The sequence below is a fragment of the Candoia aspera genome, chromosome 4, assembly GCF_035149785.1.
Source record: "Candoia aspera isolate rCanAsp1 chromosome 4, rCanAsp1.hap2, whole genome shotgun sequence".
NCBI lineage: Eukaryota > Metazoa > Chordata > Lepidosauria > Squamata > Boidae > Candoia > Candoia aspera.
In genome coordinates, this window is record NC_086156.1 from 91,237,268 (window position 1) to 91,309,356 (window position 72,089).

General features: G+C 37.0%; 9 protein-coding genes and 2 pseudogenes across 9 annotated transcripts in view; 2 read left to right on the forward strand and 9 right to left on the reverse strand.

Annotated features, from left to right (window-relative positions):
• The window catches only part of LOC134496605 (olfactory receptor 14I1-like), a 978-nt gene extending 755 nt beyond the window's left edge, over positions 1–223 (reverse strand). Inside the window, exon 1 of the mRNA XM_063302320.1 lies at positions 1–223. This exon is cut by the window's left edge and continues 755 nt beyond it. Within this exon, the coding sequence (XP_063158390.1) occupies positions 1–223 (223 nt within the window).
• A 4,434-nt stretch (positions 224–4,657) lies between these two features.
• On the forward strand, positions 4,658–5,623 carry LOC134496606 (olfactory receptor 14A16-like). The gene has a single exon (XM_063302321.1). The coding sequence runs from the start codon at positions 4,658–4,660 to the stop codon at positions 5,621–5,623; it is 966 nt and encodes a 321-aa protein (XP_063158391.1).
• Positions 5,624–14,275: 8,652 nt separating this feature from the next.
• On the forward strand, positions 14,276–15,202 carry LOC134496607 (olfactory receptor 14A16-like). Its single transcript, XM_063302323.1, has one exon. The coding sequence runs from the start codon at positions 14,276–14,278 to the stop codon at positions 15,200–15,202; it is 927 nt and encodes a 308-aa protein (XP_063158393.1).
• A 4,551-nt stretch (positions 15,203–19,753) lies between these two features.
• On the reverse strand, positions 19,754–20,851 carry LOC134496608 (olfactory receptor 14J1-like). Its single transcript, XM_063302324.1, has 2 exons — positions 19,927–20,851; positions 19,754–19,809 (listed from the first exon to the last, which is right to left on the reverse strand). The coding sequence occupies exons 1-2, from the start codon at positions 20,849–20,851 to the stop codon at positions 19,754–19,756; spliced, it is 981 nt and encodes a 326-aa protein (XP_063158394.1).
• A 234-nt stretch (positions 20,852–21,085) lies between these two features.
• Positions 21,086–30,669, reverse strand: LOC134496609 (olfactory receptor 14I1-like; annotated as a pseudogene).
• A 5,053-nt stretch (positions 30,670–35,722) lies between these two features.
• Positions 35,723–36,661, reverse strand: LOC134496610 (olfactory receptor 14A16-like). Its single transcript, XM_063302325.1, has one exon. The coding sequence runs from the start codon at positions 36,659–36,661 to the stop codon at positions 35,723–35,725; it is 939 nt and encodes a 312-aa protein (XP_063158395.1).
• Positions 36,662–41,460: 4,799 nt separating this feature from the next.
• On the reverse strand, positions 41,461–42,402 carry LOC134496611 (olfactory receptor 14A16-like). Its single transcript, XM_063302326.1, has one exon. It carries the CDS (start codon positions 42,400–42,402, stop codon positions 41,461–41,463), a length of 942 nt encoding a protein of 313 aa, XP_063158396.1.
• A 7,519-nt stretch (positions 42,403–49,921) lies between these two features.
• Positions 49,922–50,881, reverse strand: LOC134496612 (olfactory receptor 14A16-like). Its single transcript, XM_063302327.1, has one exon. It carries the CDS (start codon positions 50,879–50,881, stop codon positions 49,922–49,924), a length of 960 nt encoding a protein of 319 aa, XP_063158397.1.
• A 3,743-nt stretch (positions 50,882–54,624) lies between these two features.
• On the reverse strand, positions 54,625–55,539 carry LOC134497323 (olfactory receptor 14C36-like). The gene has a single exon (XM_063302990.1). The coding sequence runs from the start codon at positions 55,537–55,539 to the stop codon at positions 54,625–54,627; it is 915 nt and encodes a 304-aa protein (XP_063159060.1).
• A 4,396-nt stretch (positions 55,540–59,935) lies between these two features.
• LOC134496613 (olfactory receptor 14I1-like) lies at positions 59,936–60,870 on the reverse strand (annotated as a pseudogene).
• A 6,890-nt stretch (positions 60,871–67,760) lies between these two features.
• LOC134496615 (olfactory receptor 14A16-like) lies at positions 67,761–68,720 on the reverse strand. Its single transcript, XM_063302328.1, has one exon. It carries the CDS (start codon positions 68,718–68,720, stop codon positions 67,761–67,763), a length of 960 nt encoding a protein of 319 aa, XP_063158398.1.
• Positions 68,721–72,089: the final 3,369 nt, after the last annotated feature.

Consider the following 72,089-nt stretch of genomic DNA (forward strand, 5'->3'; position numbering starts at 1 on the left):
GGACAATGACTGAAACAGAACCAATGTCTTGTATGGCTAAGTTCATCACAAAGAAGTACATGGGAATGTGAAGGTGGTGGTCAAAAATAACTGCAATGATGATTAGAATATTTCCTATCACTGTCATTAAATAAAGTATCAGGAATAAAGCTGCATACATAAACTGTTTTTCCCAAATTTTTGAGAGTTCCAAAAGGAGAAAGACAGATGTGTGATTATCCATTTTTAAATATGAATCATGATATGCCTGTAGTAGCCAGTTTGGTGTAATGGTTGAGATACAAGTCTAGAAACTGGGAGAATGCGAGTTTTAGTCTGACATTGGGCACAGGGCCAGCTGGGTGACCTTGGGCCAGCTACTTTTCCTCAGCCCTAGGAAGAAGAAGGCAATGACAAACCAGTCTCAAAAGTCTTGCCAAGAAAACTTCAGGGACTGGTCCAGACCACCACCAGGAGTCAAGACTGACTTGAAGGCACACGCCACACAGATACACGATATGCCTAGAAAAGAATAAAAAATTAGAAGTCCATGAATAAAAGAAGAGCTGTTAAGTATTTTCCAACGCAGAAGAATTTGAAGAGCAGCTTCAGATATTAAAATGGGATGACATCATATTTTGGCTTTCCAAATTAAAAACTTAACACCTTTGGAACTTTAGGACTTAAAAGCTTAATAACTACTCCTTTAAGCTACAGCTTTTTATAACTACAGCTTTTTATATGATTTTTTTAAAAAAAAATGAAGCTGTAGTTGAAAGGCAAAGAAAGTCTACTAATATACTGAAAGGAAAAAAATGAAAAAAAAAAGCAATGGATTACTTTGGGGTAAAATATCTGATTGACTCACCATGTAGTTTTATTAAAAAAAAAAAAAAAAATCACATTGGCTTTGTTTAGCTTGCAGTTGAGATTTTATCCTGTGCAGTCATTAAATAGTTTTTTATCTACTATTTCTTGCCTTTTCCCTCAAGGATATTTAGAAAATGGTCTCCATTGGCATTATAAAATGGTCACTGTGGAATGGATTTTTTTTTTTTCTGTGCTCCATGAAACACATTATCTTTGCTGAAGAATTCTACAGGGAAAAAACAAACCAATTTGTAGACTTTATACAGTAGTGGGCAAAAGTCTTAGGCCACCATTAGATTTGTTGTTTTAGCAATGGTATAATGAACATATATAATTATTTCTCAGTCTCTTCATTAGAATACAACCAGAAAATATAGGACATTTGTATGCAGTATTCAAAACAAATATATATATATATATATATATATATATATATATATATATATATATATATATATATATATATATATATCAGGGAAAAAAAACAGCTTCCATAGGCTAAAGTGGCAAGTATTTAGTGTGACCTCCCCTTACACTAGAGCAACAGCAGGCACCTGACAGGGCAACTTATGTATGTAAACAAAGAGCAAACTGTGCTCCATTCTAGCACTGGAGATGTTACCTAGTTAGGTAACAAAATGTCTCTAAGGAACCAAGCTCAGACAACACCAAAGGCTCCACAATGAATGACCTCTTCTTCCCATATCTCATCTCTTATCCATAAACAAATCCTTAAAGCCTCATCTTTGCCCTGGTCAGGAAAAGTCAAAGTTTACCAGAGATAACAACATATCTATTTTAACCTTGTTGAAATAAGCCAACTTTATTTTCCTTCCTTTTATTTTTAACAATCTTGATCTTTAATCCCTTCTAATAATGTCCCAGAACTTGATTTTTCATTTTTTTCTTTGTCCTCTCTCACAAAATCTTTCAAAAGTTTAACAAGTCTCTTTTGTAAATCCAATATAGGGATGTTAACCAAATCACTCTTCTGGTTTGTTATTTGCATATCCCTTTTAATTATTTAGACATTGGCTAGTTTCTTTTGCATGTCTAGTGTAACATCAATCTAAAGCCGTGTTTTAATGGACACGAGGGCAAAAAAGGGGATATGAGCTAAAACTGACAAAATACTTGGGATCACAAAAGTATTTCAGACTGATTTGGGTTCTATTGTGCTTTTTATGCAGAGAGTTCTGGCTTAGTGAGATGGCAAAATGGTTTACTGAAAAAAAGATTTCCAAGAATTGAAGTCAATCCAAGTTGTTATTTTTTTAATGTGACACGTTTATAGAGATTTAGCAGTGAAGATATAAAGATCTACTTGATCTGGATTATATAATATTTCAAAAAAGATGCTAGTAAACAGCCCACCTATCATCTAATAAACTGTATAGTACAGCCAAGGATTTTCACTCATGCAGTGGATTGTAGACACTTTTTCTTTATTTGAAAACACTCAACTTCCTGCCTGACATTATATCATAATGGAGAATAAGTTCTGTTTTATTTTTGTTTTTTTCCATATGACATGACTACTTATTTCAGGGAAAAAAATAACTGATTTATAAAATAACCCCCCCCCCCCAAATAATTCCTTTAAAACTTTTTCAACCTTCAGAGACCAACTGAGTTTGACTCAGGTGTTATCTTCAGGAAGTGGTCCAAAAACTCAACAAGGAAGCTGTGACTATGTAATTAGAGCCCTTCTCCTTTTTTACATGTGCCACAATAACTATCTTGATTTTTTTCACCCCCTGTGGATACCACTGATTTGATTTCAGGTGACTATGTGACATATCCCTGTAGTATCTTTCAAAAGAATAGAAAAAGGTTTGTGTTTGTGTGTGTGTGTGTGTGTGTGTGTGTGTCTGTGTGTATTTATATATAATTATCCATTCACTCGTTTCCAACACTTGGCAATTTCATAAGCCAGCTCTCTCCATGATTTCTGATCTTGTACAGCGTCTTTCAGTTGCTTTATATTTTGGCCTGAGTCTGCTTTAATTACATCCAACCAGTGTGTTCTTTGGTGTCCTTGTCCTCTTTTGCCACTGACCATTCCAAGCATAATGTCTTTCTCCAACGATGTGGATCTCATGCATGTCATGAGTACAGATGGTGAGCAGAAGGGGGCCCCTATCCAGGGGGAAAAACACATGCATAGTTTATAAGCTTTGAACTTTCCTTCAAAGAAACTCAGAGCAGACCCGAATTGAGTTTTGGATTTATCGGTGTGGGATTCTCACGCACCTTCAGTTTGGCAGGATTTTCTATCTACTAGAGCATTCAATAAACTAGAGACCAACTCCCTGTCTCAGCATGGTACTTCACTCTAAGTTGGGACATGACATGACCAAAGTAACTAAGTCTAAGTTTTATTATTTTTCCTTCTAGTGAGATGACCAAGTTTTATGTGCTTCAACACTTCTTTATTTGTTATCTTTGCAGTCCAAGGGATGCACAAGAGCCTCCTCCAACACCATAGCTCAAATGAATCAATTTTCCTTCTATCCAATTTTTTCATTGTCCAACTTTCACAGCCATATGTAGTTATGGGGAACACGATAGTACAGACTAGTCCACACTTAGTCGTCAAGCTGACATCCTTGTTTTTCCAAATTTGATTCATACTCATCATTGCTGTGTGACCCAGCATGATTTGGTGTGTGTGTGTGTGTGTGTGTGTGCATGTAATATTCAATTTATATAGCTGCCCATCTCATATTCAAGATTTTTCCATTGCTTGCCTGCCTGCCTGCCTGCCTGCCCACCTTCCTTCCTTCCTTCCTTCCTTCCTTCCTTCCTTCCTTCCTTCCTTCCTTCCTTCCTTCCTTCCCTCCCTCCCTCCCTCCTTCCTTCCTTCCTTCCTTCCTTCCTTCCTTCCTTCCTTCCTTCCTTCCTTCCTTCCTTCCTTCCTTCCTTCCTTCCTTCCTTCCTTCCTTCCTTCTGCAAGTGGGCAGTTATATTTTTGATTCTTAGATTTAATAATCAGATTTGTGATTATTTTTTGTGGAAATATTCCACAAAAGATTTGTGGAAATATTCATTTGCATTGCTTGCTGGCTAAATGCCATAATACATACAATTGAAATTGAATTCCTTTGTATTGCTTTGCTTAAGTATACTACAGAAGTTGTGCAGAGCAGCAGTCTATGGTGCTGTTAATAAAATAAATAACTTAATCATGCACGTAATGAATTTCTATAATCCACTTTATAAGAAGTACTAATAAGTTCTGAGCTTGTTAAAGACATGTCAAGTTGAATGGGTGCTACCTGGGGCTTTATCTGGAATCTCTTGTTTAAAAAAATTCAAATCTTTTGCCAGTCTCTACTTCAGCTCCTCATGGGCAGCTTTCAAGTACTGTGGCCAAATATATGTATGTATGTACTATATGTACAGGGGAGAGACAGAGAGATAGATAGAGATCTCCATTTGTCACAGGCATTTTACCTTTAAAACTGAGGTAAACATAAAAATTATCTTGTGCTACAATTAAAACCCTTGAAAGACAGATCTAGTCTTGGTTCTTTGGATTAAAGCCAGCGTAAACAAAAGATCCAACCTCCTCCTCACCCATCTAATGTACCTCAGGGCTGCTGAACCAAACTAGGCTCCTGAAAAATGAGCCTCTTGAGGATAGTTACAAATACCCAATAGATAAAACTCTGTTTCCTTCTCTCTACCACTGCCAGGTCTGAGAAAATCCTTTTCAGACTGTTCCAGTCCAGCTTGAATACTGGTGCTTGGAACAGGAGTCTGATCTTTGAGTCCTTTCCACAGGCTGCAAAGCCTCTACAGCACTATGGAAAATCAGTCAAGAGTTGGTGAATTCCTTCTGCATGGATTCCCTGATACTGAGGAGCTACGGATATTTCATGTCATCAGTTTTTTAGTAATTTATTTGGTGGCCCTCATTGAAAATCTCATGATCACTACTGTCATTCTTTATAGCCATCAGCTCCATTCACCCATGTATTTTTTTCTAGCCAACCTTTCCTTCCAAGACCTTGGCTCCATCTCTGCCACAGTTCCTAAGTCCCTGTTGAATTCCTTGATGAACACTGAATCCATTTCTTACTCTGGATGTCTCTGCCAAGTGTTTTTCTTTGATTTCTTTGTGATATCTCACCTCTTCCTCCTTGTGGTCATGGCATATGATCGGTATGTAGCCATCTGCAATCCATTACATTATGAAACAGTAATGAACAAAAGAGCCTGCATTCAAATGGCAACCAGTGCATGGATGGGTGGCCTGTTTTATTCAATACTCTATACAGGAAATTTAGTCACACTGGAGTTCTGTTCCAGAATCATCCATCAGTTCTTCTGTGAAATCCCGCAGTTGCTCAAGATCTCTTGCTCTAACTCCTATGTTGGAGAAGAACAGGCACTCATCTTTGGTTCTTTTGTAGGGTTCATTCTCTTTGTTCTAATTGTGTTTTCCTATGTAAAGATTTTTAGAGCGGTTTTGCAAATCCCATCCACCCAAGGGAAGCAAAAGGCCTTCTCTACTTGTTTACCTCATCTCATAGTCATTTGTCTGTATATGGTAAGTGCTAGCCTTTCCTATTTCAGTCCAACCTCTACCACTTCTTCAGCATTAGATCCATTTATATCTATATTTTACTGTGTGGTACCACCAGTCATGAATCCTCTGATCTATAGCATGAGGAACAAGGAACTCAAAATGGCATTCTGGAAGCTAATTCTCCATATCTCTCCACATCCCTTATGCAAAAAGCATTCTCAGTTTCAGCTACCCTTATAACCAGTTCTAGTTGTCTATACATTTTCTAGGGATATTGTAATTAAAAAATCTTTAAATTCCATGTCCAATAGGTGAAGTAAATATGCATGCTTTTTCAGATATAAATATTGTTTGATTCTCCAGGAATCCTTCCTCAGTAAATCTACCCATTGAAAATGACATTTAAATCTCAATAATAAATTATATCCAGTGTAAGCATATTTTAATGTAAATTAATGCTTTGTGATATAGCATGGAACATAAATAAATATTATTACTTCCAGAATGAATGAATTATATTTCATTCTGGAAGTAATACAATTACTTCCAGAATGAATGTCAACTATATATTATTATTTTATGTATATGAAATTAATTCTCTGTTTAAAAAGTTATGCAACTATTATATTTTTCAACTTAATTTTAAAAGAATATGCTTATTGTATCTTAATATGATTCCAGGATGGTGTCATGTATTTTTCTTGGTTTTTCCACAATCCTGCATCCATGTCGATCTTTGGGAGACTTTAGCTGGCAAGCAAGTTTCTCATGGTTGAACTTCAAATAGGAGCATGGGAAAAAAAGATGACTAGGTATAGGATGATCTAAATTATTTGTACCCTTTTTATTGGAAGTGTAGAGCTAAAATGTTTTATCTCTGTATTTTTAAGAGGTGATCTCTGAACCCCTATTTAATGTACCCCAGAGCCTTTTCAATTTTAGTTGTTAGGCAAACAATAAGCCAAAACCATAGTGAGGTGTAAAAGAAGTCCAATAAGTTTAAAATAAATTTATGCCTAAACTGTTAGTTCTGAAATTTCACTTGTAGTCAACCATGCACCTACTGGACAACACGCCTAAAAGAAACGTTATTTTCATCACAGGAGACTGGAATGCTAAGATGGGCAGTCAAATGACACCTGGAATTACAGGTAAGCATGGCCTGGGAGAACAAAATGAAGCAGGGCATAGGCTGATAGAATTTTGCCAAGACAACTCACTGTGAATAACAAACACTCTCTTCCAACAATATAAGAGATGGCTTTATACATAGACTTCACCAGATGGACAATACCGAAATAATATTGACTACAACCTTTGCAGTCAAAGGTGGTGGACATCTGTACAGTCAGTAAAAACAAGACCTGGAGCTGACTGTAGTTCAGATCACGAACTTCTTATTGCACAATTTAGGATCAGACTAAAGAGATTAGGGAAGACCCACAGATCAGCTAGATATGAGCTTACTAATATTCCTAAGGAATACTCAGTGGAGGTGAAGAAAATATTTAAGGAACTGGACTTAGTAGATAGAGTCCCAGAAGAACTATGGACAGAAGTTCGCAACATTGTTCAGGAGTCAGCATCAAAATACATCCCAAAGAAAGAGAAAACCAAGAAGGCAAAATGGCTGTCTGCTGAGACACTAGAAGTAGCCCAAGAAAGAAGGAAAGCAAAAGGCAACAGTGATAGGGAGAGATATGCCCAATTAAATGCAAAATTCCAGCAGCTAGCCAGAAGAGATAAGGAATTATTTTTAAACAAGCAGTGCATGGAAGTGGAAGAAGACAATAGAATAGGAAGGACAAGAGACCTCTTCCAGAAAATTAGAAACATTGGAGGTAAATTCCAGGCCAAAATGGGCATGACCAAAAACAAAGATGGCAAGGACCTAACAGAAGAAGAAGAGATCAAGAAAAGGTGGCAAGAATACAGAAGACCTCTATAGGAAGGATAACAATATCAGGGATAGCTTTGATGGTGTGGTCAGTGAGTTAGAGCCAGACATCCTGAAGAGTGAGGTTGAAAGGGCCTTAAGAAGCATTGCTAACAACAAGGCAGGAGGAGATGACGGCATCCCAACTGAACTGTTCAAAACCTTGCAAGTTGATGCTCTCAAGGTAATGCATACTCTATGCCAGCAAATTTGGAAAACACAAGAATGGCCATCAGATTGGAAAAAATCAACTTATATCCCCATACCAAAAAAGGGAAACACTAAAGAATGTTCAAACTATCGAACAGTGGGACTTATTTCACATGCCAGTAAGGTAATGCTCAAGATGCTGCAAGGTAGACTTCAGCAATTCATGGAGTGAGAATTGCCAGATGTACAAGCTCGGTTTAGAAAAGGCAGAGGAACTAGGGACCAAATTGCCAATTTACACCTATCACGAAATCCTATATCCTCCTGTCCTCACTAAATGAAACGTGGGACACACTGATTTGTACCCTGGAGGCTATGCCTGAAGCAGACCTCACCCCATCGTATGTTACACAGCGCTTACTCGCTGAATGGGAGAAGAGAGAGGAAAAATCCCCCCCCCCATCTCTTCTGGAAAGCTGCAAGACCAGAAAATGAGGGAAAAGAAGGGAAAGGAACCTGAGGCCACAGCGGTAGCAAGCCAGCGATGCTTCACTTGTGGTTCAGCTGGACATTTGCAAAGAGACTGTGCCTTGAGACCCAAGAGTAGAAAGACAGAGAAGAAGAACACAAGGGCAACACAGAAGAAGGCTCTTCAGACAACCCAGATTGCACAGGTTGCTGAGAAGGGTAATTCTGATGTATGGGTGTTAGATTCTGGGGCCAGTTGTCATTTATGTAATTGTAAAAGCTCTTTTGTGTCACTGTCTAAAACTGAAAGACAAAGTGTATCTTTGGCTGATGGGTCTCTGACCAAAATTATGGGACAAGGTGACTTGTATTTATCCTGCTTAGGAGAAACTGTAAAAGGTGTGTTGTATGTGCCAAATTTACAATCAAACCTTTTATCTGTGGCACAATTGGCTGCAACAGGGTATATCATAACATTTAAGAAAAATGGTTGTGAGATACGGAAAAATGGGAAATTGTGTGCTACTGGTATGTTAAAAGACTCCTTGTACATTGTGCAAAATGCAAGGAAGCCAAGCTGCAAGGCTGCAGCTGGCAACACACCATATCATGACCAATGTGTACACCTGATGCACAGGAGATTTGGTCATGCTAATTTCAAATATATAGCACAAATGCCAGAGCTGTGTGCTGACCTAAAGATAAAACCCTGTGATAAATACTTAGACTGTGTAGTTTGCAAAGAATGCAAAACACTGAAAGCTCCTGTGAGTAAGCACAGTGACAGAGTTACAACTAGACCTTTGGAAATTGTACACTCTGACATTATTGGTCCTTTTGCTCCAAGTCTTGGATAAGCAAGGTATGCAATGACAATCATTGATGATATCTCAAGATACACATTTATCTACATCTTGAAACATAAAGATGAGGCATTTGAGAAATTTAAAAGTTTTGTGACATGGGCAAATGGAAAATTCCCTAGGCCTGTATCTGCACTCCAATGTGATAGAGGAGGAGAATACCTTTCTCACAAATTCAGAAGGTTCCTAGTGGAAAAAGGGATAGAACAAATTCTTTCTAACCCGTACAACCCTCGGCAAAATGGTGTTGCTGAAAGAAAGGGCAGAACCTTGCAAAATGTGATGGAATGCATGTTAAAAGATTCACGATTATGTTTTAAGTTCTGGGGAGAGGCAATATCGACTGCCACTTATGTTCAGAACAGGTTGAATAACTCCATGATTCAGGACACTCCATTCCATTTGTTTTATGGTGTGAAACCAAAGGTAACCCATCTTAGAGTGTTTGGTAGCACTGCTTGGGTTCATATTCCAAAACAACAGAGAAGGAAAGGAGGCCCCACAACAAAGAAAGCCATCTTTGTTGGCTATGAACAAAGCCAGAGGAGCTACAAGTTCATAATGGGAGAGAAATTAATAATTAGCAAAAGTGCTTCTTTTGCTGAACAAAACTGGGGGAGATTAAATTCTAGCTCTCCAGTTGATCTGACCACCACAAGAGAATAGCAAGGACTTGCTGATGGTGATCTTTTGCCTGATGAGGACATTAAACCAGAAAAGCAAACTGAAGATCTGTCTGATGAGATAGATGCTTCTCAGGAAAGTGATAGGAGTCAAAATTTAAGCCCTGTATTACCTTGCAGATCTCAGAGGAGTAATAAAGGCGTTCCTCCATCACGTTTTCAGGCTGAAACAGTAAAGGCTTTTCACATATTCACAGAACCTGAGTCTTTAGAACAAGTGAATGCTTTACCACCTGAGATTGCACAAAATATGCAATCTGCCATGCAACAGGAGTTAGCATCCTTGAAAGAAAATAAAACATGGAAACTGGTAAATCTACCTCCCATTGAACTCAGTCTGGGTTGTAGGTGGGTTTTCAAACTGAAAAGGGATGCTGATGGCAAAATCCAAAAATATAAAGCAAGGTTAGTTGCAAAAGGGTTCACTCAAAGGAAAGATTTAGACTTTGACAAGACTTTTGCACCAGTTACTAAAGGTGAATCAATTAGATTACTGTTAAAAGTTGCTGCACTCAAGGGAATGTCAGTTAACCACTATGACATTCAAACTGCATTTCTCTATGGTGATTTAGATCACAGATTATACATGCAGCAACCCCCTGGCTATGAAAAAGGGGAGAATCTAGTGTGTGAACTGCAGAAGTCAATCTATGGGTTAAAACAAGCTGATAGATCCTGGAACCAAAAAGTAGATGAAAAACTGCAGAATTTTGGTTTTGAAAAAGGAAAAGCAGATCCCTGTGTATATATGAAGGACAAACAAGTCAGTATGTATCTGTGCATTTATGTTGATGATTTGCTGCTGTTCACATCAACAGAAAAACAAAGGCTTGATTTTGAAGCCTGCATGAAAAGCCATTTCATATTAAAAAGCCTTGGAGTTGTGACCAATTACCTAGGTTTGGAAGTACACAGAGACAAGGATGGTAGCTTTCTGTTAAACCAACGTAGTAAAATTCAAAAGCTCCTAGAATATTTTAATATGCAAGACTAAACCAGTCTCTACTCTGATGATAATAGATTTTCAGAAAAATATAGGAGAAACTCAATTAACTGAGGGAGAGAACTATAAATCTGCAATTGGAAGTTTACTGTACATTGCAAATCACTCTCGCCCAGATATCTCAAATTCTGTGGCCATTTTAAGTAGACAGGTAGAGAAACCTACATCTACTGGAAAAGCAGCATTGAAGAGGTTAATGAGGTATTTGCAAGGAACAAAGAATTATTGCCTGAAGCTAAATGCCTCTGGAACTGAGAAATTGCAGGTTTTTGCTGATTCTGACTGGGGAGCAGATGTCAGTGACAGAAAATCCACTTCTGGGATTTTAATTCAATTTGCTGGATCTAGTTTAGGCTGGCATTCTAGAAAACAAACACTTGTTGCTCTTTCCACTGCAGAAGCAGAGTTTTATTCTCTAACACAAACCTGTAATGAGGTTACATGGTTTAAACATTTGTTAAAAGACATAGGCATGGAAGTGAACCAGCCTATAACTGTTTATGAGGATAATCAAGCTTGCATTGCTATGGCAAAATCTGAAGCCTGCAGAAGTAGAACAAAACATATCAATATTAGATATCAATATATCAAAGATATGATAAGCAAAGGAGAAATAATATTAAAATATTGTGAATCAAAAGACATGATTGCTGATATTTTAACCAAACCTCTTCCTGTACCAAGACACAGAGTTGTCAGAGAAGATTGGTTTGCAACTTAATCTATAGTGTAAAAAGGGGAGTGTTGAGGTTTTCCTACTAACAGATTAAGACTGCTATATGTGCCTAATCATTTTGGCTAGATTGTCTCCTCTCATGTGCTTCATGCAAATCACCTGGGGGAGGAGGAAACCTGCCCGGACTTGTTCTCACATCCTTTTTTTCCTCTCTGCTGATAGGTAGCAAGCAAGGCTTGCTCCAAAGGGAGCTAAGTCCTTTAAATGTTTTGCTTTTGTTTTTGCTTTCTGTAAATAAATTATTTTTATAGAAATGCTTGGTGTGTGACTTTTTTGACCTCCTGGGCTAAAGGCTTTCCCAGCATCTGCCAACATGATGTTTGATTCTGATGAGACCAGCAATATTTTAAAATTGTTCTGGGGTAAATGCCATCCCTGTATGATATTTGAAGTTACTTGCAGATCTTATCTCAACAGAAATGAATGCATAATTTCCCAATATTCTGTGGTAGAAAACACAAGAAAATTGCATTTGAGCTTCATTGAAAAGCATGATACTTTCTCACTGAATTTGCTGTCCCATTGTGCCTCATCAGTCCCAAGAAATCTATATGGATTGTGAACTCCTTTTTTTTCACAGATTCATAGAACAAAGATGTTTGAATAGGACTGATATATATCAGGGGATTACTCATATCACGATGGACTCAAAATAGACCCTGATATTTAAGAGAACCAATACACTATATTATATAGGCATCTATAAAAACAATCATGACAATGCATAAATAACAAGAAAATCCACCTGAATTTTAGAAGATATTAATGATATTTAGCCACCAACTTTGCAACATAAATTAGGACAATATCTCTTAGAAATAAAATGACTTATTCTAAATAAATAAATGGGGAATATTTAGATTTCCATTATTTAAAATTTGCCAGAAAACGATAACCTTTGGGGGGATTTAGATCTGCCATCACTTGGATTTTATTATATGTTATATGTATATTTATTGATATTATTCTGATTTTATGGTATTTTATACTGTTTTATTGTGAACTACCCAGGGTCCCCTGAGTGGGGAAGATGAGCAGTAATAAATATATAATTAATAAATAAATAAATAGATGATAGATAGATAGATAGATAACAAAGATACTTAGCTATTTTGATGTAATCTCTTCTTATCAGACTTGCAAATCAATATTTATTTCCTTGTAAAATTCTTCGGCCACAGTTACACACACTCTTGGGAAATATCCCAAGAGGTACACAAAACTTCTAATCCATAGTGCCTGCATTCTACTGCCAATGGAGAGTGGCTTTTAATAACTTTTGGGAAATGGCAAGAGAAATCAGATAAAATCTCACTGATGGTTCCACAGCATACAATGTTCCAATCGTATGTGGAAAGATCTGCATGAATAAGGGTGGTGAGTCATTTATTTATTTCTATCTCTCCCTTTCTTTCCTGCAAATATTCAACATAGGCTTTTTCTGCCCTATCCCTTGTCATTATAATTTCAGTTAAAATAGATTATTCTTCCTCAACTACCTTCATAGGCATTATTCTTCAAGTATTTTTTTTAAAAAAGAAGAGGGTGAAAATACCTTAAGTAAAATTCAATGAATTATGTTAATCTAAAGAGAAAATACGAAGTGTTATCTCTACCCATAGATTATTTCTAATTAGCATAGCAAACATAATTACTGGGTTGTTTGGATGCAGTCTACTAAGCCTGAGATCAAGGTGTATTGATTAGAAGATTCACCATGTTATCATTCAACCTAGTTTCATATCAGTGAACATGAATCAGTCTGGATATTTTGATTTTATCTGACATTCAAAATGAATCTAGTCAATTCAACAAGATATCTAACTGACGTTTTGAATCAAAGCAGTATTTATTCATGTGGCACTATCAAGGTTTTTGTGGTTTTTGTTTTGTTTCTACATTTACAAGCAGCTGAAGGAGGTTCAAAAGTGAATTAGGTCTTCAGAATGTCCGTTCTATTTTTTACACAGGAAGGCCAAGTGGTGTAGGTCATTTGGAGCTTTTCCAGATTTATTCTTTGAGGAATTCCAAAAAGTTAAAAGTAATCCCTTAAATGAGAACTCCTACAGCCTGAAGGTTGTCTGGATTTTATTAAATATGAATGTTAGAAATCACTATAAACCTGACTAGTTATAATAATGGTGAAGGAAGCAGGCCAATTTGTTTTTTCTCAAGTGCTTTTAGGACATTTCAAAAGGAACTTAAAAAAGAAACATTTTAAAAAATGATGCAAAAAACATTTCTACTATAAGCATTCACCAAACATACTTGATGTGGCTAATCCTAAAATAGAAAGAAAAATGATGTTTCTAAAGCTATTAGAAATAGCAATCAAACAGAAAATGAGAGTTTAATATTAGAGTATAGCTAAATTCACAAATGTTCAAGCCACTGACATTTTACACCTGAACACCCTCTAGAAGAATATTTTTTTCCAATTCCTCTTTCTCCCACATTTCATTTCTTCAAACTCTTTCATTCTGTTTTTATGTTCTATTGATAAGAAAAAGGGTTTGCTTTATATTACGTTGAATTTTGCTTGACAGAAAAGCAGAATTGTATCTCCCTACAATGTATTAGATAAAGAAAAGGCTCACAGAGATGTCAGAAAGAATGTGATTAGTCGCACTCCTAATTGTGTAAAAAAACACATGATGGAATATATAGTGATTTATCTCTTTCTTGTTTCTTCCCAATGAAAGTCTGATTTCTCTTCCCTACAATCCCAATCATGGAGATATTTCAGAGGAGTTCTAAGTTAATTTTAAAACTGGAAACATAAATTGTGGAGTTAGATTACAAAGTACTACCATAAAGTATGTGGATACTAAATATAGCTAAAAATATCACATAAAACTTTAAAGCAAGGAAATTGAATCTGGAGGATATTACTCTGCTGCTCAAAATATATTATATAAATTTGCAGGTTAATTTTTAATGTAATTTCTTTGAAAGTTGATCAGTTGTTCTTCTGATCTTTCTAATGTGAACTAAATTCAAAAATATTTAACAGCTGTCTTTCTCTTATAGAGATACCCTGATTCATCTTTAAAATGGATAATTACACATCTGGATTTCTTCTCTTGGAATTCTCTAGGATTGGAAACATATGGATTATGTATGCAGCTCTCCTGTTGTTATTGTACTTACTGACTGTAACGGGGAACTTCCTCATCATCATTGCTGTTGTTTTTGGCCACCACCTTCACACCCCCATGTACTTCTTCCTGATGAACTTAGCCATGCAGGACATTGGTTGGGTTTCAGTCATTCTACCCAAAGCTGTTTTTAATTGTCTTATGAATGTAAGGTATATTTCCTATTCAGGGTGTGTTGCTCAAGTCCTGTTCCTTCTCTTCTTCGTGGTCTCTGATATTCCCCTCCTTACAGTCATGGCATATGATAGGTATGTTGCCATTTGCAATCCTTTACAATATCAATTAGTAATGAACAGGAAAGCTTGTGCCAAAATGGTTGGCTGTGTGTGGCTTGCCAGTTTTCTCAATGCTTTACTGCACACCACTGAAACGTTTACCACTCCTTTCTGCTCTAATGCTGTCAATCAGTTTTACTGTGAAATCCCCCATTTACTTAAGATTGCCTGCTCTGGTTTATATAAAACTGAAATTGGACTTCAATTATTCAGTGCTATAATAGCATTTGGTTGTTTTGTTTTTATTGTTGTTACATATGTGGAGATCTTCTCCACTGTTCTGAGAATTCCTTCTGTTCAAGGAAGGAAAAAGGCCTTTTCCACATGTCTGCCACACCTTATTGTCTTCTCCATATTTTTGTTTACTGCTTGCTTTGCTTATTTAAGGCCCCTTTCTAACACACCACCAAACCTTGATTTCATAATTACCATAATGTATTCCATTGTTCCACCCCTGCTAAATCCATTAATCTATAGCATGAAAAACAAGGATATCAAAGTTGCTCTTTCAAAAATTCAGAGGCCATTTCTGTTTGAAAACCTGTGATCTTTGTTTTTATGCAAGTACATTTATTTATTTATTTATTTATTTATTTATTTATTTATTTATTTATTTATTTGATTTGCCACCGCCCATCTCCCCCCAAAGGAGATCTATATTAATGGTAAATGGGGCATGGGGAATGAAACTAATGTTAACATTCCCAGTTTTTGAAGAATAATTATCCTAAACTAAAAAAGTTATCACGATCTTGATGATGTATAGCAAAATTCATGGTTGGTCATTCCCCATCAAGTTAGAATAACACATCTGGTTTTTATCTATGTCTCTTGCCTTTTCCCCCAAAGATGTTTTTAAAAGTGGCCTCCATTGGCAGTTTAAGATTGTCACTGTGGATTGAACTTTTTTGGTCCCTGTTAGCTGAAGAATTCTACAGGAAAATTAATAACCTGTTCTCATGATTAGTAGACTTGTGATGGGAGAAAATATATTAAAATAGTTATGCAGTAAATTTGTGTTAGATATTAAGTACTCTATTGTATTGTGTTTTAGTGTAAGGTTAATGATGCTAAGTTATTGGACCCTTCCATCATATATTCTCCTATTTTAAATTGTGAAATGGGAGATTAAATATTTTATTATTATTTAAACTCAAGACAATGTTTTGTTAGTTCTACAATATATTGTACTGTTATCTGTAATAAATGAGACACTACATATAGGCCTTTTAAAAATAATGGCATACAAGGATGGTATCAGGTTCAGAACTAAGATAGATATAGACTGAAAGTATTCTGCCTTGATAAAGGCAGACTAGTTTGTTTCAACAAAAATCTAAAAACTGTGCCTTTCCATTTCGGATTTGTAGAAATTTAAAAATTGGCATATGGAGTTTTGCATGAGATCCTGAACTGTTCCAGCTTCTTAGTGTGAACGTTAGCTTGCCTGAATCTCTTGCAGCTCCCTGTTCTTTGGTGGCTCCTCTGCAGCTTAATATTTCAGTGAATGTGGATGATGACCTATAACCAGAATATGCAAACAACTACTAACTCTAGTGTTTTGCTATGAAGCAGCAGTAGAGGATGGGTTATAATGAACATACAAGTGGGAGACAGATTATTATTATTATTATTATTATTATTATTATTATTATTATTATTAAATAAATTTATAAGGCCACCCAACTCATACCTGGTGACTCCGGGCAGCTTGCAGAATTAAAAAAAAAAACATAAAAACACAACACATACCCCATAGTGGCAACAAACATATTCATATCAGCCACTTGATTGGCTCTGAAGTGACCTGGGGTCCCCAAGCCTGTTGACAAAACCACATCTTCAAGGCCTTCTGGAAAAGTTTCTCTAAGTTCTTAGATAAGTCATTGTAGGTATAAGAGGTATGAATAATATTAAAGATAGAATTAGGGTTCACCTTATGTCACCTTATGTCTGTTCACCTTATGTCTGTTCAGCTGTCAGGATTCCCATAAGTAACAGTGGATGAACTTCAAAGCCAGCTTGGGTGCAGAACTTTACTAGGATCCTATGTAGGAAGAGGGGGTGAAGTAGGAAATCTAGCTATGTATTATCTCCCTCCATCCCTATCCCCTGAATTAACCACTTCTGTTCTTATGATTATTTCTTTATTTAGCTAATTAGTTAGTTACTATAAATGCAATTTATATGGCTACCCATCTTACTGCAATGACTGTGGGTGGCTAACAAAAAAGAAAAAAGAAGAAAAGAAAATAATAAACACAAAAATACATGAATAGAACCTATAATGGTGGGTGAGGAGAAATCCTATCAACAATAAATGTATCTTCTCAGACACTGCTATACCTGCCACCAATAATCCATCATACGTGGAAAGATTTTAAAAATATGCCTAACAATGCCATTTTAATTCCCTATACCAGGTGGCTAATTTGTGATCCAGGGTCTGAGATCAAGGTATGCTGATACCATTCATTAAGAATTGGGATAAACAGTTGTATTGTGCTATGCTAATATCATGTCCAAAAAGGAGAGATGTAGGAAATAAGAGTCAGATTAACCCACCTACTACTAGTTAATGGCCTATATCCTTTTTTCACTTAAAAAAATGAGAGGGAAATGCACTAGGGAAATGAGTACACTCCATTAGCTCCTTGCCTTTCTTTGGCAACTCAGCTACAGTTGGTTTCAAATATTATTGCTATGCAATAATGGAAACATGAGATTTTAATTCATAGAAGAACCATGCCAGTAGTCAAGACCAGAGTAAATAACTGAGTATACATCTTCAAGTTAACCATTAAACCATTGTAAATATTACAATTATAACTAAGGCTATAATTCTCTATAGGGCACACATTTGATAGTCAGGTAAATAGTGTAATAATCTATAATGGGCTGGACCATGTCATATATTTTGTTATTTTATTTATATATTTATTCAATTTATATAGCTTCCCACCTCAAATTGGTGACCCTGGGTGGCTTACAATTAAAACATGAACAATACCAAAAAAATAGAATAGCCATACAAATGATACAAACACTAAAAAAAATAAAGGTTCACATTTAGTCATGTCCAACACTAGGGGGTGGTGCTCATCTCTGTTTCATGGCTGAAGAGCCAGTGTTGTCTGAAGACATTTCCACAGTCACGTGGCCAGCATGACAGTCATGGAATGCTGTTATCTTCCTGCCGAAGTGGCAGGCCTGCAACTAGGGTCTGTGTTACCCGGGGCAAACATGGATTCTGTGTCCATTTTGGTGCCCCCCCAGTGTCCATTTTGACACCCCCCCAGTGGGGCGCCCAGGGCACATGCCCCGCTTCCCCCCCCCAGTTGTGGACCTGCAAAGCGGTACCTATTTATCTACTCGCATTTGCATTCTTTCACATTGCTAGGCTGGCAAGAGCTGGGGTGACTGTGGGAGCTCACTCCTTCATGCCATGCTTGGGTTTTGAACTGCTGAACTTGCAACCTTCCAGTCGACAAGCCTGATGTCTTAACCACTGAGCCACATTGCCCCATAACAAACACTAAAAACAATTACAATAATTAAAAGCCATACAGGTCAGTCACCAGGAGAGCACAGCCATTCAAGAATAGTACAGCCATTTTAAGGGTTCCGCACCACTGTCTGATCCCCAGACCTGATGGCAAAGACAGGTCTTCAAGCCCTTCCAAAAGGCCATCAAGGTCAGGGCCAGCCTGACCTCAGGGAGAATGATATTCCACAGGGCAGGTGCAGCAGCAGAAAAGGCCCTCATCCTGGGTCCCGCTAGATGACAGTCTCTACTGGCTGGAACCTGCAAGCCATTCTCAGACATGCCTGGCTAGGCAGCAGCATTTGTCCAGCCTTGGCTGATCTCAGTAGCCAAGGCAAGCTAAGGCAGGCAGACTAGACCAGGTGTCTATTTGGATGGGAGACCACCAGAAATACTGGGGCTGCAGTCCACATGGAAAAGTTGATTACAGACTCTAGAGGGGAAACACCAAATGTCTGCTATCAATTATTTTCTACTATAATAGAAGGAAAATGATAGGAAGATTAACATTCTTAGATTTGTTTGCTTTTTGATACTGAACTGCATGAAGGGACCATGTTCCAAAAAGTGAAATGGCCAAGGGAAAATGTTGACAGAAACAGGTAATATTTTAAATCTGATCTCATTAGTCTTGACTATTGCTAAGCAATGATGTCCACTCATATGTGCTTTTCTTACTAATTTTATTTTGACAGGAGAACAAGACTGAAAAACATTTTTCTCTAAACTATTTGTGGATTCCCAATTCACTTTCTTAAAAGGAACTTACCTCCTGATTTGCCACCAGACAATGAAGAGAATATTCTGTGGATACATGCTAGAGGTAGAATGGTGTGCATCTCAAGAGTTCAACAATTGAACTCATGTGCTTTTTCAGCCTCCCTAAAATGGAATCAGACTGGACTCAAATCTATTCCTATTCATTTACACAAACCAAGCAAGCAATCTATTGAAATTTAACAATAGATATGGAAATAAGAAAGAAACAGAACATGAGTATTGGAGTAATTACAGGCTGAATGTACCTCATGCCTCCCTCGCTATCTATTACCATCTATAATAATTCTTTGGACATGTGAATTATCTATGAAACAAACTGCTTTAAAACATTGTGAAGACACATTATTTGAATCCTTCATAATTTAAGAAGTATGCATATTATTTCTAAGTTAATTATTTCCAGTACGGAAAATAAAATTTTCCTGGTCATCTTATTGTTAATGTTAGGTAATTATTAATGTTGAATAAAATACAGGAAGATTAGAGATAATGGAATATTCATTTCCCCTCAGTTTCTTATTTGTTCTTTAAAAAAAATTGTGATATTTTAAAGCCCACATAAATATTTTTACTTTTCTTAAAGGCATTTCCTAATACCCTAAAGAAACAAACACTAGTTTACGTTATTTTCAAATGTATTTCATCTCTGCTTTATCCTAATATATAGATTCTTTATGTGTTTTCTCTAATTTCTCTAGTTTCATTTCATTTTACAGCTGGTGTCTTCAGGATTACTTCTGAAGGTGAAAAAAAAAACACTTGTTTAGTTTAAATTTATTCTGGAAATGACTCAAATTTCACATCATCATCATCATCTGCATAATGATGACCTTTTTACATTAAGAAAGGGTGTAAATGTTCAGGAAGTTAACTTTAATCTTATTTCCTATGTCCCCTTCTATTATTTTCCATTAACATATGAAAAATTAGATTTTTTACTAATTTACCAGGTTTTCTCAAAACAGATAACCACAGAAGTTTTGATAGAGTAGCTTTGAGGTCTTTGTTTCTCATGCTGTAGATTAATGGATTCAGCATGGGAGGAATTATGGAATACAGTATTGTAATTATAAAATCAAGATGTGATGGTCTGTTAGAAGTAGGTCTTAGGTAAGCAAAGGAAACAGTGAACAAAAATATGGAGAAGACAGTGAGGTGTGGTAGGCAAGTGGAGAAGGCCTTTTCTCTTCCTTGAACTGAAGGAATTCTCAGAACAGCAGAGAAGATCTTCACATAGGTAATAACAATGAAGACAAAACAACCAAACCCTAATATAGCATTGAACACTAAAACTCCAATTTCATTTATATATCTATCAGAGCAGGCAATCTTAAGTAAATGTGGGATTTCACAGTAGAACTGATTGATAATATTAGAGCAGAAAGGAGTTGTAAATGTTTCAATAGTGTGTAATGTAGCACTGAGAAAACTAGCAATCCACACACTGCCAACCATCATGGAGCAAGCCTTTCTGTTCATTATCATTTCATATTGTAAAGGATTGCAAATGGCAACATACCGATCATAGGCCATGACAGTCAGAAGAGCAACATCAGAGCCAAGAAAGAAGACAAAAAAGAGGACTTGGGCAACACACCCTGAATAGGAAATATGCCTGATATTCATAAGAGAATTTAAAACAGCTTTGGGGACAATGACTGAAACTGAACCAATGTCCTGCATGGCTAAGTTCATCACAAAGAAGTACATGGGTGTGTGAAGGTGGTAATCAAAACCAACAGCAGTGATGATGAGAAGGTTCCCTGTTACTGTCATTAAATACAGTATCAAGAATAAAGCTACATACATAACTTGTAGATCCAAAACCTTTGAGAATTCCAAGAGAATAAACTCAGATGTGTGGTTATCCATTTTTAATCTTGAATCATGATATCCCTAGAACCGAAGGGAGGGCAAATAAAATTTCTTCTATTCAGTGCATTTAGAATGATATGAATAACATCTGTTCAATGTATATAAACTTCCATTAAATCTTTTGGCAAAGAAAAGTGAAGCAGAGATAACTTTTTATCAAGACAGATTGAATTCAATATTCTGCTGTCCAAAATTTGGATTCAAATTGCTATGTATTCCATGATATCAGTATTACAGTTTTATAGCTGTCAGCAATCCCTTTATCTTCATAATTTCTGGGAAAATTTCCATCTTCTTCAATTGTATTGCTCCTCTCCATTTCAGTTGACCCCAGATTTCAGTGTAGTATAATTCAGCATTTTTCTTCAAGAACCAGAGCAAAAAGAATTGTAGAGGTTAAAAAAATGAAAAGCAGAAAAGTAGAAGTTGAGAAATTAATTCCTCTAGAGGATAGTTATATGTAAAGTTCCTATGGTTTGAACATATTGGAAGTCAGCCATACTGAGATACCTACACCCTCTATTTTTCTGTCATGATGTGAGCTATAGAGCTATAGAGCTCTAAAAGCAACATTTTCCCTTTTTGGGGGGGATTAGCCACATAAAATGCATTTGGCAAATGCTGATGGAGCATGTATTTTAACTTTTTTTTTTTTTTTCTGGGAAAAAAAAACACCACCACAAAAGATGCTTTTTAACATTTTGGAAGTCTCCAAATAAAGAATTAGGAAAACCTCCAAATGATGACTATTTCTTAGTCCTATTGTGTGAAATGTAGACAGGAAATTCTGAAGACCTGTTTCAATTCAGAACCTACTTCAGCTGCTTATGGATTTGGAAAAAGAAACATCAGAGATGCATATAAATAAGTTCTGGTCTGGTTCAGACCATCATCTGAATTAGTTGTTGAATCAATTAGATTCAGATTAAATACAGACAAAATGTCTTAATTGGTTCACATCCATTGATCTGAAACTAGGTTGAATGAAAACATGCTGAATCTTCTAATCAATAGAAGTTAAGCTCAGTCTTTAAATTTAGTAGTTTTTAAATTTAGTAGATTATGTCTGCTATGCTAATGAGAAGCAACATGGGAAAAAAGGTAATGCATAACACTTTATTTTTAGATTATTCCAATCTATTATATCTCTTCTACTTATATTATTTTCATTTCATTTCCAAAATAAAACTTCCAGAAAAATAATGATTATAAAAACTGTAATATTTCTAAACTATTTTAACTAGACTTAGAACTACAAGAAAAAAGGTAGGAAAGCCTAGGTTGAATATTTGCAGGGAAAAATGGAGAAATAAATATATAATAATTCAAGGTAAAAGGGAGTAACTCACCATGTATATTCATGCAGATTTCTTTATTTTTCTTTCTTTATTTCTTTCTTATTTTTTTCTGTGCAGCCATTGTTAAAATTGTATCCTGTGGAGCCATGAATGGGATCTTACCCAATTTCTCCAGCCTTTCCCATGAAATATAAGAAGAGTTGGTCTCCATTGGCAGTATAATACAGCCTCAGTGGATTGGAGGTTTTTTATGCTCTGTGGGATGCTTCCCAAAGGTCTGTATTATTTTAAGTGAAGAATTCTACAGGGGGAAAATGCTGATGTCCTGATTTTACAAACTTGATAACAGCAGAGGGTACATCAAAATAGCCCAGAAGTACATCTTTCTCATAAGGAAAACCTAAAAGGCTTCCATCTGAATATCTTTTAGAATGAGGCTACGGGTAGAATGTAAGCTCCTTCTGACACACAGTTTCTATTTTATGTTGGAGATGGGTAGTTAAGTATCTGGGCAGTTTACAATTGTTAAAACATTTAAAAAGAAAGAATAATATAAAAAACACAAAAACAGCACAAGAGAAAATAACCATGATAGGAAAGAAAATAAACCCAGGGAGGAACAGAAAGGAAGAAAAGGGCATCAGTTATTCTCTCCAAACTCCTGGGGGAATTTCCAGGCCTTTAAGGCCCTTCAAAATACCAGTAGGGTGGGAGCTCTTCAAATTTTGGGGGAGAACTTCATTCCAGAGGGCAGGCGCTTGTTCAGGGAAGATGCACTTCCAGGGCCTCAATATGTGGCATTGTTTAATCACTGGAACCCAGAGTGCAACAACCTTGCCAGATTGAACTGGTCAGGCAGATACTGTGGGAGACAGGTGGTCCCTCAAGTAACCGGGCCCTATGCCATGTAGGACTTTATAGGTAGTGAGCAGTAACTTGAATAACACCTGGAAGCAAACTGGCAATCAGTGCAGCTTGCAATGTGGTGTTACATGGCATACCAAGGCATGCCCATTACTTCCTGCACTGCTGTATTCTGGACCATATGAAGCTTCCAGGTGGACTTCAAGGGCAGCCACATGTACAGCACGTTGCAGTAGTCAAGCCATGAAGTGACCAGAGTCTGAGTGACTATCTGAAGGGCCCCTTGATCTAGGAAAGGGAAGAACTGGTACACCAGATGAAGCTGGGCAAAAGCAGCTGTTGTGAGTCCAAACTGCACACCATCCTTGAATGGGGAAGTACAATCCCATCCAAGGTCACAATTGGAATATCCCCAGATCTGGGTGGTTCAAACACCCACAGCCACTGAGTCTTGAGGATTGAGTTGGAGATGGTTCCTCTTCATCCAAACCTGCACAGACACTGGGAGATAATTGTGACAGCCTCACTTGGCTGTCAGGAGTCAAAGGATATAATCTGGTATCATCAGCATATTGATGGTACCAGATCCAAACTGGTGGATAACCTCACCCAGCAGTTTCATGTAGATGTTGAAAAGGAGGGGAGAGGGAATGGAACTCTGTGGCACCCCAGTAATGAGAGGCCTGGGGATGACCTTTCCAGGATAATTGATGTTAAATAATTATGTGCCATCAAAACAGTGTTGACTCTTAGTGACCACATAGATAAGTGTTCTTCAGTATGATCTGTCACCAGCCTGGATCTTTTCTAATGGTATACCCATCATCACTCTAATTAAATCTATCTACTTTCCTGCTGGTCTTCCACTATTCTTTTTTCCATTGTTCTCAGCATTATAAAATTCTCAGCAGAACTAGGTTTTCATATAATATGTCCAAATTATGGTAATTTAAGGCAGGTTATTGTGCTTTGAATTCTAATTGATTAGATCGATAGGTCTATAGGTCTATAGATGTATTGCTCTATCAGTCTAGATCTAGATCTAGATCTAGAGCCAGTTTGGTGTAGTGGTTAAGGCATCAGGCTAGAAACTGAGAGACCATGAGTTCTAGTCTTGCCTTAGGCAGAAAGTCAGCTGGGTGACCTTGGGCCAGTCACTTTTTTCAGCCCTAGGAAGGAGGCAATAGCAAACCACTTTTGAAAAACCTTGCCAAGAAAACTGCAGGGATTTCTCCAGGCAGTCTCCAAGAATTGAATACAATTGAATGGATTAAAAAAAAAGTAGAGAGAGATAGAGATAGAAGTAGTTTATTATGGTTACAGACCAGAGTCTATTTGATTTGTTTGATGATCCATTTGTTTGTTTTCTTGGCTGTCCATGGTACTCTCCAACACTGAAGTTGAAAAACATCAGTACTATTTCTATCCTCTTTCTTCGAAGTCCAACTTTCACTTCCATGCAGTGTCACAGGGAAAACCATTGCCTGCACAGTTCTGATCTTTGTAGATACTGTATATACTGTATGTACAGTATGTATGCTTTTGTTTTGGTTCTTAAACGTTACATTTTTGTACAGCCAAAGATACATTGTGTTCAATATGGTCTTTTAAAATATTAACTGGTCACTTCCCCATCCTAGGATGTACTGACATGTGTACTGATTTTATTTCCTTGTATCTGATATGTCCATATAGAGATAATGGAGAAGGGCCTTTACTTGTCCCTACACATACTACTCTGAATATTATACAAAAAACTCTGAAAAAGTAAACACTTTAAAACCTAGGCTGCTTTCAGCTTTTAAACTGCATGAAGGAAAGACATTCTGAAACATGATGATGACCAGGAGAAATATGAGATAGGACCATGTCATGAATTACATCTGATCTCATTAAACTTGAATTGAAACTAATATTCCATATACAGTATGTGTGTTTATAAATGATAATGAAAAAGCACTTTGAAACTATTCCTCAGTAACAATACAAACGAATATCTAATTTAAATATCTTCATTGCTATTTTTTTAAAAAAACAACCTCTAAAATATTGTGTTTTACATATACAAACCATAATTTACTTGCATTTTTCTTTAAACTAGCTTTGGATTTCCAATTCACCTTTTAAAGAAACTAATGTCCTGACCTGATACTAGGCACTGAACTGTGGATGCACTCTGGAGGTTGAATGGTATGTACCTGAAGAGTTCAACTGTTGACCTCTTGCAGTCTAATAGCCTCCCTGAAATGTGATCTGTCATGAGTAAGGATGGTGAGCAGGAAGGGGCTCCCATCCAGGCTGTAAAGCGCATGCGTAGCACTGAGGAATTAAGCAGCCATTCAAAGAGACACAGATCAGGCCGGCCTTAGCCTTTGGGGTTTATATGTCTGGGTTTTTCCCACACTTCTTCAGTTTGTTAGGATTTTCTGTTTATGTAGCAGTAATAACATTAGAGAACTACTCCTCGTCTCAGCGTATGTCTCACTGTTAGGACAGGATCTGACTGATTTCAATTCCATCCCCATTGGTTCATGTGTAACAAACAAATGCTGTCTATTGAGAATAAGTAATAGATATGGATAATGTTAGTTATTTTAGGCAGGAATGGGAGACAAAACTCAGAGTAATTATAGGCTGAATGTATACATCCCACCACCCCATGCTAACTATTATCAGTGTAGAATTTATTTAGAGAGTGCCAATTCTGTTATTAAAATCAACTGTTTTATACCATTATTGAGGAAACATTTTTCCAATCCTTCAAATCTTATGATTTATTGGTCATTGTGAATAGTTCTCCATTTTTCCTGGTTACCTTATGTTTAATGTCAGGTAAATTATTACTGTCAGGTAATATACAGGGTGATTAGAGGAAGGACAGTATTCATTTTCTGACTATGCAATAGAGTTGGTCCCCAATGCTCAATTGCTGAAGCTGAAAATTTATCTGATGACTCAGACAGAGTTTGAGGTATTATGGGACTTCATTGACAAAAATCTGTCAAGGGGGTTTATTGAACCTGCTAATTCCCCAGTTGGGGCTCCTGTGTTATTCCAGGAAAAGAAAGACGGCACGCTTCAACTCTGTATGGACTATTGAGGGTTAAATTCTGTCTCAATTCTCAACAAGTACCCTCTACCCATCATGAAGTACATGTTAGCTCACTTGTCAAAGGGCAAGATTTTCTCCAAGCTCAATCTTCGTGAAGCCTACTTCCGCATTCACATAAAAGCTGGAAATGAGTGGAAAACTGCTTTTAATTGCCCACTAGGGTCATTTCAATACAAAATCCTTCCTTTTGTGTTGGTGGGGGAGCCCAGAGTTTTCATCAAATTGATTAATGAAGTATTATATGATCATTTGTTTAAAGGGGTTCTGGTTTATTTAGATGATGTCCTCATTTACACTGAAACAGAGGAGGAACATGAACACCTCCTCCAACAGGTGTTACACAAGCTTAGAGATGCCAAACTCTATGCCAAGCTTTCCAAATGTGAGTTTCACAAAACCCAACTTGACTATCTGGGCTATCGAGTGTCTGACCAGGGTATAGAAATGGACCCTGCTAAAATTCAGGCCATTCTCAGTTGGGAACGCCCCCACACCTGGAGGCAATTACAAAGTTTCCTAGGGTTCAGTAATTTCTATTGGCAATTCATCCAGGGGTTCGCTGAGATTGCTCTGCCCCTTACTGATTTGTTCTGTACCAAGGGCTTGGGGGAAACCCACAAAGTAAAAAACCCTGGGGCAGTGCTGAACTGTACACCTGAATGTCAGGCAGCATTTGAAAAACTAAAAACCCTTTTTGCTGCTGAACCCATTCTACAGCAACCTGATCCTGAGCACCCTTTTGTGGTCCAAGTTGATGCTTCTGACTCCTCCATTGGGGCTATTTTATTACAAAGGGATTCAGAAAATTGCTTAAAACCCTGCGCATATCTGTCCAGGAAATTTTCTGAAACAGAATGCCATTGGCATGTTTGGGAAACAGAGACATTTGCTGTAAAAGCAGCTTTAGAAACCTGGCACCATCTCCTTGAAAGCGCTAAATGCCCTTTTGAGATTTGGACTGATCACAGGAATTTAGAAGCCCTGCACAACGTCTCAGCCCTAAACAGATTTGCTGGGCTCAGTTTTTCAGCCGTTTCAATTTCCAGTTAAAATTTATTCCAGGAAAGAAAAACTTTCTAGCTGATGCCTTGTCATGTTTACCTCAGGACCTTGACCAGGTGGCAGATGTGGTTGGAACTGTTCTCACTGAACCACAATTGGGCTTGGTTGCTGTTACTCAGAGCCAGACCCGTGCGCAGGCAACTCCGCCCCAAGCCCAGCCTGGGAAGCAGAAAATGCAAGTTCCTTGTCAGTTACAGAAGGACTTTCTCCAGGCACTGAAAACTGACACTTAGTTGCTAGCTAATAGAGACAATATTTATTTTGAAAACAGTCTGGCGTGGGTGGAACACCGCCTTTATGTGCCTGAAATGTTAAGAGCCAATGTTTTGCAGCATTCCCATGATGATAAACTTGCTGGAAACTTTGGTTTTGTCAAAACATTGCATTTGGTTTGCCGTCAATTTTGGTGGCCGACCTTAAGACGTGATGTAAAAAACTATGTTGCTTCCTGCCCTGTTTGTGCCATGTCAAAATGAAAAGGAGGGAAACCACAGGGGCTTTTACAGCCAGTGGCTAGTCCATCCCAACCCTGGGATGAGATTTCTATGGATTTCATTGTAGACCTACCTCCCAGTCAGAAGAAAACTGTCATTTTGGTGGTAAAAGTTTTTTTCTCTAAACAAGTTCATTTCATTCCATGTGCATCCATCCTATCAGCCCCACAATTGATGCACCTGTTTCTCCTCCACATCTACTGCCTCCACGGTAGCCGCTCCCATTTGGTCAGTGAGCGCAGCACACAGTTTACTTCCCAATTTTGGAAATCATTTTTAAAACTGATTGGCACCAAACAAGCCCTGTCCACATCATCCCATCCTGAAACTGATGGTTCTACTGAGATTTTAAATGCCACTCTTGAACAATTTCTAAGAGCATAGATTAACTACCATCAGGACGATTGGGTGGAGTTAATACCTTTTGCTGAAGTTGCTTACAACAATGCTGTGCATCAAAGTACCGGACAAACCCCTTTTCATGTAGTTTCCGGTCACAACTTTGTTCCCATCCCTGAACTGCCACGGCCCCCTTCCCAAACATGTTCTGCACCTGACTGGGCTGTTAAACTCTCTGATTCCTGGCCGGTAATTCAACAAGCTTTGGCTGATGCCCAGGCTGCTTACAAGTCTCAAGCTGATAAGCATCATTCTTTACAACACAACTTCAAAGTTGGGGATCAGGTGTATCTGTCTACTAAATTTATCAAATCTCCACAACCCTCTAAAAAACTTGCTCCCAAATTCATTGGCCCTTTTCCTATTGTTGGTCTTGTCAATCCAGTTACTGTTAAATTGGAACTGCCTCACAATTTGAAATGCTTACACCCTGTTTTCCATTGCAGCTTGCTTAAGCCTATGCACCACTCCTCACGCTGGCACCCTCAACCTCCTCCTCCTGCTCCAATTATGATTGACGGCCAACAACACTTTGAAGTCAAGGACATTGTTGATTCTCGAAAGCTTCGAGGCACCCTTCAGTATCTGGTCCAATGGAAACACTTTCCTCATCCTGAATAGGTGTCTGCCCACCATGTTAATGCTCCTGATTTAGTTTGCCGTTTCCACCTTGCTTACCCTTTGAAGCCTGCTGCTTAATGTATTCTTTATTTGGGGGGGGGCAGTATGTCATGTTCACTGATTCAATGTAGTTTATACATCGTAACATTTCACATGCCATGGCGCTGACATGTGTTTCTCTTTGGGAGGGAGCTGCTGTGAGACCTTGTACCAAGCTCTGTATGTCAAATCAGTACAAAGGAATGTGTTTGGGTTATGTTATCTGTTCAAGGACTTTTCCCGCAGACCATCAGAGACTGTTAGGAGCATCTGGGATTGTGAACTTGAGAAGATTCTATGGGGGGAGGGATTTCGTTTGCACCGAGGGTTTTTAGTTTGAATTTGGTGTGCTTTCATCATTCTCAGCTTTCTTTGTGATCCTGCTTACTGTTCTTTAATAAATCAGGTATCCTTGAATCAGGCCTGTGAGTCTGACACTGTGTTAGAATAGGCAATCATTACAATCAGTTTCTTATTTGGCTTTTCAGAATTTTGTGACTTTAAAAAATACACCTAAATACAAATATTTATTTTCTTCTAAGTCATCTCCTAATATATACATTTTGCAAACAGTCTATCTTAAAACAAACAAACAAACAAACAGAGACCAATTTATTTTATTTTCAAATACATATCAACTCTGCTTCCTTCTAAATATATAATAGTTTATGTATATACATCTTTTCTAATATGTCTTGTTCTAATTTCATTTTAAAATTGGTGTCTTTAGGATTACCTCTGAAGTTGAAACGTCAAATAAAAGACAAAAGTTTATTTTAAACATCTTCATGGAAAAAAATCAAGTTTCATCTCATCATCTGCATCTTCTTCAACATTATTGTTGTTCTTGTCATCATCATCTTTTCAACTGAAGGTAATAGGGGATGTAATGATTAGTTTTAGCCCCTATGCCTCTCTCTCTCTCTCTCTCTCTCTCTCTCTCTCTCTCTTTTTTTTTTTATTCCCCCATTAACAGAGATGAAGCTGATCCACAGTTCATGGTTTTCAAAAACAAATGACCACAGCCTAAGAAGTTTTGAAAGAGCATTTTTGATGTCCTTGTTTCTCATGCTATAGATTAATGTATTCAGCATGGGTGGAAGTATGGAATAAATTATTGTAATTATGAAATCATAGTGTGATGGTCTATTAGAAGTGGGTCTTAGATAAGCAAAGGAAACTGAACAAAAATATAAAGAAGACAATGAGGTGTGGTAAGCAAGTGGAGATGGCCTTTTTCCTTCCTTTAGGAGAAGGGATTTTCAGAACAGCAGAGAAGATCTCCACATAAGTAATAACTATAAAAACAAAACAACCAGCTGATAATATAGCACTGAACACTACAACTCCAATTTCAGTTGCATATAAACCAGAGCAGGCAATCTTAAGTAAATGTGGGATTTCACAGTAAAATTGATTGACAGTATTAGAGCAGAAAGGAGTAGTAAATTTTTCAGTAGTGTGCAATGCAGCATTGAGAAAAGTGGCAGTCCATACACTGCCAATCATTTTGCTGCAGGCCTTCCTGTTCATTATCATTTCATATTGTAAAGGATAGCAAATGGCAACATACTGGTCATATGCCATGACAGTGAGCGGGGCAATATTGGAGCCCAGGAAGAAGACAAACAAGAGGACTTGAGCAACACAACCTGAGTAAGAAATATGCCTTTTATTAGTAAGTGAATTAAAAATAGCTTTGGGAATAATGACTGATACTGAACCAATGTCTTGCATGGCTAAATTCACCAGGAAGAAGTACATAGGGGTGTGAAGGTGGTGGACAAAAAGAACAGCAGAGATGATGAGAAGGTCTCCTGTTACTGTCATTAAATATAGTATTAGTAGTAAAGCTATTTATATAATCTGTAGCTCCCAAACCTTTGGAAATTGCAAAAGAAAGAAGACAGATGTGTTGTTATCCATTCTTACTCATGAATCATGATAGATCTAGGCAGAAAAAAAGTAGCAAAGATAAATAGTTTCCATTCAGTTCACTTTGAATGGATTTTATGAACAGCTGATCAACTTTCAGTAAAATTAAGTCTCTATTTGCAAATTTACAGAAAACATTTTGAGCTACAACATCACTTGCTTACTCTTCAATTATGTTGCTTTAGTTTCTATGTGGTGGTGGGTTTTTTTTTTGGGGGGGGGATATATTTAACAGCAGTCATGACAGTATTTTGTAGTCTAACTCAGTGATCCGTGATTTGGTTATCATTATCATTATCATTATCATTATCATTATCATTATCATTATCATTATCATTATCATTATTAGGAAGATATCTTTTTGAATTTCTTCATAACTGTGAGGAAAAAAACATAGAAATTAGTGTTTCATAGATAAGAAAAGTGAAATATAAAGATCTTTTTTCTAAAGACAGTATACAAATAATATACTGTATCCTGAAATATGGTCAATCCTGGAAGTGTTACACAATTAGGGAAGCTGTCCATCTCTTTCTCTTCATAATTTATCTTTCCATCTCTAACTGCTATATTAGAATGATGTTCTCTATACTGTGCTTACCTCCATTTGATAATTTGTGAAAAAAAAATCTTTATAAATAGAACAAAAACATTTTTTTTTAAGTTTCCAAGAATTAATGAGGGAGTAAGAGAAATTGAGAAATTCATTCCTCCAGAGGGCTCTCCGTCTAAAGGGTCAGTGGCTTGAATGATTGTGAGTTCAGCCATACTCATTCTGAGTATAAATTAGCTCTATTTTTCTATCAGGTTGCTATCCTCAGTAGTTGTAGGAATATCTTTTCTTTTCTTTTCTTTTCTTTTCTTTTCTTTTCTTTTCTTTTCTTTTCTTTTCTTTTCTTTTCTTTCTTTCGGGCTGTGACCCTATTTTTTTTTTTCTAAATTGATACAGAATATTCATAAAGAACCAAAAGCTAAAATTGTACTGAATGTCCTTACTTCACAGCAATGCAGTTGTCCTTCTCTAATTTTATTAATGCTAGAACTACTGGCAATTCAAATACATCAAAAAATAGAATCCCAGGACTCAAATTAAATACACTGGAACATAAATTGAAATTATTTGCTGACAATATTGTACTGAAAATCACTCAACATAGTGATTCATTAATAGCATTGATGGAACACATACAACAATATGGTTCAGTGTCAGGTTAATGAATCAATAAAGACAAAACTGAAATGGTGATGTGGAACATGAATGGAGATGAAAGGCAATTTGTGTATTGATTAACAGGCTTTAATGCTACCTCTAACAAAGTAAAGTATTTATGAATTTTCTTGACATAAAACAATAAAGATCTATTCAGTAATATTTACCAAATTGGAAGCAGCTATTTATGGCCTATATTACTACATAGTTTTATTTTACACTTAATTGATTCAAATACTTTCAGAAAAACAGCCGAACAACAAAAGAATTATGGAAACAAGGGGGGACACTGAGAAATTTGACTGAGTTTGAAAATCTTATATGACATAATATTGAACATTTGTTAGGAACAATTTATAATTTACTTGTGAAATACAGCTCATAACCCAAACAAGTCAAAGGTTATATGATTAAATGGATGCAGAATATGAATACAGTTATAGAGATGCAACTGTGGGAATTTCACTGGAAAAGCACATTAAATTTACTTTTAATATTAGAGAGAACTGGTACAAGATGTTTTACCATTGGTATATTACTCCAGTCACAAGGATAAAATATGTTTTTATTGGAAAAAGACTTTTATCTCCTCTTCAGAAGAATGACTAACAGAATTGTGGAAGTATACCTCCACGTCTAGAATCAGAGGAAAAGGCCTGCTATAGATGAAACATCTGATTATCCCTCCCCATTTTCAGACTTCACAGCCCAAAATAATGTCTTTCAGTAATTTTCAGTTGTTCTTCCCCTTTTCTATTTTTTTTTTTTTGATTAATATATGAACAATTTGATAATAACAGATGAGCTATTTCATGTCAAAAATTATTTTCTCAACTATTCTAGATCAGGAACAGTTTAGTGATACAAATTATCATACACTATTGAGGGACTATTTATTTTTTTAAAGATTTTAGTCAGGATAGAGACCAGGTATATAAGCTTAGGGTGGCTAAGTGGTACCGGCGTTTTAAAAATAGACAAGGAATGTTATATTACTTACAGTCTTCCATATCCCAGCCATTGAGACAAGCTTTTACAGAGCTTCATTTTCAAACAATGCCAACAGCTTATTTAGATGGAATATATAAAGGGATACCATTTATACACAGTCTATGCATTTGTAACACCTCACAGGTGGAAGATCTGACCCTCTATTTATTATACTGTAGATTATATCAAGAACCAAGAGCTAGACTTTATACCTTTGTTAAACCAATTGAATCAGAGAAATTAGAAAAAAAAAATCTGTTTTTTGTTGTCTGATGAGAATGAACATGTAACAAAAGAAGTCACATTGTTTGCAATGGCCACAAGAAAGATACAGAAGTGTTGATAAATAGTACTGTAAATATTAGAGGGGAAGGGTTGAATTGATACATATTGTTGTTATTTTAAATGAATTTTGCTAAAACCAATAGCTGAAAATAAAGTGTATGTCTGTATGTAATATATTGCACACAACCAGAAGTCCCAAAAAAGCTCTAACATAAAAACCAGAAGGTTGTGGTTACATAAAAGCAACTCTTCTAATTGCTTTCTATATATGCAGGAGCATTTTTGCCATGTAATAGCATTTCTGGACAGGTATACAAATTTAATTAAAATGAATGAATCAGTAAAAATGTATGATTGCTTAAAAAAGTGTACAGTATAAAATAGTATGATATAAAAACCATTTTAAAATATGTTTAAAGAAATGCATATATAAATAGAGACAAAATCTGAGATATACTTTCTGTATTGCTAGATATTATAAATCAAATAATAATGAATGGGTGGCATTTCTCCTTTAAAAGAAAAGGTGTAAGTAAGTTAACTGAGAAGTTGGAAGCCACCTCAATAGATAGCAGGCTTCTCTACCTAATACGTGCCCTACACTCAGATACGGCCTTGAAGGTCAGGTGCAATAGATCTGGGTCACTGTCCAAGCTGATTAAAGTACAAAAGGGGGTGAAACAGGGCTGCATTTTGGCTCCTCTACTTTTTAAGTTTCACATTAATGACATGGTAAGATGCCTAAGTCACCCAGACTTCCATCCTCCTAAATTAGGGGATCGAAGTATTGCCCTACTGCTGTATGCAGACAATGTGGTCATACTCTCTAGGACTCTTATAGGTCTCAAGAGAACTTTGACATCCTTGGCCCAATATTGTATTAATAATCAGTTAGAAATGAATTATCAGAAAACAAAGATAATGACCTTCGCCAAAAGGCCAAAACTTCACTCCTGGTATATAAATGGGCAGAGAATAGAGCAAGTGACGAGCTTCAAATACACAGGGGTAGTTGTACATGCCACTGGATCTAGGAAACCTCACTTTGATTATGCAGCTGATTCTGGACAAAAATCAGCCAATGCCATTCTAAAGTTTTTCTGAAGCAAAGGAGGACACTATATTCCAGCAGCTCTTAAGCTCTTCCAGGCAAAGTCATTAGCCCAGCTCCTTTACGGGTCCTGCGTTGGTGCTCCGACTTCAAGCATTATGCCTCTGGAAAGAGTGCAGTACAAAATTTATTAGGGCAGTACTCCAAATGCCCAAATGTGTGTTGAACACTCAACTTCGATTGGAAGTTGGCATGATAAAAGTCGAGGCAAGAGTCCGTCTAGCCTTCCTGAACCTTTGGCTAAAACTCAAGCACTATCCTCAAGGTTTAGCCCCACTCATTTTTCAAGATTACTTCCAATCCTCTTGGTTAAAGGATATTGCATTTAGCCTCACAAAGCTAGGGTTTTCTACAGATTTAATTCTTAGGATGGATTATGAACAGGCAAAATTGACCCTGAAGCAAAGGATAAAGGATATAGAGAGACAAATGGACTTACAGAAGGCCCCTCATTTCCTAGCTTCAGAGCATAATAAATATATTGTCAATACTGCTAACTACCCTTTTCAACTTGAAATTCCTAGCCAGCAGAAAGCTTTCTCCCTAGCTTGAAGCCATGCACTCCCTTCTGCAGTCTGGGAAGGCAGATACAAAAAAATCCCAATAGCTGCAAGGTGGTGCCCTTGTAACAATGGAGAGATAGAAACCACAGACCACGTGCTTCTCCATTGTCCTTTTTATAAAGAGCTCAGGAGCAAACTAATATTACCCTTGACTAGTAAATGCCATAGACAGAAAGATATAGATTTTATGCAAATGTTACTTATAGATGAATATCCAACTGTCATGGTGCAAGTAGCCAGATTCTGCACTGCTGCTATGAAGATACGACAGATTATGATTGGAAAAATGTAGTTATGTATCCCTTGTAGTAACTTTGTGGTCTACATATCACATTTTATATAAGATATTTTACTCTTTTTATCACTCCTTTTAATATTTTACATATATTTTTATAGACACTTATACCTGATAGAATATTAGCCATAGTAACGCAAATAAGATTGTTTTTAAACTTGATTAAGGGGCTCACTTACATGGTGATCCAAATGTATTTCAACATTTAATTGGAACTTGTAAACTCAAATTTAGAATTATTTTAATTTAGATGGCTCATATTTTATGGCTAATGTGCATATTTTTATAGAATTGTATCTTGTACTGCTCAATTGAATTGAATTGAGTTTATTAATAAGCTCTATTTACTTTACATCACAAAATATATTTCTAGATATTTCTGTACAAAAATAATCAATTAAACTAGCTTTAATGCTACATAAAACCATTATAGTTCCATCAATTTAAGAAGAAGAAAACCTAACCAACTGAATCAAAATAATCTTATTTGTTCAATAATATGCATATGACTAATGCAACCACTAAAGTTGAAGCATACTTCAAAAAAGTCAGGAAATTAAAAACATATACTAAAATACACATAACTGACATTATTTCTGAAAAGTGTTGGGAAAGATACTGAGAATCAGCTTCCAGAATGTCATTTTGAGTTCCTTGTTCCTCATGCTGTAGATCAGTGGATTCATGACTGGAGGCACCACACAGTAAAACATGGAAATCAAGATATCTGATGTTGATGGGGAGCTGGATGTGGGTCTCAGGTATGCAAAATTACCACTTACCAGAAACAAACAAATGACTATGAGATGGGGTAAACAGGTAGAGAAAGCCTTTTGCTTCCCTTGGGTGGATGGGATTCTCAAAACTGCTCTGAAGATCTGAATATAAGAAAAAGTAATTAGAGCAAAATATAGAAAAGCTAAACAAGAACTAAATATGAGAACCCAGACTACTGCAAGATATGACTCAGAGCAAGAGACCTTGAGTAACTGAGGGATTTCACAGAAGAACTGATTGATGATTTTGGAACAGAACTCCAATCTCAATAAAAGTACCACATAGAGCATTGAATAAAACAAGCCACCCATCCATGCACTGGTTGCCATTTGGATGCAGGCTTTTTTGTTCAGTACAGTCTCATAACGCAATGGATTGCAGATGGCTACATAACGATCATATGCCATGACACCAAGGAGAAAGAAATGAGACAGCATGAAGAAAATGAGGAAGAAAACTTGGCAAAGGCATCCAGAGTAAGAAATGGTTTCAGTGCTCATTAAGGAATTCAGCAGTGACTTTGGAACTGTGACAGAGATGGAGCCAAGATCTTGCAAGGATAGATTGACTAGGAAAAAATACATGGGTGAATGGAGCTGATGGCTATAAACAATGACCATGATGATGATGAGATTTTCCATGAGGGCCACCAAATATATTAGGAAAAAAACAATGATGTGGACCATCTGTAGCTCCTCAGTATCAGGGAATCCATGCAGAAGGAATTCACTCGGTCTTGTCTTATTTTCCATTCTGCTTTGTAGACTTCAGAGCTTGGTACAGGAGGCCAAACCTCGGACCCTTTTCTCAGGTAACTGTGGCACTATTCACAATGGAGTGGATGATGTTCAAACAATTTCCTTTGATGTGAGAGTGCTAGATAAAAACAGAGGTTTATCTGTGGGATGTGTGTAATTATTCTCCAGGGCCCATTTCTCAGGAGCATAGTTTACTTAGCAGCCCTAAGTCCATGTAGGTGTGGGAAAGTGTTCTTAGAGCCTTATGCATACTTTCTTTAATCTATACAGCAAGTTCAATGCTCGACTTTCAGACTCCTTTGATTGGAATAATTTTAGGAAATTTATGTCAACTGTTATTTTCAGCAATAACTGCCAGACATATGAAGAAACTATTATATGTGCATTTAAATAAATACACAAATAAATAATCAGTTTATAATAAATAAAGAAAAAAGAAATATCTCAAGAACTGTCTTCCAACCTTTATCACAAAAAAGTATAAAAAAAATTAGTGACTCTTACTCCGTCTAATGTTACAAACATTTATTTCTTCTTCACATATGCCATGTCTTATATAGAAACAAATCAATAAAACATCATCTTTGTAGTCGTCTCAGTAGAAAGTCCATAAAGTGTTGCCAGAGGTAACAAGATATCTTGTTTTAACCTTGATCAAATAACTAAATTTATATTCCTTCCCTTTACTTCTAACAGTCTTAATCCTTAGTTCAAATATTGTCACAGGATTTAATTTCTCTTCATTTCTTCTTTGTCCCATCACACTGAATTCTTCAGTTCAAAGGTTTTAACAAGCCTTTTGTCATGTTCACCATTTCAATGTGCATTCTACATCATAACGTTTCACATGCCAGGGCGCTGACGGGCGTTTCTGGTTGGGAGAGAGCTGCTGAGGGACCTTGTACCAAGCTCTCTATCTGTGTTCATTAAGATGGAATGTGTTTGGGTTATCTTTTCTGTTCAAGGTCTTTTACCCATTGATCAGCAGAACTCGTTGATCAGCGGAACAATCCCCTGGGATTGTGAATCTGAGATGATTGCGGGGGGGGGGGGACTTCATTTTTATTGGGGGTTATTTAGTTTGATTTTAGGCGCACTTTTCTCATTCTCAGCTTTCTTTGTATCTGCATTCTATTCTATAATAAACCAGATCTTATTTTACCTTATGAGTCTGAGAATATTTGTGGAATAGGCATTCATTACATAAAGCTGAGAATCTATTAATATACCTCGCTAGTTCCTACCAAGAAAATTCTTGCGAGGGAAGAAGTTAGCGATGGCAGAGTCGAAACCAGCGTCAGCAGGGCTTGAGGAGACGACTAACCAGTTACCCAAATCGGCAATCCAGAGCAGAGAACCGAGCCCCCTCCCCCCTGAAATTTCGTATTACCTGAGGGGTTCAAGCTCTAGCCCTGAGCTGGGGGAATCTAGCGAGGGGGGAGAGCCGGAGCAACTGGTACCAACTGGCTCCCCCCCGGAGATGACCTGGGATACGATGGGGGAACCCCAGCCGGGGACGTCCCAGGCTTCCTGGAAGCTCCATTTCCTGCTGACCCCCGAGGTGGAATCTACCGCAGTAGCATTGTGAAGACAGACTGGCATTCGATGATGCGAGGAATCTGTCACCCCTGAGAGGGTGAGACTGTTGGACGCGAAGCTTGAGTCGATGGAATGCATGTTGAAAATCCTGTCTTTGGCGGTGAGCGGCCAGGCGAGATATGATGGGAGCCCTGGTTTTAATCAGCCATCCCCCATCCTCCCCCCCTGAACTACCTCCAACACGGGGCTGCAGACAACTTTGGGATGCCTCTCCGCCCCGAAGAAGGTCCACTATCGTAACCTGGGGTCCCCCCATCTGACCTGCCGCTGGCTCCGCACCAGCAGGAGGGGTGGCAAAGTATTTTCCTGTTAAATTTGATGTAGTCATTTTTCCTCACTAATGCAAGGAGCTATATGGAGCAATTCGAACCCTGCTTCCCTTTCTGAGAAGGCTAAGATAAAGGCAGTTGCCACCAAGCTGAAATGCAGAGTGGCGGATTGGTATGTCCAGTTGACTGAGGCTAAAGCCCCTGAGCTTGAGTCTTTTCAGGACTTTTTGCTAGGCTTAAAGCTATATTTTGAGGATCCTCTGGCCAAGGCAAGGGCTAAAGAGGCGCTAAAGGATCTCATCCAGGGCCCCAGGTCAGTGGCCAACTATGCCCTGGAATGTGAAGCCTTAGCGGGCAAAGTCCCTGAGTGGTCTCAATCAAACTTAGTTGATAGTTTTAAGGATGGGGTCAATCGGGACGTCTTAAAATGGGTGCTGGGCAGAGACGACCTGGAGTCACTGCACGATCGGCAGGGCATGCCCAGTGCACCTACATGCAAGCCATGCAAGAAAAAAGAAAAATATATTTTTCATAAAGCCAATAGGAAAAAAAATATATCCAAGTCACTCTCCTGGTTTGTAATTTGTATTTTCTCTTTTAAAGTTCAAAACCTCAGCCAGTTTGTTTTGTACATCCAGTGAAACATCCTTTTCTAAATAATTATCTTGACCTGTCAGATGGTATTGAAATCCACTTTCAATACCATCTTGACCATATCAACTAAAATTTGTTCTACATCTGTCATTTCTTCAATAACATCTTTTGGATATAGTCTATCCATAGAAGCAGACATCATTGCTGACATTATTGATATTGTGGATACTGTTTTCTGATCCCATTCTTGAAAAATCTCTTTCATTTTTTGTTGTTGTTTTCAATATTTTACAGGCTTGTAAATCTTTCCTCTACATAAAAAAAATAATACCTTTCTCTTTTTTTCTTGCATTTTACTCCTTCTCTCTATTCTCTTTTCTTTCTTTAAGTTTGGTTTGTTTTATATTTTACAATTATAATCAAAATTCTTATTAAAATTATCTATATAAACAATTAGTGTCTCTTTATACTTCTTCCCCAATAAGATGGAGATTTTTCAGAGGGCAAATTACTCCACCTCCCCATTTCACCTCAGTGAAGAAGTTGCTTGAACCCTAAGAAGAGCTAACATATTGCTTATGTCACCTCAGCCCTTCCATTCTTACAACCTCATTGACTCATACAGTTGATTGGAACAATAGCCTTAAGTTGATGGAAGAAGGGTTTCTCCCACCACCCAGAAGCAAGATAAAAAATAATCACAAAACTAAATCAAAAATTTATCATGCCTATTTTCCTAAACTCCTCCTGGTGATAAACACAGCTAGAATAGGGCATATTCTATTCTGCCAGTTGAAATTGAACAATTTGTGATTGTGGATTGGACAATGTGAGCTCTCTTACAAAGATGTCTTGCTTGGGTCCTTTGACTTTTGACCCATTATGGACACTAGACATATTCCTACCCACCATCCCACCCACCCCAATTCTGCATTCACTTTGGTTTGCATCCAAACCTTTAGCTTTTCTACATCTTCCTGAGGAAAAGGCTTTCATAATAAAACAGTCATATAAATTTACATGTTTGAACTATTTCATGGAAACTTTATCTGGCTACCTATATTATCCTACATTACGTTTTTAGTTGGCATTTCATGTTAGAAACCAAACTGATGAAAAATGTGTGATACATATTAACCCTGTTACATGAACAACCCAGAGTTACCTCAGTGATACATGTGACTTGCAAGTAAGGAGTCACATCCTCAGAAATGTAGAGGATGAAGGTTATATGAATACTTAAAGTAGATTTTACCCTCCTCACTCTTTCAGGAGGATATATAGATGCACTATTCTACTACAAAGTTGTTGTTGATGATGATGATGATCCACAATCTTTCAAAGTAGTGATAGGCAAATGTAATGTTTAATAGTCACAACTGTGGTAAGCATGGCACAGTACTGGACACTGGATAGGGTGATGATGCAAAATTCTGGGGATTCATCATTTCTGTCTGGATTGGAATTTCCCTCCTCACCCTCCCATCCCCCCACCCCCCTCACATATTCTTTGGTCACTTGGGAGAACATAGGATTTTTTGCTTTAAAAAAAAAATGCATTTTGTCCACAATAGGATTACTCTTCATATATTCCTTGCCACAAAATAAAACTCAGTACTGCAAGTTCAGAGAGACATGAAAAGGGCTGCTATAGGTAAAACATTTCATTCCCTCCTCCGTCTCAAAAGTTTACAGCATAACAGAGCATTTCTCAGCAATTTTCATTTCCTCTCTCCTATTTTTTCTAGTTCTAGTCTTCATAATTCTCCCCTTTTTCTGTCTAATTCTTTTCTTTACAGTTCTGCTATTCAATACATTGCATACACTAAGATACCCCGAAAGCTTCATCAAAAGAAACAGAAGGTTATGCGTCCATGAAAACAACTTGGGTCCTTGCTTTCTGTGCATGCAGGAGCATGTATCTCTTTTTTTTCTTTTTGTTTTTCTCTAATAATGTCTCTAGACAGGCATACAAATTTATTTCAGGTGAATGAATCATTAAAAATGCATAGTTCCTGAAAAAAAAATTCCAACGAGAAAGCCAGTATAAAATTTATATTTAAAGAAATGCATATATAGAAAGAATCATAACATGAAATATATTTTCTATATGTTTCTACTAGGTTTGCCATAAAATATAAGTAATATTAATAATATTAATGGTTTCATTTCTCTTTCAGAGGAAAAGGTGTATAAAATTTAACAACTCAGATAGCATTCAGCTGTATTTCTTTATATTGTACCACAAAGATTTAGCACTGGATGCTGGTCTGTGACAATAAAAATCTTTAACTAGATTAAGGTATTGGTTGTAAGCCACCAAGCTTTGTTTTAGGATTTCCATAAGGTAGTAAAATATATATTGAGGATCAGCTTCCTGAGTGCCATTTTGAGTTCCTTGTTCCTCATGCTGTAGATCAGTGGATTCATGACTGGAGGCACCACACAGTAAAACATGGAAATCAAGATATCTGATGTTGATGGGGAGCTGGATGTGGGTCTCAGGTATGCAAAATTACCACTTACCAGAAACAGACAAATGACTATGAGATGGGGTAAACAAGTAGAGAAGGCCTTTTGCTTCCCTTGGGTGGATGGGATTCTCAAAACTGCTCTGAAGATTTGAACGTAAGAAAAAGAAATTAGAGCGAAATAGAGAAAAGCTAAAGAAGTACCAAAGATGAGTACCTGTTCTTCTGCAACATGAGAGTCAGAGCAAGAGATCTTGAGCAACTGAGGGATTTCACAGAAGAACTGATTGATGATTCTGGAACAGAACTCCAAACTGAATAAATTTCCCGTATATAGCATTGAATAAAACAAGCCACCCATCCATGCACTGGTTGCCATTTGGATGCAGGCTTTTTTGTTCAGTACAGTCTCATAATGCAATGGATTGCAGATGGCTACATAACGATCATATGCCATGATACCAAGGAGAAAGAAATGGGACATCATGAAGAAAACAAGGAAGTAAACTTGGCAGAGGCATCCAGTGTAAGAAACGACATCAGTGCTCATCAAGGAATTCAGCATGGACTTTGGAACTGTGACAGAGATGGAGCCAAGATCTTGCAAGGATAGATTGACTAGGAAAAAATACATGGGTGAATGGAGCTGATGGCTATAAACAATGACTGTGATGATGATGAGATTTTCCATGAGGGCTACCAAATATATTATGAAAAAAACAATGATGTGGACCATCCGTAGCTCCTCAGTATCAGGGAATCCATGCAGAAGGAATTCACTTACTCTTGACTTATTTTCCATTCTGCTTTGTAGACTTCAGAGCTTGGTATAGGAGGCCAAACCTCTGACCCTTTTCTCATATACCTGTGGCAGTGTTCACCATGGGATGGAATGATGTTCAAACAATTTCCTTTGATTTGAGAGTGCTAGATAAAAGAGAGGTTTATCTACAGGATGTTTGTAATTATTCTCAAGGGCCCATTTCTCAGGAGCCTATTTAATATCCGCAGCTCTAAGTCCATGTAGGTGTGGGAAAACGTGTTTAGAGCCTTGTTCATACCGCCTTTAATCTATACAGCAAGTACTATGCTAGACTTTCAGAATGCTTTAATTGGCACACAAGATAATTTCTAAAGTCTTTGTGACAAATGCATAATTGTTTTTGGTTTTGGTTTTCTTGACTAACTACTTGCACATGAAAAGCTGTAGTAGGGACTGGGCATATAGCTTTGATTTAAAAAATGGGAATGTTTGACAAGAAATTCCAAATAATAGTACAGGTAACACCCCATCAATCTTGTGTTATCTTAAAAGAGCTAAGCACTTGCTAAATATGCTTAGTACTTGGTTGGTACAAGTCCATTAGTTATTCAAAATGTTTGTTTATTTTATTATCTGTATTTGTTTACTTGTAACAGTTTATGCTTGGATTAAGTACCACCAGGGTATACCAAAGCTGTAGAGGAGGAGGAGGACAGGGGGGAGGAAGAGGAGGAAGTGGAGGAGGAGGAGGAGGAAGAATGTGGCAATAGAAGGACACTTGCTTAAAAAAAATATTTATTTATTTATCACATTGATATGGCCACCCATTTCATAAAAAGCAAATCTTGGCATACAACAATATAAAAAAAATAACAAATACAAAAAATCAATCATTATAAAAATATAACAAGTAATTATTAAAAATTAAAATATTATAAACATAATTAAAATGGAGAGAGAAAAATATATCAACCATACTGGAGCCAGCTAAGAATTTCTACAGTTCCCTGGGACCCCCAGGCCTGGTGACATAACTAGCTCTAGTGGGACTTTCAGAGCCATAGCAGGGATGGAGCTAACCTGACTTCAGGGGGGAGACTGTTCCATCAGGAGAGCTCCCCAGCAGAGAATGCCCACCTCCTGTTGTTGTTGTTAATTGCTGTTGAGTTGTTTGTGACTCATGGTGACCCTATATATAACAGAATGAAATGTTGTTCGGCCCTGTGCCATATGCCTGACTGTTCCGATGTTTGCATCCACTGTTGCGGTAATTGGATCAATCCATTGCACTGAAGGTCTTCCTCTTTTCCGCTGGCCCTCTAGTTTACCAAACAAGATGTCCTTTTCAAGCGATCAGACTTTTTGGACAATGTACCCAAAGTATGAGAGTCTAAGCCTAGTTATCTTCACCTCTAGGGAACATTCTGGTTGTATTTCTTCTAAAACTGATTTGTTTGTTCTTCTGGCAGTCCGTGCTGTTTTCAATAATCTTTGCCAACACCACAATTCAAATGCATCAATTCTTCTTCTTTCTTCCTTTTTTAATGTCCAACTTTCACAGGTGTATGTGGCAATTGAGAAGACCATGGCAAGAGTCAGACTCACCTTTGTTCTAAAACTGACATCTTTACTTCTGAAAACTTTAGATAGGTTTTTGATTGCAGATTTTCCCAGAGCAATACGTCATTTGATTTCTTGATTACTACTCCCCTTGGCATTGATCATTGATCCAAGTAGACTGAAATTGTTGATGACTTCAATTTCTTCTCCATTTATTGTGACATTGTTTATCGGTCCATTTGTGAGAATCTTCGTCTTCTTCACATTCAGGTGTAGTCCGTATTGCTGACTGCAATCTTTGATCTTCATCAGCAAGTACTTCAAGTCTTCTTCACTTCTAGCAAGCAAAGTATCATCTGCATATTGCAGGCTATTAATGAGACTTCCATCAATTCTAATACCCCATTCTTCTTCGTACATTCCTGCTTCTCTAATTATTTGTTCAGCATACACATTGAATAAGTAGGGTGAAAGTATACAAGCTTTCTGCATACTTTTTCCAATTTTGAACCACTTAGTATCGCCATTTTCTGTTCTAATGGCTGCCTCTTGATCCGTGTACAGGTTCCGCATGAGTACAATGAAGTGCTCTGGAATTCCCATTCTTTGTAATATTAGTCATAACTTGTTATGGTCCACAGTCAAACACCTTTGTTTAATCAATGGAACAGAGGTAAACATCTTTCTGGTATTCTTTACATTCAGCCAAGATCCATCTGACATCAGCAATGATATCTCTTGTACTGCATCCTCTTCTGAATCCAGCTTGGACTTTGGTAGTTCTCTGTCGACGTAAGGCTGCAAATGTTGTTGAATTATTTTCAGCAAAATTTTGCTAGCATGCGAAATTAATGAAATTGTTTGACGATTTCCACATTCTGTTTGATCTCCTTTCTTTGGAATGGGTATGGATACGGATCTCTTCCAGTCAGTTGGCCAGGTCGTTGTCTTCCAAACTTCTTGACGTAGAAGAGTAAGTGCTTCGACTGCTGCACCTGACTGTTGAAATATTTGAATTGGTAATCTATCAGTTCCTGGACCTTTTTTTGCCAATGCCTTCAGTGCCGCTTGAACTTATTCCTTCAGTACCAATGGTTCTTGATCATATTCTTCCTCCTTAAATAGCTAAACATCGACTCTTTTTTTAAGCAGTGATTCTGTATATTCCTTCCCTCTTCTTTTAATACTACTCGCTGTCAGACCTTCCGATCAAAAGGCTCACAGTCATTTAATGTATTACCCATAGAATCTTTAAGGATAGCAACTCGGGGCTTGAATTTTCTCTTCAGCTCTTTCAGCTTGAGAAATACTGATCATGTTCTTCTTCTTTGATTTTCTAACTCTAGGTTTTGCATATTTCGTCATCATATTTTTCCTTATCTTTTTGAGCTGCCCTTTGAAATTTTCTATTTAGCTCTTACTTCATTCTTTTTTCCATTAGCTTTAGCTATTTGGCATTTAAAAGCAAGTTCCAGAGTTTCATCTGACATCCATTTGGATCTTTTCTTTCTTTCCTGCCTTTTTAATAATATTTAATGATCTTTGCATATTATGTTCTTTATGTCTTCCCACAACTCTTCTGGTCATTGGTCCTCAGTGTTTAGTGCATCAAATCTATTTTTGAGGTGATATCTAAATTCAGGTGGGATGTTTTATAGATTATACTTTGGCAGTCTTGGACTTGCTTTAATTTTCTTCAGCTTCAGGTTGAACTTGCACATGAGCAATTGATGATCTGTCCCACAGTCAGCTCCTGGCTTTGTCTTAACTCATAGAATTGAGCTGTCCATTGTCTCCCTCCACAAATGTAATCAATTTGATTTCTGAGTAATCCATCTGGCAAGGTCCATGTATATAGACTGTGTTGTTGGGAAAAAGTATTGCAAATAAATAAATCATTGATCTTACAGAATTCTATCATGTGATCTCCAGCAATGTTGTGTCACCAATGCCATATTTTCCAACTACTGATCCTTCTTCTTTATTTCCAACTTTTGTGTTCTAGTCACCAATAATTAACAAAGATTCCTGATTGCATGTTCAATCAATTTCAGATTGCAGAATTTCATAAAAGTTTTCACTTTCTTCATCTTCAGCATTTGTGGTTGGTGCATAAATTTAAATAATAGTAGTATTAAATGGTCTTCCTTGTAGGTGTATAGATATTAGTCTGTCACTGGTGGTGTTGTACTTTAGAATTGATCTTGAAATATTCTTCTTAATGATTAATACCATGCCGTTGCTCTTCAATTTTTCATTCCTAGCATAGTATACCATATGACTGTCAGAATCAAAGTGACCAATGCCGGTACACATCAGCTCACTAATACCTAAGATGTCGATCTTTAGGTGTTCCATTTCATTCTTGATAACTTCCAATTTTCCTTGATTCATACTTCGTAGATTTCATGTCCCAATTATTAATGGATGTTTGTAGCTGTTACTTCTCATTTTGAGTCATGCCACATCAGCAAATGAAGGTCCTGGAGGCTAGATCTAATGGGATGGGCTAATGTAATTGGGGAGGCACAAATCTCTTCAAAATTAAAACCAATGTGTGTTCTGTCACTGATAGACAGACAGACAGACAGACATGATCCATTATCTTTATGTGTCTTCAGTAGTAATCCACTTTTCTTACCATTTTCTCTCACAGATACAGTATTATAAAGTCTGCTATAAAGTAGCAGCCATTTTGGTACAGGTCTTTCTGTAATTACTATTCTAATATGTGTTTTGGTGCTCCTATATTAGATTCCTATGTCCTATTGAGAAAAAAGTCAGCAGTAGGGGAGCACTTTCCAAGGAGGGGAGGGGGCCAGACAATTGACAACACAGTCTGGAGGTGGACCCTGTGAAGAGAAAGAGAGTCAGAATAGCCACTCCCTAGAATCATCCAGGGTATATCCTTTACATTAGAGTAGCCCAGGTCTAGTCTGGAAAGATTCTGTCTCTCTAGTGTAAGCAAATAAAGAACTGTACTGTGGCTGGCCTGCTTGTATGTTGCTCTTGGGCTGGGCCTGACATCCACACATTGTATCTCCCTTGCACATTAAACAGATAAGAAATAATAAATTATTCAGAGTAGTTACCATACTTTTTATTTTCCACAGCTGTCCAATTCACACACAGTGACTTTGGGAAGCTTACAGAATCAAAATCCACAATATAAAATCCCCTCAACCCTCTACCCTGCCCCCCATAGTGGCTACAACAAAATGAAATCAACCACATGATCAGCTCCATCTCAGTCTGGGGTCCCCAGGCACACTGACAGTACCACTTCTTTAGGGTCTTTCAGAAAAAAAAAACAAGGTGGGGACCAATCTAATCTCTGCGGAAATGAAGTTCCACAGGGAGGGAGCAACCATGAAAAAGGCCCCTTTTTTTGGTTCCACTAGATGAACTTCCCTCATAACATACCCCACCTCCCCGCTCTGGTGGGCTAAGTAGATGTGACTGGGAAAAGACAGTCCTTCAAATAACCAGGCCCCAAGCCATGTACAGCTTTGAAAGTGATAACCAGCACCTTGAATTGGACCCAGAGGCAAATCAGCAACCAATGCAGCTCCCGCAAAAGAGGTGACACATGCACAAATATAGACTTGTGCAGAATTTCAGGCCACCGCATTTTGAACCAGCTCAAGCTTCCGGACACTCTTAAGGGCAGCCCCATGTACAGCAGATTTCAAATAGTCAAAATAGGAAGTGACTAGGGCATGGGTGACTGTGAGAAGGGAACATTGGTCCAGGAATGGGCACAAGTGGCACACAATTTGCTGTTGTGCAAAGGCCCTCCTGGTCACAACAGCTACCTGCTTCTCAGACAGGAGTCATGAGTCAAGGAGAACCCCCAGATTGCACACCAGGTCTGTCTGTAGCAGTGCAACCCCATCCACAACCAAAGATGGTAATTCTTCAAGAACCAAGGAGCCCCAAGAAACAAGGAATATGACATAATCCTTCTATCCTGAAAAGCCTTCCTTTCTATAAAGGTTAGAGAATGTGAGGCTTTTTATTACCTATTTATTAATATTATTAATATGAATAGACTGTGTATAATATCATCTACTTCCACATACAGCATCTGGCAATATGCAGCATTGAAATACTACCATTACAATAAAAAAGGTAATAAACAGTGCAGTAGAATGAAAATGCTTTAAACACAGTATGTTAGATACAAATGTGGTACATCATGTAGTAAAACTTGGGTGGAATTAATAAATTTGATTTAATATTCCTTTCAGGATAGTACAGATAAAATATTGTTTATTTGCATAAAGTAAAATTGAATGTCTTGCCACAGTTTATAGAAGTGTTATTTTTTATGATTATTAGTTTTATAGTAGTAGTAACATCACTAATTGTATTTCTGTCCTATACTTCTAATTTGTAGGGCAGCTTATGATAGAGAGATGATAGAGAAATAGAGAGATAGAGAAATACAGAGATGGAAGAGACAGAAGGTCTTCAATTGTTTAAAAAAGGAAGGAAGGAAGGAAGGAAGGAAGGAAGGAAGGAAGGAAGGAAGGAAGGAAGGAAGGAAGGAAGGAAGGAAGGAATATTTCATACTAAGCTTATAAAAAATGAGAAGAGTTCACTATGACTGTATGACAATTCAATTTAGGCAAGTCAGTGACACAGATGATGAAGGTTATATGAATAGTTAAGGTAGATTTTACCCATCCAACTATTAAGGAGGATATATAGATGCACTATTCTACTCCAAAGTGGATGATGATGATGATGATGATGATGATCCACTATCTTTCAAAGTACCAATAGGCAATGTTGATGTTTAATATTCAGAATTGTGGTAAGCAAGTCACAATACTGGATACTGGATAGTGTGATGATGCAAAGTTCTGGGGATATATTATTTGTGTCTGAACTGGAATTATCATCCTCCCCCCACCTCCACCCCCCTTCACCAAAACATAAACCCGGGCACTTGGGGAAATATGGGAATTTTGGTGATTATTTTTTGAAAAAAAACTTCATTACATCCACAATAGGACTAACTTTCATATATTCCTTGCCACAAAATAAAACTCAGTACTGCAATTTCAGGGAGACATGAAAAGGGCTGCTATAGGTAAAACATTTCATTCCCTCCTCCCTCTCAAAAGTTTACAGCATAACAGAGCATTTCTCAGCAATTTTCATTTCCTCTCTCATATTTTTTCTAGTTCTAGTCTTCATAATTCTCCCCTTTTTCTGTCTAATTCTTTTCTTTACAGTTCTGCTATTCAATACATTGCATACACTAAGATACCCCGAAAGCTTCATCAAAAGAAACAGAAGGTTATGCGTCCATGAAAACAACTTGGGTCCTTGCTTTCTGTATGTATCTCTTTTTTCTTTTTGTTTTTTCTCTAATAATATCACTAGGTAAACAAATGTAATTAAGAAGAATGCAAAAAAAAAAAAAAGGCCAATAAAAAGCCAGTACAAAATTTATATTTTAAAAAATGCATGTATAGAAACAAGCATAAACTGAAATATATTTTCAGAAATATAATTTCTACTAGGTTTGCCATAGAATATAAGCAATGTGAATAATAATGAATGGATTCATTTCTCTTTCAGAGGAAAATGTGTATTAAATTAACAGCACAGTTAGCATTCACTTGTATTTCTTTATGGTGTATCACAAAGAGTTCACAGTAGTCTCTGTGACAATACTGTAGTGACAATAATAGTCTTCAACTAGATTAAGGCTATTGGTTGTAAGCTGCTCAGAGTTGTTTTAAGATGAGTGCCTATACAAATGCCATAAATAAATAAATAAATGAATGAATGAATGAATAAAGCTACAGAAAAGAATTGTAGTTGCATCAATTGAACTCAGAGAAAGCCTAAGCCTAACCCACTGAATCAATAGCATTTTTATTTATCAATTAATAAGCTTAGGAAAAGATGGTTCAGTATATGGCCAACTCACCCACTGAAGATGAAACATACTGCAAAATGGCCAAATGGTTTAAAACATTTATTAAAGTACACATAACTGAGAAAATTTCTGTAAGGTGTTAGAAGAAATATTGAGGATCAGCTTCCAGAATGCCATTTTGAGTTCCTTGTTCCTCATGCTGTAGATCAGTGGATTCATGACTGGAGGCACCACACAGTAAAACATGGAAATCAGGATATCTGATGTTGATGGGGAGCTGAATGTGGGTCTCAGGTATGCAAAATTACCACTTACCAGAAACAGACAAATGACTATGAGATGGGGTAAGCAGGTAGAGAAAGCCTTTTGCTTTCCTTGGGTGGATGGGATTCTCAAAACTGCTCTGAAGATCTGAACATAAGAGAAAATAACTAGAGCAAAATAAAGAAACGCTAAACAAGAACCGAAGATGATTGCCTGTTTTTCTCCAACATAAGAGTGAAAGCAAGAGATCTTGAGCAACTGAGGGATTTCACAGAAGAACTGATTGATGATCCTGGAACAGAACTCCACTGTGGTTAAATTTCCCATATAGAGCACTGAATAAAGTAAGCCACCCATCCATGCACAGGTTGCCATTTGGATGCAGGCTTTTTTGTTCAATACGGTCTCATAACGCAGTGGATTGCAGATGGCTACATAACGATCATATGCCATTACACCAAGGAGAAAGAAATGAGACAGCATGAAGAAAACGAGGAAGAAAACTTGGCAGAGGCATCCAGAGTAAGAAATGGTTTCAGTGCTCATCAAGGAATTCAGCATAGACTTTGGAACTGTGACAGAGATGGAGCCAAGATCTTGCAAGGATAGATTGACTAGGAAAAAATACATTGGTGTATGGAGCTGATGGCTATAAACAATGACCGTGATGATGATGAGATTTTCCATGAGGGCTACCAAGTATATTATGAAAAAAACAATGATGTGGACTAACCAGAGCTCCTCAGTATCAGGGAATCCATGCAGAAGGAATTCCCTAACTCTTGACTTATTTTCCATTCTGCTTTGTAGGCTTCAAAGCTCGGAATAGGAGGCCAAACCTCTGACCCTTTTCTAATGTACCAGTTGGCAGTATTCACGATGGAGTGGAATGCTCTTCAAACAATTTATTTTGATGTGAAAGTACTAGATAAAAACAGGTTGATCTATAGGATCTGTGTAATTATCCTCAAGGGCCCATTTCTCAGGAGCCTAGTTTATTTCCACAGCCCTAAATCCATGTAGGTGTGGCAAAATGTCCTTAGAGCCTTGTTCATACTGCCTTTAATCTATTCAGCAAGTGCTATACTGGACTTTGAGACTGCTTTCAGACTAATTTCTAAAGTCTGTGACAAATGCATAATTGTTTTTGGTTTTGGTTTTCTTGGCTAACTACTTGCACATGAACAGCTGTAGTAGGGACTTGGAAAATAGCTTAAAATAAAAAAAAATGGGAATGTTTGACAAGAAATTCTAAATAATAGTCCAGGGAACACCCCAACAATCATGTGTTATCTTAAAAAAGCTAAGCACTTGCTAGTAATAGTTGGTACTTGGTTGCTACAAATCCATTAAGCAGTTCCATTGGACGCCCAGGCCTGGTGACATAACCAGTTCTTGGGGGACTTCCAGAGGCATAGCAGGGTGCAGCTAACCTGACTTCAGGCAGGAAGGATCTTCCAAAAGGCAAGTGCCACAGCAGAGAAGACCCGTCTCCTGTCATTCACTAAAGACAAGACCCTGTCAGATGGTACCCACAACATGCCTTCTCTGCCAGATCTAATGGGATGGGCTGATGTAATTGGGGAGAGGCAGTCCTTCCGATAACCTGCTTCCATGACATGAAGGTCTCTAACGTCAAAACTAGGACATTGAATTGGACCCGGAGGCAGACTGGCAGCCAATGCAGCTTGTGAAGCAGATAATATGTGCTCTTCTAGGGGCACACATAACTGCCTGTGCCATTCCATTCTGCACCAACTGAAGGTTCCAAATACTCTTTGAGGACAGCCCATGTAGAGTGTGTTACAGTAGTCCAAGCTGGAGGTGACTAGGGCATGAGTGACTGTGAGCAGAGCTTCCCAATGTAGGAAAGGGCACAACTGGCACACAACACGTTGTGGATTTCTTGAAGGAAACTACCTGTATGCATCATGTTGTCACCAAAAGTCAAACCAGGGACACTCACAGGGGACTCATAAAAGTCAAGGTAGTGCTTGCAGCATACGTAGACAAAGCGTAGGGCTTTGATTAGATGGACAAGTCCTGCTCTCATGTCCTACTCCTGAAGGATTTAAAATCATTACCTTTTGTTTTGTTTTGTTTTGTTTTGTTTTGTTTTGTTTTGTTTTGTTTTGTTTTGTTTTGTTCATTTCATTTCATTTCATTTCATTTCATTTCATTTCATTTCATTTGTACCTTAGTCTATTTGGATAATGTGTATATTTTAAGAATGAGTAGTCATGTCATATGGAAAATTCTTAAAGCATTTTTTTCATATTATGATATGACATGAGGCAGGATGCTGATACTTTTTAATGGAAAATGTTTCTATAATACACTGGATGAGTAAAAATCCTTGGCTAAACCGGTATATTCACAAAACCAGACTACTAGAAAGTTTAAAAAGGTATTTAACTAAAATGGCATAGTGTGCAGTAGGTTTCAGATATTTAATGATAAATTTAGAAATACTGAGATTTAATATGGATATCACCCACAAAACAGTGTCAAATCTGTTTTTTTCTGAGATACAGACATTTATATTTGGCTGAAAATATTTAGCATTTCAGACTAAAAAAGTATTTAAGAAGAAGTAGGAAACCTACGATGATTTTTATGGGGAACAGTGGGGAGGAACAAAGCTCTTATCTTCAGAATTAAAGGAAACGTGTGTTCTGTCACTGATAGACAGACAGACAGACAGACATTCTCCATTATCTTTATGTGTCTTCAGTAGTAATCCATTTTTCTTGGCATTTTCTCTCACAGATACAGTATTACAAAGTCTGTTATAAAGTAGCAGCCATTTTGGTACAGGCCTTTCTGTAATTACTATTCTAATATGTGTATTGGTGCTCCTAAATTAGGTTCCTATGTCCTACTGAGAAAAAAGTCAGCAGTGGTGGTTCTACTTGGAACCCTCTTTTTCAGGCTTTGAGTCTCTTTGACTGGAATAATTGGTTTCACTTGTCTCTCTCTTCAGCTTCTGAGAAGTCATTTGTGATTAGTCAAAAGGTCTCATTGTACCTCAAGATTTTTTGGGATGTGGGGTGGGGTTACTCTCAAACTTGCAATCTTTTAGCATTCTTCTCTGGAATTCACCCTGGAACACTTCAGTTGACTTCAGGTTCTTCCAACTAACCTCCTTTAGCAGCTTAAAGCTGCCCATTCCTTTTTGGGATCACCAGCCAAAATTCCTCTTTCCTGTTTTCCCAATTCCCCAATTTTCAAGAACCAATGCTGCCTAGATCCATCTTGGGTTTCTAGCTGTTACACCTTCATTTCTCCTCCTTCCATTCTTGTTCTCCACATCTTCTGTTCTCTTTTGTTTTCAGTCTCCATCTTCTTTGTCAGCTCTGCATACCACCATCTCTTTTCTTAACAAGAAAATACAGGCCATGAGAAAGTTGTGATTATCCATTGTACTCTCAGGCTTCTGCTGTCCACTAAAAAAAAGAGTTTCTGTTTGAGTGTATGTGTGACAAGATTCTACAGAGCAATGTGCAACAGCAGGCTTTCACTCACTTGTTTTCTGATGATTTACAGTTATTCCGCTGTGATGGAATGTGTCTACAAGGGGGGAGGTGATATGAATGACTACCGTACTGCAGACGGTTCTGAGGAAGCAGGGAGCACTTTCCAAGGAGGGGAGGGCACCAGACAATAGACAACACAGTCTGGAGTTGGACCCTGTGAAGAGAAAGGGAGTCAGAATAGCCACTCCCTAGAATCACCCAGGGTATATCCTTTACATTAGAGTAGCCCAGGTTTAGTCTGGAAAGATTCTGTCTCTCTGGTGTAAGCAAATAAAGAACTGTACTGTGGCTGGCCTGCTTGTATGTTGCTCTTGGGCTGGGCCTGACATCCACACATTGTATCTCCCTTGCACATTAAACAGATAAGAAATAATAAATTATTCGGAGTAGTTACCATACTTTTTTATTTTCCACAGCTGTCCAATTCACACACAGTGACTTTGGGAAGCTTACAGAATCAAAATCCACAATATAAAATCCTCTCAACCCTCTACCCTGCCCCCCACAGTGGCTACAACAAACCTGTAAAATGTTGTAAAATGTTATAACAATAAAAATACTGAAGGAGACTTCTTTAAAATGGAATCAGAAAATAGTACTCCCAGAACCAACAATGTCAGTAATGTTGTCTGCTTCTATGGATAGACAATATCCAAAAGATGTTATTGAAGAAATGACAGACGTAGAATAAATTTTATTTGACAAGATAGAGATGGTATTGAAAGTGGATTTACAACTGACAGACCAAGACAATGACTGAGAAAAGGATGCTTCGGTGGATCTACAAAAGAAACTGGCTGAAGTTTTAAAATTTAAAAGGGAAATAGAAATGAAAAAGTTTTCATTGAGTTCTATGCATGGTTTTTCTACCTATATCTGGCAGTTATTGCTGAAATTAACATTTGACATCAGTTTCCTAAAATTATAATCGCTGCACAAAGAGATTCATAGCTATGCACATTGCCTTTCTATAAAGTAATTGAATAATATATGCTCAGAACAATCTTAGAAATTTAATAGCTTTGATAGAGCATTTTTAATTTCCTGATTTCTCATGCTATAGATCATTGGATTTAGCATGGGTGGAATAATGGAGTACATTATAGTAATTGCCAAATCCAAGTGGGAAGGTTTCTGAGGTGGGGACCTAAGGTAAGCAAAACATACAAAAATTAAAAATACAGAGAAAACAACAATATGAGGTAGGCAAGTGGACAGTGCCTTTTTCCTCCCTTGAACAGAAGGGATTCTCAGGACAGCAGAGAAGATTTTTATATAGGTAACAATAATGAAGATGAAGATGCCAAGCAGAATTGGAACACTAAAAATTACAGCTCCAATTTCAGCTAGGTATAAATCAGAGCAAGCAAGCTTAAGTAACTGTGGGATTTCACAGAAGAACTGGTTGACAACATTGGAGCAGAAAGGAGTTACAAAGGTCCCACCAGTATGTAACCCCCCATAGAGGAAACCAGTAACCCACACACTTCCAACCATTTGCATGCAAGCTCTCCTATTCATTATCAGTTCATATTGCAAAGGATTGCAAATGGCAACATAGCGATCATATGCCATGACTGTAAGAAGGGCAACATCACATCCTACAAAGGACACAAAGAAAATGACTTGAGCAACACATCCAGAATAAGAGATATGTCTGCTATTCAACAGATAATTGATCATGAATTTTGGGATAAGAACTGAGACAGAAGCAATGTCTTGGATGGCCAAATTCATTAGAAAGAAGTACATGGGTGTGTGGAGACGGTAATCAAAAACCACTGCAGAGATAATGAGAAGATTCCCTGTTAGGGTTGCTAAATATAAAAACAGAAATAAACAGAATTGTGCGATTTGCAGTTCTTGAATTGATGAGAATTCAAGGAGCAGGAATTCAGAGATGGAGGATTGATTCTCCATTTCTTAAATCAATTACCAAAAGGGAATGCCCCAGCTGCAAGAAAACAAAACAGGTAAATATTAATATCATAGCCTCTTATAGTATAAAATTTTCATTTAAATATGAACACTTTTCGTGACGGAGGGGGAGACATGAAGAATCCATAAACTGTGTATTGGAAGTTCGTTATCAAAGAATGTTTTCAATATGTTTATTCAAGTGCCAGAGAAATGTGTGATTAAGGAATATCTGCCTTTCTCATAGTTGCTACCAGTATCCCAGCATTTTTTTGGATCTGTAATTCCCAGACCTTTGCAAATTTCAGAAGAAAACATTCTACCAGTGAACTGCTGCCAGAGTATCCGCCCCACGCAGGGTGAGAGACACAAATAACATATAAGTTGTTATAGACTCTTCAATCACGTATTATGGTTTGGCTGTTAGCTATAATAAGAATAGCCATCCTATTGTCCATTTCCCCTTTTTATCCCCACAGCGCTTCAAATGTCCTGAGGTTTAAATATAGGAATTACCCCCCTTCTTATTTTTGAAACTTTAAAAAGGTATGTCAAGGTATATCAAATTGGAAAGAATGTTTTAAAAAATAATTGTGGCCATTAACAGGAACCATTTAACTCTAACCCCTCTTTTTTTGCATATAATATCCAAATTCAGTGATATGTGGATTATTTAAGCATTGCCCCTTGAAGCCTGAATATGGGTGCAAGGAGTTGCTTATAAAAAGGAAGTAAAGGAAACCAGTTATTAGAAAAAAATAAAAAATACTTATCTACAACCTTAATTTTAGCATACAGTATTTCTCGCTTGTTCAGTTCTATATGCTTAACCTGATCTCTTCAAGCTCTTTAATAATGATCAGTGGTTCCTCTATGATCCTATATGAGGTATGAATGTGGAAAAGATGCAGTAATCAGAACTGGACAGGAACTGATAACCTTGGTTATCAGCATTCAGTAATGAGAACGTGATATATTAAATCATAAAAGAAGCATTATTTTTTACCAAATTGATCTATACAGCAAGTACTATACTTGCCTTTCAGACTCCTGTGAGTCCAGCACAAGATAATTTCTAAAGTCTTTGCGACAAATGCATAATTGTTTTTGGTTTTGGTTTTTTTGGCTAACTACTTGCACATGAACAGCTGTAGTAGGGACTGAGCAAATAGTTTGGATAAAAATAATCAGAATGTTTGAGAAGAAATTCCATATTATATTTCATGTAACACCCACTCATGCTGGCTTATCTTAAAAAAGCTAATCCCTTCCTAGTAACCGTTAGCTCTTGGTAAATACAAATTCATTAGGTACTCAAATTTAGTTTTTTTATTTTATTATCTGTACTGTTTATACTGGAAACTACTTATGCCTGGATGAAATATCACCAGGTTATACCAAAGAAGTAGACTAGGACAGAGGTGGAGGAGGAGGAATGTGGAAAGAGAAAATCATGTTTCCCATTTTTTGAAGGAAACTACCTGCATGTATCAGGTAGTGAAGAAGTCAAACCAGGGACACCCACAGTGGACTCAGACAAGTCAAGGTGGTGCTTGCAACACACATACAAAAAGTATAGAGCATTATCTAGCTAGATAGGGACAGGGACCTTGACAGGGACAGGGACAGTGACAGAGAGAAAGCTAGTCAGATAGAGTGGCAGAAAAAGGGAGTGATAAGATAGATAGATAGATAGATAGATAGATAGATAGATAGATAGATAGAGAGAGAGAGAGAGAGAGAGAGAGAGAGAGAGAGAGAGGGATAGAGGGATCCCAGAATATCTACAGCAATCCAAAACCCTTCAGTGTGGATGGGATGACAGAAAATGGAGTGCTCTCTTTCCCATTGTAATCCCTTCTTATGCTGGTGATTAAAGGATAATGAATAGGAAAGTTTGGAACAAAATTACTGGCTGTACATGGATTGTCAGAGTTCTCACTGCTGTGTTACACCTTATGAAACTTTTTCTTCCTTGGGTTATATTTGAGAACCTTTAGTCTGATTTACTGATTCTGTTTCAGTGATCTTCTAAAACTGTTATCACTTCATTTCAATTCATTTCATATCCCAAATATGTGGCTCTTATTTGCTTTCTTCATAGGTTCTCATATTACCCTCTTAACTTCTATGGACATATTATTAAATACTTTTCAAATAATTACATAATTTAAGTTTGTAGTTAATTGGTATATTTTTAAGAGCAGAATGCTGCCACAATAAAAAGTCATTTAATATGTATGCATTTCAGTGCACTTTACGTTTCATACATTTAATGCTATGTTCAATAGTACTCTGGTTTGTTAACACAGTAGTAACTCATAGCTTATCGCAAAAGTTGCTTTTTCTCTGAGGAACAAACATTTACATCTGGCTGATACTACTCTGTACTCTGTAGTACTCTGTTAAAACTGTTTCTGTGCCTTGATATTCAGATTTAATATTTAATTAAGAAGAACGTGGGAGAGTCCATGATTAATATCTATGAACAAGGAACTTCTTCCAATGAGATTTTATTGCAACAATGAAATTTTGTATTACAGTCTTCTACATGTTTTCTTGTAGCAATATGGATGTAATCTGTGTCCAAGAAAGATCATTTTTATTTTTTTATTTTAATTCTGTAACTCCATATACTTAGCCTTTTAAATTAAAAAAAAAGAGAACTATCAAAGCAATCACTACACAAAAAAGAACCACAGAATTTTTATTTTTTTTTAATCCCAAACAGGATGACTATTTATGCTTAAACCTTGTAGGGAAACCTAAACTGTGGCTACATTTACTATCATAGAATGGCTGTGCCTAAATTTGGCATTGGACCACTTCTGCTGGTTAATGTAAATTAGCATAAAGATCTGCACAACTTCCATCTAATCCTGCATGAGTCCTTACCAACAGTCTGTGGTTCTCCATGACTACTCAATGTCCTATCCCACATTCATATCATTCTTAAGGGGCCACAGGCAATATAGGTAACCTTATAGGCAATATAAGGAAGCTGTGGTGTGGGCTGGTCCATGAAGTCACGAAGAGTCAGAAGTGACTAAACGAATAAACAACATAGGCAATATAGGTAACCTTATAGGCTATATAGGTAATGGATTACATAAGAACATAGGCAGTGGATTGGACACCTGGCCCATCTCATCCAGTAGTCTATTCTCCCAGTGACCAACCAACTGTTTATGGAAGCCCATCAGTCTCCTAGCAGATGACCTACATAGGTAGTCATACTACGATCAGTCTAATAGCCATTAATCCCCATGACTTCTGTGAATTGTCCCAATCCCTTTTTGAAGCCAGCCAAGTGGGTAGCCATCACCATAGGTTTAAAGAAGTTTTCAACAGGTTCTCCAAAGCACCTTTTCCCCTGCAGATTCAAACACTGCACAGCCCTAATATCTGTTATCCTTAAGAATGTCTGTAACTCAGATTGATTATTATTTATTATTGTTCCTGGGTAAAAAGGCTTCTGAAAAAAAATGGTGTTTTCTATACAAAATCCTGTACTGTAATAATTCCACTGTGAGCACTGAAAAATTATCAATCAATTCATTGAGTATTTTATTACTGTCACAGACCAGAATAACTGCAAATTGCATTATTATTTTTTTTTAATTTTATTTTATTATCAAATTTATATGGCCACTCATCTCACAAAAGGTAACTCTGGGCAGCATGTGAGCTTTAGAATGCCTGTTTCTACCCATAAGAACATTTGAAAGGGAACAAATTGTCCTGGTGAGGTTATCTCATCCTTCTACAAAGTGAGATGGGGATCTTAGATTCCATTGGTTTAGTGGTTAAGGTGCTGGGCTAGAAACCAGGAGTCTGTGAGTTCTAGTCCTGCCTTAGGCATGAAAGCCTGCTGGGTGACCTTGGGCTAGTCACTCTCTTTCAGCCCAACTTACCTCACAGGGTGGCTGTTTTGGGGGAAATAGGAGGAGAAAGGAGTATGAGGTGTGTTGGCCAGCTTGAGTTATTTATAGAAAAATAAAAAAAGTGGGATAGAAAATAAATAAATAAAAAAATAAAAAATAAGAGGCATGGTAGAATTGAATGGAGCTACATCACAGATGTATCAGAATAAGGGGTTTTTTTGCTTCTTAGGATTTCATGGAGGGCTGTGTGGGCCGGCTGAAATTGATTTAGACTGACACCTCAATCCAAACTGATAATTCAAGTTGAATCAAAATGTTAAATACTTTTTTTCCAAATTACATCAGGGAAAAGAAATATCTGAGCTGATGCTTATTTTTCAATGAGTCAATTTATATCAGGGTCAATTGCTTTCTGGAGCAATGGACATGGTTTTGCCTAAATTTTGGAGATGTCCTGATTAAAATATTTTTTGATTTCTCTGAAATATATGAAAGTGATTAAGCCTTTGCAAAACTCACTTTGATGTGATAAACTTAAAATAGGTTTCCATAGAAGAACATGCTGAAAGTAATAATTTTGCAAGGGCAACCTTGATCTCTTTGTTTCTCATGCTGTAGATCACTGGATTCAGCAGAGGTGGGATGAAGGTATATATCATAGTCAATGCCAAACCCAAACCAGATGGAGTGTTAGAAGGTGGTTCTAGGCAAACCACGCAGTAAATATAAATGTAGAAAATACAGTGAGGTGTGGAAGGCAGGTAGCAAAGGCTTTTTGCCTTCCATGAACAGAAGGGATTCTCAGTACTGCTGTAAAGATCAGCACATATGTTATGATGACGAAGATGAAACAACCCAGCCCTATCATAGCACTGATTGCCAGAATAGCAATTTCGGCTAGGTATGAGTCAGAGCAGCATAGCTTTAGTAACTGATTGACAACTTTGGAACAAAAAGGGACTGCAAAGGTACTTGTAGTGTGCATTGCTCCATAGAAAATTCCAGTTAGCCAAACACAAAGGACCATTTGTGTACAAGCTTGCCTATTCATCACCACTTCATATTGCAGTGGATTGCAAATGGCAACATACCGATCACATTCCATGACAGTAAGGAGAAAGAAATCAGATCCAACAAAGAACACAAAACAGAAAACCTGAGCCACACATCCAGAGTAAGAAATGTTTCTAGTGTCCGTGAAAGAATTGCTCATGGATTTGGGGATAATAGTTGAAACGGAGCCAAGATCCTGAATGGCCAGGTTCATCAGGAAGAAATACATGGGAGTGTGGAGATGATCATCAAAAATAACAGCAGAGATAATTATAAGATTCCCTAATACAATTGCCAGATATAATATCAGGAACAGAAGAAAGTGTAGAATCTGTAATTCCCGGACTGCTGAGAATTCAAGGAGCAGAAAATCAGAAGCAGATGATGTATTATCCATTTTGTTAAGAGGTATAGCATCTAGAAGAAACAAACGTTAAACTTAGGCGTTTCCAAGCTTCAAGAGCAGGGCCGCAACTAGGGTCTGTGTCACCTGGAGCAAACATGGATTCCGCGCCCATTTCGGTGCCCCCCCAGAACTCTTTTTGGAACCCCCCCAGTGCTCATTTTGGCACCCCACCAGCACAGTGCCTGGGGCACATGGCCTGCTTGCCCCCCTCCCCCAGTTGCAGCCCTGTTCAAGAGGGATTTGTAGGAAGATCTCTGGCATTTCAGGTCCACAGCCACTGTCGTGTATACTCTAAAGCAGCCATGTCTTTTTTCATGCTTATGCATTAGCTTGAAGTGTCTCTTAAAGCAGCCATATCCTTCTTTTCCCCCTTCCAAGTTTCTTTCAAATCATTTTCACAGCATGCATATACCTTAAAAGTATAGTCTATTCTTATACAAAATATTTATCCCCAAATCCAAGTCAGACAAGAAAGTCAGCATTCAACATTGGTTAGGCTTTCCATTCTAGGGGAACTGGATTTTCAGACATATAGTTTGGAAGGAAACTTGGACAATTATTTTAGTCCTTCCTTATATGAAATATATAAACAGGTTATTATAGACGGTCACCAGAAAACATAAATAGCGAAAATGACACATCACCCATCACACAAATAATTCAGAATACTTGGCTAGGAAACTGAAATGATTTGACAAGTTTATTATAACAGTCAACAGCTCTTATAGATGTACGTACGTACGTAACAAAATTGGGAGTGTAGAAACACATGACCACACTTTCAATTTTTTTCCAGCTAACAGGACAAAGTTTCTTCATAAAAGAAATATACTGATATCTTCATTCCACTTGAAATAAAAGTATGTTCAAGGTACATGTGATAGGATGGGGACATAGCAAGTGCTGGTAATGGTCACCACATTATGTTAAAAAAAAGTAAAAGAAAAGCTTTTTCCTTTTGTAAGGTTTTGGATGTTTTTTATGTAGTATTGATGAATAAAATAATGTAATCAGGAAATGTAGACGATAAGAAAGATAACCTGCTGAATAGTGTAAAACCTAAATAGTATTTGATTATAAAATAATCATTCTGGTGTTATGAATATTCACTTTAATCACTGCTCCATTTTCCCCCCATATGCTGGCTATTCAGGCAAAAATTTCAACATTGTTTTCAGGGAAAGAGGCTAGAGAATTTCTAAAAAAAGATTCAAGTTCTCAATAGGAAGAAAACTTCAATAGATTATTTCTTCTTTAAATTCTCTATTGGACAAAATTTAAATGGAAGGAAATACTGATAGCTAATCTCTGTCTATGAATGATGCATTCAGCCATATCAGTGATATCTCAAGTGAGAAATGTACTATTGAAGCTATTTCAATAATATGGAGTGCAGAATTCTCTTTTGGCTATGGAAAGTATCAGAAAGGATGCAAGACTACACAAAATCCCTCTTCATCTTAACAATACTGACTGAGTTGTCTTCATCACCCTAAGCCCATCATCAAGATGAAGTCATATAGGCATAAAACATGTCCAGGTTTCTAAAAATAAAGCATGTGACATAAATCATCAAAGAGAGAATTATTGAAAATTGTCTTGCTGTGTTACTGTGAACTGTGAAACTAACTAGTCTGGGAAGGAGCACTCTACACTTATTTTAAAAACCTCCAAAGAGGAAAAAAAAAATACCTTTGTTTTCCAGTCGAATGCCACCAGTGATCATACTGGCTGGGTTAGTCAATTACAGTGAATGATGGTTTATTTTCAAAATGAGTTGTTAAAGGAGCCAGACTGGTCTAGTCCAAACATATCCCTACATTTCTGAATTACAGTGTCTTGATCCACATATCACACAAAGCCAAGCGCACACTGTCCCATTTTGGTGCTCCACAGCCATTAAACCATAATGGTTTAGGATTATGTAAAAAGCAGACTAAGGTGATATCATAAATCATATCATCCTGGATCTTAATTTCTGAAAAATGCAATCTTAGCAGGGTACCTGCTTTATTCTGTTTAGGAGCTAAAAACAAATACCTGAAAAAGGAGTTGTAACACCAGAAATGTAACCTATTTATTAAGAGAGTAATGTTCAAATTTTCCATTTATCTTCTGACCTAATCTATCTATCTATCTATCTGAACTAATTATTACTCTATATCATCCAATATTTTGTATACTACGATCCTCCAATTATAGCATTTAATATTTTGACTGAAAGGTCAGTATAAAAAAGGGATTTAAAAGAATGTTTCTATTTATATGGACATAGAATTTCATGAATTCTGTTAGCATCTGTTTTGAAATATTTATTGGCTAAAAGAATGTATGTCAAAGGAAGCATGCCTTTGGGAAATTTGCAGAGGAAAAATAACTGGCCAAATTGTATAGGAAATATATATTTTAGAAAGGTGCTGATGATAAAGTCTATTAGAGATAGTTACTGTATGTATAAAATATATATCTATTGTGGGGAGAAAGAGGGATGTGATATGTATTGAAAAGAAAATTATAGACAAGAATTGCAATTGTATTTCAAGCAACTGAAATACAATTGCTTGTATTTAGTTTTCTCAATGCTTTTTTCACAGGAAATTTAACAAAATGATGTTAGTAGTCCAGATTTGAACTAATCCACAGATTTTAATATCTGGGCATTATTCTCAGAATACATCCATATTGTTGAGTTCTTAAGGGTCAGTGTAAGGTAAGAATATGCTGAAAAGGAGAGAGAGAGGAAAGAAAGGCGCAAGTAAGGAGTCTAATGAGACTGCATTCTTCACTTTCGTATACATACCCCACTTTTTCACTTAGCCTTTTAATTGTAACCCCTCAACAAATGCTTAATGATTTATGCTTGAACTGGATGGAAATCTTCAACGTGTTATCATTTTAAGAACATGAAAATGATTTTCAGCAAAGACATTTTCCCTTTGATATTGCTGGATGGTAAGGGCAGTAAAGGTGGCAGGAAATCCTGGATGCCTGACCTTAACAATAACTTTTAAAATCACATCCATATCCAAGAATTGCAATTAATTAGCATATTTTGAATTTTCCATGGATTGTATCTGCTCATAAGATAGAATCTCTCAGGACTACTTTAATTAAGACAAAAGAGCCTCTTTTGGTTACAGAATATGAAAAAAAAAAACCCAGCTGCTCCACTGTTTGTTGCTTTTTAATTTCTTAATGTTGATGAGATCAACAATTAAATATGTTGAAGTTTGATGTATTAAAGTAGTCTAAGAAAGTGAGAAATGGCTTGTTTTTTCTTTTTTTTACCATTAAAGTATACAAAGAAAGAACTTACCTAATCTCTTAGCACTTTTCTTTGAACTTATCATGTATTTCCTGTTCTAGTCTGAAATATCATGTCATTATGCCTGACATTTAAATAAGTTTTCTCTGTTCCTTCTTTTTTGCTGCTGTTGTGTCTCCAGACAGAAAAAGACTGGATGACAGAGAACAAGTCTCTGGGGATACAAAACAGTATATACAGTGTGTGTGTGTGTGTGTGTGTGTGTTTGTGTATGCCATTTTGTATCCCCAGAGCCTTGTTCTCTGTCATCCAATGCAAACCAACTTTATAAGTATAAAGAATATGGCTGTGCCCTGGAACTGAGTGAAGTTGGAATCCAAGGAGGATCAAATTTATTGGTATCACAGACTTATTTTCCCAAGGCAGAGTAAATCAATTCAATTCACCTGTCCAAACCCAAATGCCCATTGGTTGCTTTAGCTCATATACTTTCAAAGTATCTTCTGTGAAAGAGCAAACAAGCTACTTTTCCTTGTTAAGTAAAAGATCGGGTAGGTAGGAGGAGGAGAACAGGAAATGTTGGATACCATAATGGACATCCCCACTAACATCCACGGATAGATTGCAAGCATAGATGCACATTATTTTTCATATCCTCAGCAGGACAAATTATATTTGAAACTTTCTACAAACATGTTGATCCAAATTTTGACAACACATTTAAAAAATGTTGCATGCCGATGTCCCATGTCTGTGTTTCAAAAGTTTCCTAAGGATATCTTTTTGATTCAGTATGAAAGAGGAATGCCAGAAGTACTCTGGTGAAAAAAAGAAATGAAGTAAGAAAAAAATTGTTTGCTTTGGTGTGCTTTCTTCTATAGAATAGTTACAATTTGAACTTAAGTCTCCAAATACTGTATGATTAACAATAATAATCTCTGTGTTTGACTGCAATGTCACCGAATCTAAGTCTCAAACATATTTACTCCTTATTTTTCAAATATAATTCTATTCCTATTAATGATTTACTGCTCCTAATAAGAAGGGGGGGGGATGTTACTGAATATACATTCATTATAAGAGTCCTCCCAAAGGAAAGGGGATGGAAGCTCAGCTGAGTTTCATTCTTATACTGTTCTTCATTTATTTTATGAGGCAGAAATATTGTGCATCACTCTGTATCATTGGAGAGTATCCTGAGGAACACAAATATCTTGAGTAACCCATAATATTGATATTCTAGAGGTGACGGACTCATCCCTGGGGGAGCTGGGGGTGTTGACGACCTACAGGAAGCTCTGGCGTGGGCTGGTCCATGAAGTGACAAAGAGTCGGAAGCGACTAAACAGATAAACAACAACAACAACTCAGAATATACTTTAGCAATAAATAAATAAAGCCCTTCATAAGAAAAATTCTCTCTGAGATGAAAATCACAGGGTCAGTAATATAGTTCACTGAAGCCCTTGAAGTATACCCATTGTTGATACAGAGAAAAAGAAGATGAAACATGGAATATGACATAATCCTTCTATTCTGAAAAGCCTTCCTTTGTATAAGGGTTAGAGAATGCGAGGCTCTTTATTATCTATTTATTTAAAGTATTAATGGACCGCATATCATATTATGTACTTCTATATAGGACATCTGGGCACTGGGCAGCATTGAAATACTTAAACTAGTATAGAATATGTAATAAACATATGAATTAAAATAAATAAATAGAATGACAAAATTTTAAACATGGTATGTTGGATCCTACCATATGGTACTTCATGTAGTAAAACTTGGATGGATTTAATAAATTTTATTTAATATTCTCTTCAGGATAGTAGAGATAAAATATTATTTATTTGCATAAGTAAAATTGAATGTCTTGGCATTGTTTATAGCAGTATTATTAGTAGTATAAAAAAAATACCAACTGTATCTCCATCCTATATTTCTTATTTATTTATTTATATTTCAAATTTCTGTCACCCCCTGTCTCCCCCCAAAGGGAGTCTCTGGGTGGTCTACAGCAAAATGAACAATTTAAAACCATAAAACTTAATTTGTAGGGTAGCTTATGATAGAAAGATGAGACAGACAGACAGACAGACAGACAGAGATGGAAGAGACAGAAGGTCTTTAATTTTCTTTTTAAAACAAAGGAAGGAAGGAAGGAAAGAAGGGAGGGGGGAGGAAGGGAGGGAAGACCAAGGGAGGGAAGATTTCATACTCATCACACTCAGCTTGTAATAAACAAGAAGAGTTCACTATGACTGTGTAACTGTACAACTTAGGCAGGTCAATGACAAAGATGATGGAGGTTATATGAATAGTTAAGGTAGATCTACCCACCCAACTCTTTCAGGAGGACATATATTTACACTACTCTACTCCAAAGTGGATACTGCTGCTCCTCATGATTGTCCAATATCTTTCAAAGTAGTGATAGGCAAATGTAACGTTTAATAGTCACAATTGTGGTAAGCATGGACCAGCACTGGACACTGGATAGGGTGATGATGCAAAATTCTGGAGATTCATCATTTGTGCCTGAATTGGAATTGCCCTCCCCGCCCCCCCACCCCTCTCACCGACACATATTCTTTGGTCACTTGCGGAAACATAGGATTTTTTGGTTTTTTTTAAAAAAAACTGCATTATGTCCGCAATAGGATTACTTTTCATATATTCCTTGCCACAAAATAAAACTCAGTACTACAATTTCAAGGAGACATGAAAAGGGCTGCTATAGGTAAAACATTTCACTCCCTCCTCCCTCTCCAAAGTTTACAGCATAACAGAGTACCTTTCAGATATTTTCATTTCCTCCCTCCTATTTTCTTCTAGTTCTACCCTTCATAATACTGCTATTCAGTACACTGCATACAACCAAGATTCTCCAAAAGCACACAGAAGGTTATTCATCCATGAAAGCAACTTTGCTTCTTGGTTTCTGTGCATACAGGAACATGTATTTTTTTTTTCTTTTGGTTTTTCTCTAATAATATATCTAGACAGGTATTCAAATTTAATTCAGGTGAATGAATCAATTAAAATCAACATTTCGTGAGAGGGAAAAAAAAATAATAAGACATCCAGTATAAAAGTTGTATTTAAATAAATGCATATATAGAAAGAAGCACAATCTGAAATATATTTCCTATATGTTTCTACTAGATTTGCCATAGAATATAAGTAATTTGGAAAATAATTTATGGATTATTTTCTCTTTTAGAGGAAAAGGTGTATGAAATTTAACAGCACACTTAGCATTCACTTGTATTTCTTTATATTGCATCACAAAGATTTAAAACTAGATCTCTGTCTCTGACAATAATAGTCTTTCACTAGATTAAGGCTATTGGTTGTAAGCTGCTCAGACTTGTTTTAAGATGAGTGCCTATACAAATGTCTTAAATAAATGAATGAATAAATAAATAAAGCTACAGAAAAGAATTGTAGTATCATCAGTTGCACTAGGAGAAAGCCTAAGCCTAACCCACTGAATCAATAGCATTTTTATTTATCAATTAATATGCTTAGGAAAAGATGGTTCAGTATATGTCCAACTCACCCACTGAAGATGAAATATACTGCAAAATGGCCAAATGGTTTAAAACATTTATTAAAGTACACATAACTGAGAAAATTTATGCAAGGTGTTAGAAGAAATATTGAGGATCAGCTTCCAGAATGCCATTTTGAGTTCCTTGTTCCTCATGCTGTAGATCAGTGGATTCATGACAGGTGGCACAACACAGTAAAACATGGAAATCAAGATATCTGATGTTGATGGGGAGCTGGATGTGGGTCTCAGGTATACAAAATTACCACTTACCACAAACAGACAAATGACTATGAGATGGGGTAAACAGGTAGAGAAGGCCTTTTGCTTCCCTTGGGTGGATGGGATTCTAAAAACTGCTCTGAAGATCTGAATATAAGAAAAAGTAATTAGAGCAAAATACAGAAAAGCTAAACAAGAATTAAATATGAGAACCCAGACTACTGCAAGATATGACTCAGAGCAAGAGATCTTGAGTAACTGAGGGATTTCACAGAAGAACTGATTGATGATTTTGGAACAGAACTCCAATCTCAATAAAAGTACCACGTAGAGCATTGAATAAAACAAGCCACCCATCCATGCACTGGTTGCCATTTGGATGCAGGCTTTTTTGTTCAGTACAGTCTCATAATGCAATGGATTGCAGATGGCCACATAACGATCATATGCCATTACACCAAGGAGAAAGAAGTGAGACAGCATGAAGTAAACAAGGAAAGACACTTGGCAGAAGCATCCAAAGTAAGAAATGGTTTCAGTGCTCATTAATGAATTCAGCAGTGACTTTGGAACTGTGACAGAGATGGAGCCAAGATCTTGCAAGGATAGATTGACTAGGAAAAAATACATGGGTGAATGGAGCTGATGGCTATAAACAATGACCGTGATGATGATGAGATTTTCCATGAGGGCTACCAAATATATTAGGAAAAAAACAATGATGTGGACCATTCGTAGCTCCTCAGTATCAGGGAATCCATGTAGAAGGAATTCACTAAGTCTTGACTGATTTTCCATTCTGCTTTGTACAATTCAGAGCTTGGTATAGGAGGCCAAACCTCTGACCCTTTTCTCAGGTACCTGTGGCAGTGTTCACCATGGCGTGGAATGCTGTTCAAACAATTTCCTTTGATTTGAGAGTGCTAGATAAAAGAGAGGTTTATCTACAGGATGTTTGTAATTATCCTCAAGGGCCCATTTCTCAGGAGCTTAGTTTACTTAGGAGCCCTAAGTCCATGTAGGTGTGGGAAAGTGTGGTTAGAGCTTTGTTCACAGTCTTTAATCTATACAGCAAGTAGTATAACTATACCAGCCTTTCAGACTCCTTTGATTCCAGCACAAGATAATTACTAAAGTCTTTGTGACAAATGCATAATTGTTTTTGGTTTTGGTTTTCTTGGCTAACTACTTGCACATGAACAGCTGTAGTAGGGACTGGACAAATAGTTTGGATAAAAATAATGGGAATGTTTGACAAAAAATTCCAAATAATGTTTCATGTAACGCCCACTAATGCTGGCTTATGTTAAAAAAGCTAATCGCTTCCTAGTAATTGTTAGCTCTTGGTTAGTTCAAATCCATTAGGTACTCAAATTTAGATCTTTATTTTATTATCTGTACTGTTTATACTGGAAACTGCTTATGCTTGGATGAAATATCACCAGGTTTTACCAAAGAGGTAGACTAGCACAGAGGAGAAGAAGGAGGTAGAGGAGGAGGAATGTGGAAAATAAAAATCATGTTTTCTATTTTTGAAGGAAACTACCTGCATGTATCATGTTGTCATGAGAAGTCAAACCAGGGACACCCACAGTGGATTCAGAAAAGTCAAGGTAGTCCTTGCAACACAGATATGAAAAGTATAGAGCTTTATCTAGCTAGATAGAGACAGGGACAGGGACATTGACAAGGACACGGACAGAGAGAAAGCTATTCAGATAGAGAGGAAGAGAAAGAGAGAGATAAGAGAGAGAGAGACAGACAGAGAGAGAGAGAGAGAGAGAGAGAGAGAGAGCGATAAAAAGATCACAGAATATCTACAGCAATCCAAAAGCCTTCATTGTGGATGGGATGAAAGAAAATGGAGTGTTCTCTTTCCCATTGTAATCCCTTCTTATGCTGGTGATTAAAGGATAATGAATAGGAAAGTTTGGAACAAAATTACTGGCTGTACATGGATTGTCAGACATCTCACTGCTGTGTTACACCTTATGAAACTTTTTCTTTCCTTGGGTTATATTTGAGAACCTTTAGTCGGATTTACTGATTCTGTTTCAGTGATCTTCCAAATCTGTTATCAATTCATTTCAATTCATTTCATATCCCAGATATGTGGCTCTTATTTGCTTTCTTCATAGGTTCTCCTATTGCCTTCTTAACTTCTATGGATGTATTATTAAATACTTTTCAATATAATTACATAATTTAAGTTTGTAGTTAATTGGTATATTTTTAAGAGCAGAATGCTGCCAAAATAAAAAGTCATTTAATATGTATGCATTTCAGTGCACTTTATGTTTCATACATTTAATGCTATGTTCAATAGTACTCTGGTTTGTTAACACAGTAGTAACTCATAGCTAATCGCAAAAGTTGCTTTTTCTCTGAGGAACAAACATTTACATCTGGCTGATACTACTCTGTACTCTGTAGTACTCTGTTAAAACTGTTTATGTGCCTTCATATTCAGATTTAATATTTAATTAAGAAGAACATGGGAAAGTCCATGATTAATATTTATGAACAAGAAACTTCTTCCAATGAGATTTTATTGCAACAATGAAATTTTGTATTACAGTCTTCTACATGTTTTCTTGTAGAAATATGGATGTAATCTGTGTCTAAGAAAGATCATTTTTTATTTTTTATTTTAATTCTGAAACTCCATATACTTAGCCTTTTAAATTTAGAACAAGAACTATCAAAGCAATCACTACACAAAAAAGAACCACAGAAGTTTTTGGGGTTTTTTTAACCCCAAACAGGATGACTATTTATGCTTAAACCTTGTAGGGAAACCTAAACTGTGGCTACATTTACTATCATAGAATGGCTGTGCCTAAATAGGACATTGGACCACTTCCACTGGTTAAAATAAATTAGCATAAAGATCTGCACAACTTCCATCTAATCCTGTATGACTCCTTACCAACAGTCTGTGGTTCTCCATGAGTACTCTATGTCCTCTCCCACAATCACATTATTCTTAAGGGGCCACAGGCAAGATAGGTAACCTTATTGGTAATATAAGGAAGCTCTGGCACTGGAAGCGACTAAACGAATAAACAACATAGGCAATATAGGTAACCTTATAGGCTATATAGGTAATGGATTACATAAGAACATAAGCAGTGGATTGGACACCTGGCCCATCTCATCCAGTAGTCTGTTCTCCCAGTGGCCAACCAACTGTTTATGGAAGCCCATCAGTGTCCTAGCAGATGACCTTCATAGGTGGTCATTCCACTATCAGGGCTAATAGCCATTAATCCCCATGACTTCTGTGAATTGTCCCAATCCCTTTTTGAAGCCAGCCAAGTGGGTAGCCATCAACATACCTGGTGGCAACACATTCCAAGGTTAAACTGCATGTTATTTTTTTTAACATAACCTGTTTGTCCTGTTTCTTCCAGGATTCAATTTCATCGGGTAATCTCTGGTTCTAGTATTTTGGGAAGAGGAAATTCTCCTTGCCCATTTTCTCCACCCCATGCATAATTCTGTGCACCTCAAATATGTCCCATCTCTTTCATTTCTTTTCTAGACTAAAAAGCCCCAAATGTCATAGCCTTTCTCCATAGGGGAGCTGCTACAAATCTTTGGTCATCTTAGTTCATTATCAAATCCTCCTTCAATGGATACTCACAGCAGCTAAGGTTTAAATAAGTTTTCAACAGGTTCTCCAAAGCACCTTTTCCCCTGCAGATTCAAACACTGCACAGTCCTATAATCTGTTATCCTTAAGAATGTCTGTAACTCAGATTTATTATTATTTATTATTGTTCCTGGGTAAAAAGGCTTCTGAAAAAAATTGGTGTTTTAGGTATTTCTATACAAAATCCTGTACTGTAATAATTCCACTGTGAGCACTGAAAAATTATTAGTCAATTCACTGAATATTTTTTTACTGTCACAGACCAGAATTACTGCAAAATTACATTTTTTTTATTTATTTTTTTTTATTTTATTATCAAATTTATATGGCCACTCCTCTCACAAAAGGTAACTCTGGGCAGGGTGTGAGCCTTAGAATGCCTCTTTATACCCATAAGAACATTTGAAAGGGAACAAATTGTCCTGGTGAGGTTATCTCATCCTTCTATAAAGTGAGATGTGGATCTTAGATTCCATTGGTCTAGTGGTTAAGGTGCTGGGCTAGAAACCATG

Bases quoted from the DNA above. Each gene is read 5' to 3' on its own strand.
- LOC134496610 (XM_063302325.1), bottom strand. From the start codon at position 36,661: ATGGAAAATAAGACAAGACCGAGTGAATTCCTTCTGCATGGATTCCCT.
- LOC134496611 (XM_063302326.1), bottom strand. From the start codon at position 42,402: ATGGAAAATAAGTCAAGAGTAAGTGAATTCCTTCTGCATGGATTCCCT.
- LOC134496612 (XM_063302327.1), bottom strand. From the start codon at position 50,881: ATGGAAAATAAGTCAAGAGTTAGGGAATTCCTTCTGCATGGATTCCCT.
- LOC134496606 (XM_063302321.1), top strand. From the start codon at position 4,658: ATGGAAAATCAGTCAAGAGTTGGTGAATTCCTTCTGCATGGATTCCCT.
- LOC134496608 (XM_063302324.1), bottom strand. From the start codon at position 20,851: ATGGATAACCACACATCTGAGTTTATTCTCTTGGAATTCTCAAAGGTT. The intron at 19,810-19,926 runs GTAAATTAGTAA...TAATGTAAAAAG, and splicing joins ATCTGTTTTGAGAAAACCTG to GTCATCATTATGCAGATGAT.
- LOC134497323 (XM_063302990.1), bottom strand. From the start codon at position 55,539: ATGGAGAATCAATCCTCCATCTCTGAATTCCTGCTCCTTGAATTCTCA.
- LOC134496615 (XM_063302328.1), bottom strand. From the start codon at position 68,720: ATGGAAAATCAGTCAAGACTTAGTGAATTCCTTCTACATGGATTCCCT.
- LOC134496607 (XM_063302323.1), top strand. From the start codon at position 14,276: ATGGATAATTACACATCTGGATTTCTTCTCTTGGAATTCTCTAGGATT.